Source organism: Phragmites australis, chromosome 7 (genome assembly GCF_958298935.1).
Source record: "Phragmites australis chromosome 7, lpPhrAust1.1, whole genome shotgun sequence".
Lineage (NCBI taxonomy): Eukaryota > Viridiplantae > Streptophyta > Magnoliopsida > Poales > Poaceae > Phragmites > Phragmites australis.
In genome coordinates, this window is record NC_084927.1 from 30,825,231 (window position 1) to 30,895,078 (window position 69,848).

Here is a 69,848-nt window from a genome sequence, read left to right on the forward strand (position 1 = left end):
AGCGGGGAGGAGCGGCGCCCAGCTGATCAGCTCGGGGTGGGGAGGGGTGGCGCCTGGCGGAGCAGCTCGGGGCAGGAAGGGATGACGCCTGGTGGATTTGCTCGGGGCAAGGAATAGCAGCGCCTAGCGGAGCGATTCGAGGTGACATGTGGCGGAGTGGCTCTAGGCAGGGAGGGGTAGTGCCCGTCGAATCAGCTCGGGATGGGAAAGGGGCGACACCTGGTGGAGCAGCTCGAGGTAGGAAGGGGCTAGGCCCAGCAAAGCAGCTCAAGGCAGGGAGCAGTGGCGCTCAGCAAAGCAACTCGGGGTGGGGAAGGGTGGCATCTGAAGGAGCATAGCGGGGAGGGCGTGGAGAAGCTCAGGGAGGGGTGGGGCGGCGCTAGGTGGAGCAACTCGGGATGGGGATCTTGGACAATGATGGGTGGGGATGGGGATTGGGTGTGAACGTGGGAAATGGTGGCGGTGGCTAGTGGGTGTGAAATGGTGAAAGTGGGTATGGGGTGGATAGGGATTAGGGTTAAACTGCTCATAGCTTATATAAAAGTATGGATAAATCTTACATACACATGTACTTGTATACCCGTCCGCTAGCAGTTTATACCCACAAACGTATCCACGAGTATAAAATAGAGAACAAATCTGATCCTATTAAAATATTTATCATAGGAAACCGGGTAAAACTATCCTCCATAGTACATATAGTTGCTTTCATTTTTTCGAAAGAGATTCCTATGGTGCATGGCGGCACGACAGCCCGCACCATGGATTGATTCCTTGCTACTGATCTGCCCTTCAAGCAACACACCTGCAACCGCTGATGAGAAAATCACATGCCATCGCCAAAAGGGCGCAGAATAAAGATCACGTCCGCGACTGATCTGCGCTTCTGCCAGTCACGTATCTTGGAGTGCTGGACACGTTACGCACACAGGGCTTAGTCCTTTTCTTTTCTTTCCATTTTCTTACTCCTACAAATGAATTATTCCAGGCTATTTCTCTCTTTCCCCGGCGATGCGTGTTGACGCTATGTTGAGCAAAGGCTTGCGGCGATGCCAGGTGTCCCGTGCCATGCTAGTATACTACGACTACGACATGTTCGTGGTTCCGGGGTAGTGAGGTCCAGGCAAGAGACCAGGCAGACAGACGCTTGGGTTACAGGCTGGCAAGCGTACTGGAGCTACGTCAGGCAACGCTGATCACGTCGGGAGCTGGGACTTTGACCATGGGTGACGATCGATCCGCCGACGAGGACACGGCATGGATTAGACAACACTTCCAGCTCCGACATTTCAAGTTTGTGAAATGAAATGTTTAAGAACTTATGAAACTAGAGATGATCGGTTTTAATAATTCTTAAAAGTAGAGCTCTGCTAATTAAATTCTAAATTATTTTCCCGTTACCAGCTTGAAGGCTTTGGCGTACCATTAGTACTAGTACTAAGTTTAGAGTATTAAAGACCATACGAATACTTTGCATATATGCGAATGTGAAATACAGTACCAAATCCTATTGCTTACTGCAGTACGGGAGATCTTGTTGCCAATAATTGGAGATCTTATTGATGCAAATGCTGGCACGCCGCGGCACGAACCAAGCACGCAGAAATTGCGTACGACCAAATATATTGATGAGTTAGTACTCCGTATTACGGTACGATAGTAGCATTACCAACTGAAGTTGGACCAAAACAATGCGCTACAGTATCACACGGGGAAGTATAGACGCAATTCACAAAAAAAAAAATGGAAGCATACACGCCACGCGGTCAAACTAGGCTTTGACTAGCACCCTCCTGGTGCTGTAGAGCAGCAGCTAGCTGGAGACCTGGAGCGTTCTGCAGCTCTGCTGTGGGCGGGCCGTCTGGGTATCGCTGGCAAGTGCGGAAGCGGCCAACGAGTACAGCGCGTAGCCGCGGCGCCGTACAGCAGGCACTCGCCGCCTGCGCCGGGGTTGGTGCGCCAGGCAAATTTAAAGCGGCCGCATGGATGGATGGATGGATGGCTGGCTCGCTCGCTGCCGCGCCTGCCGCTGTAAGATACAGAGGATTCGATCATGGCGCTGCCGTGTCCTCACTCGTCACAGAAAAGGCTGTCGTGCGCGCGCGTCGTGCTACGGGATGGCAGCGGTAGCATCGGTTGCTACGCGCCCATGGCCATGGCCCGTCGATAAATCTATGGGTGTACAGCAGTGTGCTCCTGGGTGTCTCTGTACTTTCAAAGCCGTCTGTCTACGTGTCTGGACTCGGGCCACCTGGTTTTTAGTCCGATTGATTAGGAGGTTCTGCGAGTGTCGAAAGCAGTATACGCTGTACGAAGAGTATATGACGTCTCACTAGCACCCCTGCAAGCCAACAACTACTCTAGTGCTAGTACTACTCTACATTGTCAAGATTCAGTTTGTTGCCTACTTGTCTTGCCTAATTTAACCTTGCGTAATTTACTCAACGGAACCCAAATCCTCGCCGTCATAAATGAAACTGCTGAACGATTCCCTTTTTCATTTCCACAATCAGTGCCAAGTCTGTCCATACTCCAGAATCGTGTCCATTTTCATCAATACTATATAATCCCTCCATTTTCATTTCCATTAATAAACGTAGATCGTTTTAGATTTATACATAAGAATTAAGAAAGTAGATAAAATAACTTTATTACCCTTTATTTATTATGTTTTGAAAAAGATAGCTCATTCATTTGTGGGAGTAGTAGTATTTATTAAACAAAGATAAGATAAACATAAAAGAGAAATAAATACATAAAAATTTAAGAATAACTTATATTTAAAAAATAGTTGAGAGAGCTAAAACACCTACATTTTTAACCAGAGGAGTATTAAAGCTCCTAGTGATTCTAAGATCCAGTACTGTATCTACTGCTCATGTGATCCTACGTATGTGTATATATAGATACGGATATATATATGTATCAGTATATTTACATGTATAATATAATTTTTTGAAAAATTCCAAAAAATAGCAAAAGGTATAATATTTATATTGATAAATCGGCTGAAATAATCTAAAATGCACAGAAAAATATCTAAAACTCAAAAAAACATGATACAAATTTTGTTAGGTTCGTATTACTGTCATCTACATATTAAAATTATGTGCATGCATAAAAATAATATTATTTTCACTATAGTTAAATGAATGTGTTAAATATTAATAAATTCATAAATAAATATTCAGATACCCAAATTAGTAAATATATTTTTTTAAGATTTTTTTTTATCATGTTCTATGAAAATCCGCTAGTTTCCTGAAAGTAGCAGCGAAACAAGCTTCAAAGGAGATGTCATGTCAATCCGTAATCAGGACTATCGTAGCAATCAGGACGCGTAGGCTTAGCTGTAATTGCGTGGTCAATCGTTGTCTGTCTACTTTCTCCAATATTTTACTTCCCCGATCAATTATCTACGTTCACAAAAGAGGAAATGCAACAAGGCCAACTGGTTAAAAAGAAAGAGATTTTATTACCGCTCGCCTTGTGCTGTTGCCATGTCGACGACAAATTCGCCATCGCCCTGAATAAATCTTTTGTCCCCCATGGAGGAGGTCTCGCCGGGTGACTGTCACGTACGCCGATGTTCATCGGTAACCAACCTCGAATTGAATATTCGATCGCCACCGGAAAAGCGACGCGGTGAAGAGATAGCTAGGCCGCGATCGAGCCGTCGATTGATATTTAGGGCCGGAAAATTCTACGTGAAAGAAGGGCTCATGCAAATCTTTCTGACGCGATCATTTTGTGACATTGCCTCCAAGTCAACCGCCTCATTACATGCACGTCACGTCCGAATGAAACTGATTGGTTGCTAAAATCTTAGTGATAACCTAATGTGCAAGTGCCTGTACAGCGCTGATAGACTTGTGTATTAATTCAGTGAAGCCTGAGTTAATTTAAGAGCAAGATTATCTGTACAAATCAAGCTATGAAGTTACAACACGCGGCTTGTGCACACCAGATTAGGTGAAACATTTGGACCTGATCGATACAGTGCGGTGCAGATATGCATGCAACTTATTTCTAAAGCTCTTGACCAGATGATTGGTATTAGGTCTGTAATCTTTTGCCGTAGCAATAAACTCTCCTCCTCCAATCTTATATTTAGTAATTAGAGGCTCTTTTTAGTGCCTCACGTTAATCCTAAGAAAATCCTAGAAATTCACATTAAAAAAGTAAAATATTCGACTGTCGAATTAATTGATTGACTAACTGTAACTAGCCCCAAGACTACTTCTTGCTTTGTCTTTCCTTCCTTTTTTGTTGTAGATATCATTTGTCCAACAAATTTACGTTAGCAATCTCCAACTTAGTTACATTAGCAATCAATTAAAAATTAAAACAACAGAACGCAAACATATTATGAATTATCACACAAAAATAATATCAAAGAATTTATAATGTATTTCCAAAAAATAATATGAGATACGGTGACGACATTAAAAATAATAATAATTTCAAAAAAAATCAAGAAACAAATAAAAATCAATTTGCATAACACATAAAATGAAAATTACATTTATATTTTACATTCTAATATTTAAATATAAATAGTTGATGTATATATAATTATTATTAACACAAATATTTATAATTCAGTCGTAAGCTAAATTTTTAGCCTGTGCAGTCGCACGTGTTGATGCGCTAGTATATAAAACAATGAACTCTTTAAATTGCCGGCTTTTGGCACCGTCCTGATCTATCATCATGCATGGCCTTGTTTAGTGCGTGTATATATACAAACGTATACGCATGAACAAGTCGGTAAAACGACAACGGTTCTAATTTGCAAGTCGCCATATAAATATGTTATCTAAGGGCAGATTCCTTTTAACCAGAACAGGAAGATCAGCTTAACTAGTCTCCATGCAAAAAAACAATGTACGTAGCGGGACAAGTGTTCGGCTTCGGCGGCACGTAGAATATCTGGCTACCAGGCTCCAGATACATCAGTCCACGGTCGCAATCGAGCGACTCAACGTCTCCTCCAACTGATCTCCATTATCATGCCGTGCGTGCGTGCGTGCAATACAAAGGCGCCAACTGCTACGACTAGTCGCCGTTTTATTCAGACTTCTGAGAGCACTGGATCGTAGACTCGCTAATGAAGTATATACTACTACTATTCCATGGTGATTGCTAATGATAAAGTGGTAGATAAACAGGGAGGCAATACTACTATTCCATGGTGATTGCTAATGATAAAGTGATAGATAAACAGGGAGGCAATTAGGCCGTCGCCATCACGGTAAGATAGCAGTCCGTTCCCTGACAGATCATTGATTGCCACGGCAACATCAGATGTCGCTGACATATCAATCCTGGTGTAAGGGGCTCATATGTAAATAATCTATCCTTCTGACTTCACGTAAGAGGAACCGGTTCCCATTGATCGATGGCGCTCGATCGATCATGCAGCAATATGTGGAACAGGTAACAGGAGAGGTAGATGTGTTTGGAGCGTGGCCTCTCGTTATCGGCCATCTACCACGCGCGCACAGGCACAGCACCACTGACGATCAACAAGATAGTCATGTGTTGGAAGGATGTGTTGGAAGGAGTGATATGTGCATATGCACGTGTTACGTGTACTGGGCCGGGGACGGACAAGAACGCCTCACCCACCACACGAAAGCTGAAGGATGTGACGGGGGCAACTATAGAGACATGCTGGTGAATAATTGAGGCACAGGAGGAGCCTGGGACAATTGGACGTGATGCAATGCAATGGAATGGAATGGAATGCCGTGCAGAGATTAGACTCCACGAGGTTCTGCTTGTGCGACCGGCCATGACCGGATCGGAGGCACAAAAGGTGCTGGCGAGGCAGATTAGGGCTGATTGGTTCTGGTCTCGACAAGGTAATCTAAAATTTCGTCACATTTTTTTAATATGATTAAATTTTGGTCATGATTTAAATAGAAACTAAAATTTCTATGACTCAAAACTAAAATTTGATCTTATCTTGAAAAATTAGTTAATTTTTTTCTATAACAAAACTAGGTAAAATTTTGACGCCTAATATGATCGTCCTGATTTTTATCGGCCAAAATTTTAGCTCAGTCTTGAACCAAACACTACTTTAATTGCTCTGATTTTCATATAACCTTAATTTTAACATAACTAAATTTTAACTTGACTTCTTAGAGTCAAGAATCAAATAACCCCAAAGAGGAAAAGAGACAGGTAAAGAGATGATGAAACTTCATGAAAAGATATGCAGGGGACACTGATACTACTCGGATGACGGAGGAGGGAATACTAGGGAGCCTGCTGGCTGCTGCAGGTTTTGTTTTCTAACGAGTCCAGGTAGGCATGATTACAGACAGCTAAGGTTGCAGGAAATTGTTTACTCGCTTGTTAGACAGACAGGTAACCACGACAAAAGAAGCTTTATCACTAGAACAGTCTATGTAGGCGCCTGCCTACCTTTCACTCTCAATCCTTTTCATTTCCCTTTCCTCGGAAATGCACATTAGGATGCACAAGCGATTTTCATCCGTTGCATGCATCTAGCATGTAAAGTTTTGTATTTTATACATCATTGATTGATCTAAAACTTCTAAAAATAAACTAAAAATTCACTCCCACTCAATTAAAAAAAACTAAATGCTGACCTAGACTACCCATTAAATATCCACTTCAACACTTATATATACATCAGAATAAATTGTGAAACAGAGGCGCCACAATGTTCAGGTAACAGCCAATGCAAACAGAGAATGAACGAGGTTATTACAGTTTACTAGCCAGGAACTCACACGCAATCAGAGATCGTGTAAATCAAATCTATCGTCTGAATCACTCCCATTCGCGTGCGTAAATGACTGGCGTTCTCATTGATAATCAGTAAACACACTTGCCATGCATGATGCTGTCTATGCTGTTTGGGGGCGAGAACCAACGTAGCTCTCGGGTCTCGGCCGGCCGGATCCCCTGATTCTGGACTTAGGACCCTGTGCGTGTACCTGCAGTGGTCCTGAACCATTGAACCCATTACATTCCCAACATCAAAAACGACTCAAACACTCATAAGTCCGGGCCCTCCGTTTTGCGGCACATAAACCTTGTAACGCACTTTTTCCTTGTTTTTTTCATGTATACGGAATAATGTTGGGTTAAGATTCCATGCATGAACCGGGGTTAGGTGGCACTAGTGGCAAAGCGAGTTCCATGCATGAACCGGGGTTGGGTGGTACTAGTGGTTAGGAGGCGGGCTATCAGATAATCTGTAGGTTCAGAGAAAGTCATCGCAGTTTTATGTGCTTGTGACTTGTGAGGAAATCGTGTAGGGAAGGAGTAGCTAAATGCATAGGGCCGTACGTGAGAAATCGGAGGTAAGTGTAAAATTCAAAATTATGCCACGTTTACGAGAAAATGCACTTTCAAAAGTAAGTTTTTTATTTATCATATCAACAATATAATTATTTTCTATTACAACTTGCCACAAAACACATCTTAGAATTTTTAATTATTAATCTACACATCTTGCATCTATCTTTTATTTTTTCATCTATGCTCCACTTTTAACCGGAGAAAGAAAAACCTTTTGACAATTTAAGTACTTGTCCTTAATTGCGATTGAGAATTTTGGCTCCAGAGGATTTTGGCTCCTCCACTTGGTAACAGTTGTTAGGAAATCTGAAGTTTCACAATCGAATATGAGTCTATCTCAATCTTTTAAAAGATTTGATTTTATTACTTAGGAATTTTAGCATTATATATACGTGACATAACTCCTCATTGTAAATACAGACAAATAAAGAATAGAAATTTTTTCCTTACATTGTGTCTACTTTTACAATTATTATCTTGAGGGATCGCTGGACTACACCCGATAGCAGCGGTTTCTCAACACATTATCAACATGAAGCTCTGTTGGAGACCAAGCTAGCGGAATGGATCTGCACTGTATGGAGCAGGTCATGGCCTAGCATATATGCTCTACGCGGCACAAATCTATTCGCAAGGATTGAAGGTACGATCGATTCAGTATGTATACTCTCAACCACTGTCTTTTGTGTCAAAATAGATCTGAATCGTATGAACACTAGCGAGTTCACATGAACAATAGCGAGTACAGTATGAACATCATCGCAGTATGCATCTTGCATGAACAGTAAAAGTATACGATGAACAATAGCGTATGCATAGTAGCACTCAATCGCAACAAACATGGTCGATGGGGCCCATAGCCACCACCTCGTCGTCGGCAGGTACCGGTGGCCGGCGTCTCTGCATAGATCGAAAAACAAAGGAGCACACGACGAACCGTGAATCGGAGACCACACCTCTGCATAGATCGAAAGAAAAGGGGAAGGGAGGGTGCATGATACATCGTCGGCATGAAGCCGGCGGCCTCGCCGCACCACCACCAATGGCGCAACCCGGAAGCCGACGACCTTGTAGCTCCCTCGCGCCTCCCTTGCATACGGGTCGCTCGCACGCGCGACCACCCAAAGCGACGCCGCCACATGTTGCCGCTCGCTGTAAGCACTGCCCAAAGCACGAGCCACCTCGCGCGCCGCACCGGCCACCTCCTCCTTGTCGTCAATGACCAGTAAGTCATCGTCGCCGATCTGCACCACCGTGCGCACGTGCGCTGCCTGAAGCGGCATCGCCAAATATCGCCTCTCTAAGCAGCCACCACCTACGCCGCCCGAAGCAGCCACCGCTAGCGCCGCCCCGCACCATGGGCCGCCCATCGCCGTCTTGCTAACCGTTTAGTGCGTCAACCCCTCACGGGTAAGGTGTGTCGCCAGCGTGGCCACTGAAGGGACCAGGTGGTGGTTAGGGTTTGGAAACCCTAGCCACCCCTGATCTATAGGAGGAACGGGCTAAATTGGGCTGGGCCAGCCCAAATACTAAGCAGGCCAGCCTATGGGTGAAATCTAGAGAAAATTAGAAAAAGAAAAAAAGAAAAATGAGAAATTTGCATTTAACCCCCTAGGTTTTCTATTATTTAAGCCAATCCTTGAATTTTTGCATTTAGGCCCCTTTTGTTCTAAAAATTATCCAGATGCTTTGTTTTTTTTCATATTAGACCCTATAGTTTCTGGAAATACATAAATCCTAAAATTTTGCGTATAAACCCTATAACTTTGCAGAAAACCTAAAAAATACTTTTTCTTGCAGAAAAGTACCTCTATAATTTGAATCTTGCATTTGTTTTTGCAATTACGTCGTGTTTATTTCTATGTTATTATTACTATTTAAATTGCATGTTATACGTTTAAATTCAATAATATTCATATAATAACATAAAAAATATCAAAAAATTACAGCAATCCAATTTAGCAACGTGATGCAACTTTACTAGTACTAATACTTGCGTCATTTGAATATGAAGATGGCTAACATCACGATTAAGGAGTTCACTGAGGTGAGTACAGATGGCTGCAACTATCTCACTTGGACATCGGATGTCCGATTTGTACTAGGATTGAAAAGATTCGGCGCTACCATCAGCCTAGGAACAAGTAGTGCAATGGTTTCAACGGAGGATAAGAATGATCAGGCACTACATTTTCTTCGCCACAATTTCTCTCCCACTTTGAAGGATGAGTACATGGCAATGACCAGCGCTAAGTTACTATAGCAAGTGAAAGTGAAGCATCTCATATGGAAGTTAATGATGCTCCCACACTAGCAGTAAAGATCTCTCGATGAAGGATACATAAGCCTCTACTTTCCCCTACTGCACTGTCATAGAAGATGCCATAAAGTATCAAGCAGAAAAGAAAACCATCATATAAGAAGTGGCTGTATATCTCGCAGACTCTATCTAGAATTAGAGTAATTAGCTATCTATTTAGTGACTAAATTTAGAATGATTGAATAAATAAATAAAAAATCTCTAGAAGAGCAAGCTTAGCTGCAAATAATATTTTTCGGTATTTAACAGAATAAGTGTGGCGCCGGAATGGAGGAAGTGTATATTGTGGATAGTAGAACCATAAACATCATCTTAAGAGAAAAGATGTAGTTTCAGTATATTGAAAATAGCTCTGAAAAGTGTTAACTGCCACTTGTAGTGATAATTGCATAATAGTTACGGGAAGAACAACATTTATACTACCTATAGGAAGTACTTTGCATATTGAAGAAAAATTGTTGTACTTCAAATCTATAAGAAATCTCTTAAATTTTAAAGATATTCGCGCTAACGATTTTTAGGTAAAAAATGATAAAGAAGATGATAGGGAGCACCTACTCATCACTAAGCATAATAGTGAAGTGAGAATACTAAAAAAAGTTTATTCCATGAGCATTGACTTGTACTACACTCGCATTAAAATACCTAAAATATTCACTCGTAGTACAGAATTATTCTCCCTATGATATTAGATCATCCTAATCTTAGCATGATGAGAAATAAGATCATAGCATTTTATGAAGTTTCTCATTTTAAAGTTTTTAATAAGATAATTCGTGTGATCATATCAGGAGCTATCTACTCTTTCTTTCAATTTTTTCTACTAGTTTTTTTAAGAGTTTTAATGAGACATATGCATTTCATAAGAAATATAAAAAGAGTATTAAAAAAATTAAAATTTTACATCTAAATATAGACTCATCTAGATCTCTAAAGATTACATTCTATCTTTTAAAATTTTGTCATAAGAGACAAAATCTCTCATTCCGTGCGCAGAGACACGCTTCCACACGCAGCATAGGCCGCGCGCGGCAGACGAACACGGGGATCCCTGTCAAACTTGCCACGACACGAAGCGGCCGCGGCATGCGCGCTTGCCGGGGACGCGCGCACGCGGCAGGCTTACGCGCGGCCGTCGATGGAGCCTGCCAGGCGCCGGGCGGCGACGGATTATTTGAGCAAGCGCCACGCGTGTGTGCTTAGGCAGCTTAGCTATCTCGTGGGGATCGGGCGGGACGGATGTCTCCAACGTTGGTGCGGCGCCCTCCCTTCAAGAAGAGCCGATGTGCCCCCGCGTGATTTGGCGTCGCCCTGCGCATCCTGCTTTATGCTTTTACACGTTTGGGACGAGCTAGAAACTTCAAATTCGCAACACCTGGGCACTGAGCCATAGGAATGGTTCAGTTGCCGTTGGGGACTGGAACCAATAAAGGAACGACTTGGATGGCCTTCGTCATGAACCGCAGCATGACCAACTATATCACGCAAACTTAAGATCAACTCTAGAACAACACATCGATCAACTTTTCGCGAGGAACGGGCTCAAAAGGGGACACTTGTAGCGCCTAACCAACATCTCACCATTTTAAATAATGGAGGCCTCCAAGTGTCAAATACGAATGATGCGGTCCAAAGCGCGGCGAGTTTCTGTTACAGTCCCGATCATGATTATCACAACAGTACCAATTTGTCGCAGGAGTAGTAGCTAGAGGGTTTAGAGAGGTTCTAGAAGGAGGTTTGGAGGTAAAGAAGAACAGGAAAAAGGGGTTCAGAGTTGTCTGTTTCTGTGCGTCTATCCAGAGGTGATCAAATGAGCGATCTAATATGGCACGGGTCTATCTAGGTATGATCCATTTAGATCTGTTAGTCAAACAGGTTGTATCGTATCGATCCACACGCTGAGTTTTTAGCCTAATCATAGCACACTTAAGGTCGGACCAATGATCTTTTTAGCATGTTAGTATGTTAATACGCAAAAAATGAGGTTGTCGGGAATCGAACAACAACCTCATGCATGCAAGTTAGACACGCTATTATTATGCTATAAAATCATGTTGGTATTAAATCTAAATAAAATATATAATATATTTAAAAAATAAAAAAATTAAACAGTCCATATCATGCCGGCCTGACGTACCATGGCTGCAGCACAAGCACGACTCAGCCCGTCATATCATACCAACCCGACCCATTAGTTATTGTGTTGTGTCGTGTTTAGACTGTGATTCGTACCGGCCCATTCGACCCGACCTACTTAGGCCACCTTTACCTCTACCTCTCAGCCCTCCCCTCTGCAGCTCAGATATCTGCTGTTGGGCATTCAAATCCGCTCGCCAGCCCGTTTGTCGCGGTTCGCTTCTTTACTTCGGTCTTACGGCCCACTTCGCCTCTCTTCTCCGTCTCCCTTGTCAGGCGAGCGTGATAACAGAGTAGTGGCGCTGTGACATTCCCCCCTCCTTCCAGCCGGAGCAGTCGGGAATCGGTGGCGTAGCTCAGAGAGGCGCTCCCACGTTGCCAACGACTCCGGTTGGTCCGTCCACTTGATGAGAACTTGTTCCGTCACCTTCGCTTCCCTGCGGTGCAGACGTCACTGAAGAACGCGCTCTGGTTCAGACGGCGCCGATTCCTCTGATGGAACTTCTGGGTGACGATTTTCACTTGCCGTCGCTGGAGGTAGAGCTCTCAGCAACTGAGACACACGCACCACCGGGTGAATGCGGCTGGACGCCGGCAATTGCAGCTTGTATGCCACCGCCCCGATTTTTTGCAGAATCAGAAACGGGCCCAAGTACCGGAAAGACAATTTATGATTGAAGCGGTCAGCAAGTGAGGATTGCACGTACGGTTGTAGTTTGAGGTAGACCCAGTCGCCTTCATTGAAATCCCGCTCAGACCGCTTCAACTTGTTGCTTCATGCGTTGACATGCCCAATGCAGGTGCTGTCGAAGCAATGCTGTCTGTAGCTGATGTCCCTTTGCCTAATCCTGAATGTTTGGATCCATACACATAGAAGAACCGAGAACACTAAAATGTCTTGGACCATGGCTATATAATGCCTCAAAGGGAGAACAACCCAGATAAGAATGCGGCGATGTGTTGTACCAGAACTCCGTGAGCGCCAACCAGGAATGCCACTTTGTTGGACAAGAGTGCACGGAACACCTCAAATACGTCTCTAAGCACTGTTTGATTCGTTCAATGGCCATCAGTTTGTGGGTGGTACGCCGAGCTCATGGTGAGTTGAGTGTCCGCCAATCTGAAGAGTTCCTTCCACAGCGTGCTGGTAAAGATCTTGTCGCGATCCAAGATTAACGACTGAGGTAGGCCGTGTAACTTGTAGACGTAGGTCAGATAGAGAACCTTTACAGTACACCATGATACTAGATGATAAAGAGTATCATTGTTGTGATTCAATCGTCCATTTTAGTAGGTATTATTGTAATTATCTTGATACCCTTAGAGGTAATTACGTCATTGACTGACCGGACTTCGGACTTTCGCCACCCATCATCGACCGATCGACAGAGGGTGGAAACCCTAATAAATGAAATGAACAGAATAAGTGAAAGCTTATCCGAAGAATAAACTAACATTTTGATCTTCCCTAATTAAACATATAATTTACAAGTTTATCATAGTTTTTTTTTTCCAATCCTACCCTTATGATACCAATGATACTCTTAATGATACCCATGATACTGATGGACGATAGAGTATCATTAGACCAATCTAAACCACCAGATGAAGAAAATAGACGGTATGCACTCATTTAGGTGTACTGTAAAAATACCTGCCACGCAGTGAAAGAATGAGCTGAAGGAATGAAATGGGCGTACCGAGTGAGCTTATCGACGACCACCAATATGCAATTGTAGCGCTCGGAGAGTGTTAAGCCTTCGATGAACTCCAAGTCCAACGATACTAGTTGCCATGTTTGATCAAGTACGGGCAGAGGTTGGAGTAGACCGGGGTATCAGACATGCTCTGGTTTGGCTTGTTTGCAGACCGTGCAGGCATCCACAAAGGTTTCCGACATTTTTTTGAGCCCTGGCCAAGCATAGAGTTTGCGCACTTTACTGTATGTAACTTGAATAGCTGAATGCCCACTGACTGCACTGGTATGCAGAGCCTGCAAGATTTTTGTGCTATATTGTTGGATTCCGGCCGACCCATATCCTGTCATTGTACCGAAGGACACTGTCATGCAGTTGAAAGTTGGGCAACACTGATACATCAATGCTAAGCTTGGCCAAGATGTCACGGATATGTTAGTCGACATGATATCCATCCACAATTTCAGAAATGCATGTTGGCACACAAGAGGAAACTGCTGTCAGTTCAGAAAGAGGAGTGCATCTGGAAAGAGTGTCTACATCAGTGTTTCTCTTTGCCTTTCTTGTACATAATTTGGTATTGGTGGCCTTGCAATTTCGTCAGTGCTTTTAGTTGCCACGGAGTTGTCAGTCTTTGATCCTGTAAATGAATTAAACTGTGCTGGCCAGTTCTAATATGAAACTCACCGATCTGTAAGTAAGCACGCCAATGCTTCAAGCATTCTTTTTCGTAAGTCGATAATTGCTAATTCTTGAGTCCAAGCCCTCGGCTCAAATACGCCAACGGATGATTATCTTGTATTAAAACAACTCCAACCTCTGTCCGATGCATCTGTCTCCACCAGACCACCACGAACATTTTGTTGAAATCCAGCAACGTCAATACAGGTGCTGATATTAGGGCTTGTTTCAGAGCTAAAAATGCCTCTTCTTCCAAATCTGTCCAACGAAATGCATTTTTCTTCAACAGATCAGTAAGTGGACGACTGATAACTCCAAAATTGCGGAGAAATTTCCGATACCCGGCAAGCCCCCAAATCCCTCTCACTTCTTTTACTGACATCGGCCGAGGCTGTTGTTGGACGGCCAGAATATTCTTGCTGCTCGTAGCTACTCCAGGCACACTCACCACATGACCCCAATGAGTAAGTTGCTGGCGAGCAAATAAACACTTGGATCATTTAATTCGGAGCTGGTGAGTGTCAAAGATAGAGAACACTTGACTGGGTAGCTGGACATGATCGGACAGTGTATGAGTATACACCAATATGTCATCAATGAAAACCAAAATGCCCTTGCGAAGCAATGGCCCAAGGATTGTATTAATGAGGTTTTGGAAGGCAGCTGACGCCTCAGTAAGGCCATACGGCATTACATTGAACTCGAAATGGCCGTTGTGAGTCTTGAAGGCTGTTTTGAGTTCATCAACAGGAGTCATACGAATTTGGTGGTAGCCGGACCGCAAATCCAAACTGTAAAACCAGCAAGCCCCGACAATTCATCCAAAAGCTCGTCGATTATAGGTAGTGGATACCTGTTTTTCACTGTGATTGCATTGAGTTGGCGATAATCAATACAAAGTCACCACGACCCATCTTTCTTGCCCACGAGCAGCACCGGCGATGCAAAAGGACTGCAAGTGGGTTAAATCACACCTTGAGTAAGCATCTACTTGACCTAATTTTCAATCTCGAACCTGACTGTAACGATGTGGCCTCACTTTAACTGGTTTTGCTCCAGGGACCAACGGAATTGAATGATCAAATGGTCGAGCTAGTGGTAATCATTTCGGTTCAGCAAACAAATGCTCAAAAGAGTGTAGTAGGTCAGAGATTTTCACTGGAATATCTGCCTGCTATCCTTCCAATTCCGCTTGGGACAGATGCACCAATGCCTGAACAAATCCACTGTTAGGACAACTCTTAAGTTAAAGAGCAGAAATCATGGCACACTCATCAAGCTGTGGCTGAACACCTTGTAAAGTAACATTTCTGCCGTTATGATCAAAGGACATTGTCTTGTTCACCCAGTGGATACTCATAAGACTAAATGGTTTCAACCAATCCATGCGAGAACCTTTACAGTACTACACCATGATACTAGATGGTGGAGAGTATTATTGTTGTGATCCAACCGTCCATTTTAGTAGGTATTATTGTAATTATCTTGATACCCTTAGGGGTAATTACGTCATTGACTGACCGGACTTCGGACCTTCATCACCCATCATCAACCGATCGACGGAGGGTGGAAACCCTAATAAATGAAATGAACAGAATAAGTGAAAGCTTATCCGAAAAATAAACTAATATTTTGACCTTTCCTAATTAAACATATAATTTACAAGTTTATCATGATTTTTTTTACAATCCTACCCTTATGATACCCATGATACTCTTTAATGATACATATGATACTGATGGGCGATAGAGTATCATTGGATCAATCTAAACCACCGGATAAGAAAAATGAACGACATGCACTCATTTAAATGTACTGTAAAAGTCCTCATCCATGCCCAGTATAACATCATAGCAGGCCAACAGCAAGACCTTCATTGTGCAATTGAACGAGCAATCCTGAATCCACCATTGGCAACAACGAATTTCAAAATTGCAAGACAAGAGACCTCCATCAGCTATGCGTACCTTCATTGGACTTGTTGCACGCACCACTCCAGTCAATCGAGCTGCCAGAGATTCACTGATGAAACAATGGGAACTACTCGAGTCCACCAACATCGAGACTTGCCCCTTCTGAATATGGCCATGTAAATGAAGCCTGTGATGTGTGTCCAGACCATTGAGAGCTTCTTTGGAGCTAGTCATCAATGTTTCCATACAGCGGATCTCCTCTTCTCCCAAGTGATCCAACGTATGATCCGCTGCCTCCTCTGGTTCCAGATATTCCAATAATTCCTCGACCGCATGTAATTGGACAGTGGTCGCACACTTATGGTCCGGAGACCATTTCTCAAGGCAACAATAACAAAGCCCCCGCGTGCGACAATACACCGGTAGAGATGCCAACCGATCATCCGGCATCTCCGCACGAGACCTCTTCGATCATCCTTCTTCTCCGAAGGTGTAGTTCTGGGCTTGTTCGTGGCCATCAGCGGTGTGAACAGCATTGACCGCGAAGGTCCACACCTTCCAGCCATGATCTCTGATCGACGATCCTTTCGTCTGCTCATCTCCAGCACTTCTTCCTGCAATGAAATCAATGAGGCAACGACACGGCATCATCGATTGTACTTGGACGATGTAACACAACAGCAGCACGGATTTTATCTTTAAGTCCGTCTGGAAACTGTGTAACAAAGAATAGTTGTTCCCAGGATTTGTGATGAGCTAGCAGATTGTGCATCAGTGACTCAAATCGTTCGGTGTATTCCGCGACACTGCCCAGTTGGCGCAGACACATGAACTGACACAAGGCTACTTGAAATTCTTCCCTACCAAATTTGTCAATCAACGCTGATATAAACTGTTCCCAATCTGGGAAGTCACCGACAAGCCGCGTGGTCTGAAACCACGAAGCTGCATTCCCGCTCAAGTGCAAGCTAGCGATGCTCACCCACAAGTCAGATGGGACGCGGAAGATGCGAAAATCAAGGTGTGGCAATGCGGTGGAAAACCCCCCTAAATGATCACGAGGACGAATCATAGGAAATAGGAGTGCAGATGGTGTTAACGAGATGATGCATACCCTTGACCGGGGTAGGAATTGAGAAAAAAAAATTCCCCAATTTCCCTTCCCCAGTTCACATGCTCCACGTCGTAGCCATCGGGCCCGAGAACCCCGCTCTCGTAGAACGATCACGGTTCACCCAGCTTCTTCAGATGCGGCGGCAATTGCAGTAGGGGTGGTCTATGATCGGCCTGTGCACCACTCTTCGGCCCGATCCTGATCTGGTTCACCTGTGCATGCAGATCCGCCATCTTGCTGCGTAGCTCGCTCAGCGCCGCCTCCATCTCGAGTTTCCACCCAGTAAGACTCTTCACCGCCGGACTCATCTCCTTGAAGGTCTTGAGAATCGCCGCATTCGAAGCCGATAACTCGTCCACCGTCTTGAGGAGCCTCGGCAACGGCGCCAATACCTTCACGATCTCCGCCATCTGCTGCTCCATCTCCGCAGCCTTCTTCTGCTCGCGCGTCACGTACTGAGGCCGCGCGAGGTACTCCGATGGTTCCGCCAGGGTCCAAGGCTCTGATGCCAGTTGTTACAATTCTGATCACGATTATCACAACAGTACAAATTCATCACAGGAGTAGTAGCTAGAGGGTTTAGAGAGGTTCTAAAAGGAGGTTCGGAGGGAGAAGAAGAACAGGGAAAAGGGGTTCAGAGTTGTCTTCTTCCGTGCCTCTCCCTCTCAGCTCTCCCGCCACAAGACATGAATGAGCCAAGGCAGCTTGCAAACGAACAGCTCCGAAACGTAGCACATGGAATCGGTAACAGAGCATCATCGCTGATCAAAAGAATGATCGCCGTATTAAGGTGGAAAATGGATCGACGAAAAGGTTGATGCTTCTGCCATCTCCACCAACCTGTCTCCACAAATACTGCTAGTACCACACTGTTCATGCATCTAGCTCAACGTCTGCGACCTTTTCTGTTCTTTTGAAAGCAACGCGGCCTTGGTTGCCAACGTCACCTTTTCTAGATGGAAACAGCACCTCCCCGAAAGGTAGAACAAGTTAGGGAACAAGATGGGCGTGTCACAAGTCTCAGAGCACCGATGTCAGGCCACAAAAGAGAAGCGAGCGGACAAACAAACATTGCTTTCTTTGAAAGAACAATGGCCAAGAGCTTTGCTTTCGCTAAATGAGGAAGACGATCCTAAACCCAAACCAGGATGCCATTATAGAAAAAAAAAAAAAAGGCACACACTCAAGTCAGTCCAGAGATCCCAACCAGGTAGGTGAAATAATTTTATGCCACAAAGTACCCAAAGAAAGTCAAATTTGAGCATTCACAAAGAGATGAAGGGTATGTTTGGTTTTTTTAGATTATACGTATTCATTGGCTCAAATTGGGACAAATGGTGTCCATACCCATCTGGCGATATGGCTGAGCCTACTTGGGAATTCGGGCCTGGGTCCAGATCTGTGAGGGGAGGAAAAGGCAGCATGGGCCCGCTGGCCTGTGGCTGTGGCGCGGCATCGGCCCAAGACATGGAGAAAGATGAAAAAAAAAAACGAAGTAAATGGTCCGTGAGTAGGAAGAGGAGAAATGGGCCGGGAAGGGAATTTCTGCTTGAAATTCTCTCCAAGACTTAATTTTATTTTTCACTGAAGAAATACACAAAGAGGTCATATGAAATCATGAAAACTCCAAAAAAACATAAAAAAGGTCTCACGAGCAATAAATAAAATCGCAATTTCTCTCGTAAACAAAAAATCGAACTGTTCAAGAAATTCTCGTTTTTTTTTGTCCCAGCCCTAGTCCCAGCGCAAACCAAGTCTCAGACTTCCAGCACCAACACCAACCTCGCGCCGCCGGGAAACCCCTCTCTCACCTAGACATTTCGTCGAGCACCAAGTCGAGCACCAACCACTGCCGCAGCCATGCTCCTCGCCAAACCCCACCTCAACTCTCTCCTCCCATCTGCGCTGCTCTCGATCCCCGCTCCCAGCTCCAGCCATGCCAAGCCCCTCGCCACCTCAGCCGGCCCTCGCCGCAGCCTCCGCATCTCCGCCACATTCGCGGCGGCGCCGGCTCCTCCTCCGGCGGCAGCGGCAGCGTTGAGCCGCGTGGACGTGCTCTCGGAGGCGCTCCCCTTCATCCAGCGGTTCAAGGGCAAGACGGTGGTGGTCAAATACGGCGGCGCGGCGATGAAGTCGCCGGAGCTCCAGTCGTCAGTGATCCGCGACCTCGTCCTCCTCTCCTGCGTCGGCCTCCGTCCCGTGCTCGTCCACGGCGGCGGCCCGGAGATCAACTCCTGGCTCCTCCGCGTCGGCGTCGAGCCGCAGTTTTGCAACGGCCTCCGCGTCACGGACGCCCTCACCATGGAGGTCGTCGAGATGGTACTCGTCGGCAAGGTCAACAAGCACCTTGTCTCACTCATCAACCTCGCCGGCGGCACCGCAGTCGGCCTCTGCGGTAAGGACGCGCGCCTCATCACCGCGCGCCCTTCCCCCAACGCCGCAGCGCTCGGCTTCGTCGGCGAGGTCGCGCGCGTCGACGCCACGGTCCTCCACCCGATCATAGCATCGGGTCACATCCCGGTCATCGCCACCGTGGCCGCCGACGAGAATGGGCAGGCCTACAACATCAATGCCGATACCGCGGCTGGCGAGATTGCCGCAGCAGTGGGCGCTGAGAAGCTGCTGTTGCTCACGGATGTGTCTGGAATACTGGCGGACCGTAATGACCCTGGGAGCTTGGTGAAGGAGATTGACATCGCTGGGGTGCGGCAGATGGTGGCTGACGGGAAGGTAGCAGGTGGAATGATACCGAAGGTGGAGTGCTGTGTGCGCGCCCTTGCACAGGGCGTGCACACCGCGAGCATTATCGATGGGCGTGTCCCACACTCATTGCTGCTTGAGATTCTCACAGACGAGGGTACCGGCACCATGATAACTGGCTGAGGTGATCTATGCCTTCATGGTACTTTCTTGTGCCTCTTGCTCATATTGTCATGTAATTTATGTCAATGTAGGCTCTACTTTCCTCACATCTCTGAGAGAGTTAGTTTGGTTCAGGTGGTTGTGCACCCATTCATTTCCAACTTTGTCAGACAAGAGGTTGAGAAAGACGGTGACATTATGTAGTTTGTTTTGTAAGTTTGATCAATTCAGGTGAAAATTTTATTCAAATGGACTATGTATTTTTTGGACTGCGGTTTACAATACCTTTTTTTTCTCTTGAAAAAAGGCACTGCATATGAGATTGGCCTGCGAAGGTTGTAAAACTATACACTACATATTTAGCTGCATGCATCATGTGAATTGATATGATGCTTGGAGTAGCTAGTGTTTTCCTTGAATGAGGATAGAAGATGCATCCTTAACAATAAATAAGAGTGGTTGATGGTTTTAGTAAGTTTAATTAACAGATTGATTTTGGAAAATAAGCACTCAATATATGTGTACTAGAAGAGTTTGTGTTATTTACTTATTTAAGACAGTAATATTTGATAGCCCTTTTAAAATGCTTGGTTGAACTTGTTGTATATGTAATGTTAAAAACTAATGAAAAACTTACTTCTGTGGAAACGATACCAAGTACTGTATTTCACATTAAGGTCATCTTCCTTAATATTTCACCAACTTTTGGAGTGATCTCTCTGTTTCATTTGGGTTATAAGGCCTAACCTTTGAGTACTTTTACTGGCTGCATTCTGAACTTGGCAACTGCATCTGTAATTTTGAGTGAGGTAGTTTTATTTTAACTCAATATTCACTGCTGTCTAAAGTTGGTAATTCTGGGTTGAGTTTCACCCTGCATAGTAGCCAAAAAGGATATGGATGCCACTTTTGACTTCCACTTAGATTAGTAAATGCCAAACAGTATTTGATTGTAGTCACCTAACAAAATGTTTCAGTTCAGCGGTTCTGCTCACTGCATCAGTTGTCCTTGGGGCCAGGTCAAGAACATTCGTTAGAATCTGATGAGTTATGCGCTATGTTTCTTGTATGCAGTTGATGCTTAATTGCTTGTGACATGAACTTGAACAACAATTTTTTCAGTAGCTGACTAATGCCAACTGCATTGGAGATAAATAAGCAGTGAAAACGCCAATAATGGCATGATTCACCACCCCAAACATATTGAGGACTGAAAGAGTATCGTACGGACTCAGGAGTAGTCTTGCCAATTTGCGTTCTGTCACCCTTGAGTTTGTTAATCAACTCAACTTTAGTGAATACTTCATCATAGACCACTCAACATCTGAAAGTTTATATTTCTGAAGGCCCCTTGCTTTGGAAAAAAGGCTTCTGTTACTGATGTTGATTAAACGATGATGAGGGTCATTACTCCATGCCACCCTGTTGGGCTGTATCATCCTAGTCCACCTTTAAGATATCTGAAATATCTTTTTTGAAACAAAAGATAAATTTAAGTATCTTTTGTTTTTGCCAGTAAGACATTCATTATCTCTTTCTGCCATTTGCTATTGTCAGTTTAATGGCAAAAACAAAATTACTCCAAGTTTGCTGGAACTTTTCCGATTTTTGAATTTACAAACAAGGAGATCAAAATTTGCTGCAAAACTATACTCCCATCCATTGAAATTCTTACAAAGTAATCCTGCAGGTCGTTCTTTTGAGAGATACTCATCAAGAAATCTTGTAGTGATTAAAGAATAAAGTATCAGTAACTTCTACTATATTCTATTCTTGTTATTTCAGTATAGAAGAAATGTCCTATGTTCTGAACTATCTTAACAAATAAATTAGAAAAATCATATCTTTTACACCTTAAGTACAGCTGCTGTAATTTCCCTGCCCTTCCCTTTGCACGTGGTCACTGTAGCAACCCATGCACTGTAGGCTTCTCCACCTGACAGTTGTTTACATATTTTTTACTTCCTTAAATCCAGTTTTGCCTCATTTTTCTAATATTTTTGTCATTTATCTTGTATCTTCCATTTTTTGGCATTATTTTTATGGGCTTGGCTTGAATATTGATCCATTACAAATGTTTCTTATGTGTTGATGTTAAGCATTAGATTCCTGGAATTCTTCCTGGACTTTTGTAATCAGTAATCACACTTAGGGCCTGTTTGGAAGAGGAGGATTGGTCTAGGAATTTTTAGGATTTAGTTCATATTTGTAATCCTAGGGATTTGGATCCCAAAACCACCTTTCCAAACAGGCCCGTAAATGGAAAATAAGTCTGGAGTGCAGGGCATGCTTAGGTTGTGGAAACTGATGTTCACAAATAAGCTTTTTTGCTGATGACCAAATTGCACATTAGCTATTGTGTACAATGCTTATTGCTTGATATTCGTCATGGTCACTTGTGCAATTTGTGTGTTCAGTGGGCCACTTGCTAGTGTTGCCTTTTGATCGTAAACTTCTAACGAAAATCCATGGCCACAAACATCAAGAGCTCATTTTTGTAACATTCAGGCTATAGTTTGTACGCAAATTGAAATTATGGATTTTGTATCTATCCCGCTTGAAGAATCTTTCTGGAAAGTTTCAAATTAAGATTTAACTTAATTTGATCCAGTTTTTTTTCCCCCTCTGAAGAGTCAGCCCAGGTGCAGCAGTAGGCGCAGTGTAATGGATTGGAGAAAAAGACTTGATTTGGCACCACTACATCAAGGTGCAACTACGAAAACTGAGATGGTAGAGCCTAGGTTCCATTACAGGCAGCATTTCCTCTTTGCTTTCGACAGGACCACAACCATGACACAGCAAACTCCACTTACATCTAATGGACGAGTGCCTTCCTTCTGGATTTTGACTACTGCACTTGTGGGAACTTTCTAACCGCTCATCCTACATTTTCTGAATTCTGATATGTTTGAGTGAGAGATGTTTCGAGAAAAGAGGAAAACTCCACCCCCTTCTCTGGTAATAGCAGAATATATTCCTCATTATGTTGTCCATTTACCTTTCTTGTGTGAGACTGGTATCGCGTGCATATTTTAGTGCTGTCTGTTTTCTGCTGCGCTTGAGCCCATGTATTCTTGTTTTCTTTGTACTCAAATGTCCACGGCTACAATAAGATGGTAAAGCTTGCGATCCAAGGGGGCATCTTTTCAGCTCGTTTCATTCTAGATACCCTTTTTAGTTTCTGCCTGTGTCGTGTTCATTCTTTTAGTCATTGTCTGACAGATGGATCAGGTTCATTTACCATTTTCACTGTGCGTGGTTAGCTAGGGGGTTATTGAAAACAGTGATCTGTTGGCTACTGCTGCAATGTGTTAGGATTTGCAATTTGGAGCGTGCAGCGCGTGTGTTTCGCCCTTTCTGAAGGGTATGCAACGCTTTCTTTTTTCCAAATCGGACATGCCTTTCCAAAACGGCGGGCTCCTATCTGTGAGCTGATCAGCACGATGAGTGATGGCTGCTTTAATGTTCTCTGTTTCCTTCCATATGTCGAGGGTTGCAGTTTCTTTCGAAATGCTATTAGTATAACGCAATTAGCCTTGCCCTTGCGATAGTTTTATAAGAATAAGCTCTGGCTCACTTGATCGCATAAATAAATAGCAGCAGCAGCAGCATTACGGACTATACCAACAACCAAGTCTTGGATTCCACACCCAAATGCCAACGATGCCCTGACCAAAACACTCCAAAAATGCCCGATATACCATTCACACTTGCGATTCCAAATCCAGGCACTCCCTATACCATCAACACCAAACAGTGCATGTATTATACGGAACAGCTAGCTAACATTCGAATGAGTTCTATTACGAAGCATCGATTCTGTAGTTAAGAGTTCGTTTGGTAGAGTTCGCTTTGATCACTTTCTGTAAACGCTCCCTCTGAACGCTAGATTCTCTTGCATGAACTGCGATGCTTTCTATAAAGCGGGGCCAAGCCTTGGTCTAAAAAGCATCGATTCTTCCCACCACCGAATCTGACCCGTTCTGCGTATATATCATGGGATCAACATACCTACACCGCCACGACCGGCCACGGGCTAGCGACCGAAGGTGATCGGCACGCGAGACATGGCGCCACACACGATTGCAGCCATGCACGGCGTCGTGCGCCACCACCCTCGCCACCGCGTTCCACGACCGCCCCGCCACTGCTCCCACGGCCACGGCCACGGCCGCGGCTTCAGCGTCGTCCGCGCCACCGCCGCCGCGACGACGGACTCGCTGTCCGCGGCGTTCTGGGACTACAACCTCCTCTTCCGGTCTCAGCGCGCCGAGTCCCCCGACCCCATCCTGCTCCGCGTCACCGAGGGCGCGATCCCGTCGGACTTCCCGGCGGGCACCTACTACCTCGTCGGCCCCGGGCTGTTCTCCGACGACCACGGCTCCACCGTGCACCCCCTCGACGGACACGGCTACCTCCGCTCCTTCCGCTTCGACACCAACCGCACCGTGCACTACTCCGCGCGGTAAGCAGCAGCCACCTCACTCCTTCCATATTCATGGCGCGCGCGCATGTGAGAGTGACTGTGCGTGCGAATCCGCATCAATGAAGGTACGTGGAGACGGCGGCGAAGAGGGAGGAGAATGCGGACGACGCGTCGTGGCGGTTCACGCACCGGGGCCCCTTCTCTGTGCTGCAGGGCGGGAGCAGGGTGGGCAACGTGAAGGTGATGAAGAACACGGCTAACACCAGCGTGCTGCGGTGGGGCGGCCGCCTGCTCTGCCTCTGGGAGGGCGGCGAGCCGTACGAGCTGGACCCGCGGACGCTGGAGACCATCGGCCCGTTCGACCTGCTCGGCCTCGGCGACGGCACCGACGAGGTGGCAAGAGACAACAGAGAGGTTACCCGCCGGCGCCGGCGGCCGTGGCTGCATGAGGCCGGGATCGACGTGGCCGCGCGCCTGCTGCGACCGGTCCTTAGTGGTCTGTACCACCACCGTCACCTCTGAACGCGGATGCGGTTGGCGCACCAGAGCTCGCGATTGCAGAGCTCCACTTCGACCCAACTGATCTGACGTTTGTGCGCGCGTGTGGCCCCCGCAGGTGTGTTCAGCATGCCAGCCAAGAGGCTGCTCGCCCACTACAAGATCGACCCGCGGACGAACCGGCTCCTGATGGTGGCCTGCAACGCCGAGGACTTGCTCCTCCCGCGCTCCAACTTCACTTTCTACGGTCTGCACACTCCCAAACACCCCTTCGAATCAGATCAATCAGAGTTACGTGCTCGATCATTAATATTGACGACGACACGGCCGCATCGCAGAGTTCGACGCCAACTTCGCGCTGGTGCAGAAGCGCGAGTTCGTCGTGCCGGACCACCTGATGATCCACGACTGGACCTTCACGGACAGCCACTACGTCCTCCTCGGCAACCGAATCAAGCTCGACATTCCCGGTACGGAAGGGGATTAGTTATCTTTTTTTTTTTCACTTAGACTGTCATGTTTAGCGAAGAAGCATGTGAATTGCGTGCCGTGTTTGGCAGGGTCGCTGCTGGCGCTGACGGGCACTCACCCGATGATAGCAGCCCTCGCCGTGGACCCGAGCAGGCAATGCACGCCGGTGTACCTGCTGCCGCGCTCCCCGGAGGCCGAGGCAACCGGCCGCGACTGGAGCGTGCCGATCGAGGCGCCGTCGCAGATGTGGTCCATGCACGTCGGCAACGCCTTCGAGGAGAGGAACGCCCGAGGCGGCCTCAACATACGGCTGCACATGTCAGGCTGCTCCTACCAGTGGTTCCACTTCCACAGAATGTTTGGTAGTTAACTGACATCTCCGTGGCACGCAGTTGTTTCCGCCTTCGCGCCTTGCTCTTGACTGCATTGTTCCATAGCTCTGATTGCTCTGCTACTGCTATAGGCTACAACTGGCTGAACAAGAAGCTGGACCCGTCGTTCATGAATATAGCCAAGGGCAGGGAATGGCTGCCTCGCCTTGTTCAGGTGACTAAACACTTGAAACTGGTGCCTATCGATGAACCAGCTGTGGAGTTTTACAGTGACGGAATTGTATTTTGCGTCCAATCCAATGCAGGTCTCAATCGACCTTGACAAGAGAGGGGCGTGCCGGGGATGCTCCGTCAGGAGACTGTCCGATCAGTGGACTAGGCCGGCAGACTTCCCGGCGATCAACCCAAGCTTCGCCAACCGGAGGAGCAAGTTCATCTACGCAGGCGGTGCCTCCGGTTCGCGAAGATTCCTACCATATTTCCCCTTCGATAGTGTGGTGAAGGTAGATGTCTCCGACGGATCAGTGCGGTTGTGGTCAGCCGAGGGGCGCAAGTTCGTTGGCGAGCCGGTTTTCTTCCCGACCGGCGGTAGGGAGGACGACGGCTATGTTCTGCTTGTAGAGGTAAGAGGAACTCAGGAACATACATGCAAGCACCAGCATGGAGAACATATGTCAGCTCAGTTAACTTTTGAGTCTTCTGATGTCGTTTGCTTCTTAATTTGCAGTATGCAGTATCGGATCACAGATGCCATCTGGTGGTGCTGGATGCAAGGAAGATCGGAGAAAGGAATGCAATTGTGGCAAAGCTTGAGGTGCCCAAGCACCTCACCTTCCCGATGGGATTCCATGGGTTCTGGGCAGATGAATGACGCTACAAACATCCAATCTAACTCTACTGAAGCCAAAAGGCAAAAGCAGACGCCAATCGATCAAACACATACAGGGTTCTGCGTAAAAGTCTGTTCAAGTGTTGATATGAATAAAAAAAATGTAAATTTTGATCCTTTCTTGTACGTTGAGCATTCATAACACTTGCCGAATTTTGCCTCACCAAGCCTTTAAACTGAACAAATGTTCAAGAAGCACGCTCCAGATGATATTTTATAGATGTTTAAGACATAATCCCACACGGTGAACATATAGAGTTTCCACTAAGAATTTTGAGAATGCAACTTCTGGACCTGACAACTAAGACTGACACCAACCTTGATCATAGCTAACCATACGAAAAGGACTAATTCTAGAACTAATCCTGTACACAACTAAAACCACCAAAATGTGAAGTCGACGAATTGTTGTGCTCAGTGTATACGAGCTATAGTTACCACAATGAAGACGAACACTGAGAGCATGAAGGACATTCTCATTACATCGTCATACAAATCGCAGTTCTTGTCCTCAGCCTGGAAGAGTACGTTCACGAGCCTAAGTATCTGCTCAAGGAATTCCTTGATTTTTGCCTGGGTGTTTTCCAGAACCCACTTCATCACTCTGGGAGGAGCAGTAGAGCTTCCCTTGAGATCAGTTTCCTTAGCTGAAAGATAGGATAATTTGCATCAGATGCAGATTCATCCAACATAATACACGAGAGTTGAACAGAACCAAATGGGTCAGTTAGTTTATAGGCTTTCACATGACAAAGGTCAAAAGGTTTATGGAAGGGCTGCTGCCGAACTTAAAAACCAGATTAACATTGTTCGCTCATGCCAAATTAACCCAAAAGATGTCATAAATTCACATACCATCCTGGAAGGATCTCTTGAATTCTTGTACGACCTCATTGTTCATCACAGCATCCCATACAGCCTTATCAGTTGACAAGGCCATAACCATTTTCTGCATGAAGGCAAAACAATGTCATGGCAAAGCAGGAAAAGTAGGTGATTTTTGCATACAGTAAATCTGAATGGATACTAGCATCAATATTTGGTGGCACCAGGACACCTGGTTCAGATTGCTATAAGTAACTACCGCTAAGTTAAGTGACATTCACCTGAACCGAAGAATCTTCTTGCAACAGTTGGAATGCATCCAGCACATTCCGATGTTCCCTTGTCAAAAGAGCACTTGAGTTAAGAACAAGCAAAGCAGGTTCAATCCATTCCTCTAATCCGATCTCGGATGCATCAGAATCCGGAGAAAAATAATTCACAAATATCCCAGACGAAGGGTGCCCTGAGACGGGCAATGCAAGCGCTTGTAGCTCAGGCGCATCAGAATCCACAGCAGAAGGGTTCTCAAACACCCTGCATGAAACAGTCAATATTTTGTTTATATGAAAAAATAATGTCACCCTACATTGAATCGTTAAAGAATTATGAAGCCCACAAGCTCTAACTAATACCGAAGGATGATAACTTTACTAAACAGGATAAGAAGCTCCAACTAAACAATGACGGAGCAAGTGTATCGAAGCCGTAAAAAAAAGCAAGAAAAATAATCCCTTTTAGCACAAAAGTCAAATAAGTCGGGGACCGGACTGCGTGATTTAGTATCCCACATCTAGATAGCAATGCGTACACTCCTGAACAATTTGAAGGATACACGACACATAGGGTGATTGGGGCACCAATCCTAACTTCCGCGTGACAAATTAGCAGTTAATAACACCTGCCCACGTAAAATTGTAAGTCATGGGGAACTTTGCCATCTAATTCTGGCATAGCCACCAGGTTAAAGTAAGCAGCAAGTAATTACACTGGACAATTACAATCTTAAACCAATTATTCTTCCAAGCTATAATCCAATTATACCACGATCCACGATGATCTTCATCAACCCAAAACATTAGAAATCATAGCATGGTTAATCTAACTGGGTAACTATAATCTTACTGCTGGATGCTGGCAACGGCGGCGCGGACCTCGTCGTCCGTGGGCGGGGCTCCGAACACCACTTTGTACTCGTCCGCCGCCTCCTCGCGGGAGTCGGGCGCGGCAGCCCCTGCCCCCGCGGCGATGACCTCCTCCCAGTCCTCCTCACCGTCGCGGCGCAGCGAGCGGGACTTCCAGCACGTGGCGGAGGCGATGGAAGACGGGGGTGGCGGCGAGGTGGCACGGAGCGGGTGGGCTCCGGTGCGCCAGGGGGAGCGGCCCCCGGAGGAGGCGGAGGCGGTCGCGGTGGCCGCGACGGCGCTGCTAGAGAGGCGAACGAGGTTCTTGCCTCTCCCACCGTGATCTTTCTTCGTGTAGATGACATGGACCACCATTGGAACTTCCGATGGAGCTTTTTCCTCGCCACTCCTCTCGCCGCCCGGCCTTGGTCTATTTAATACACCGCCCGGCTCAGGCCTTCGTCTATTTATTATTAGGGAAAAATGCACAAACCCCTCCATAAGTCACTCTATTTTTGAGATTCCCCCCATAAGCCATTTTGTTGCAAAACCCCCCAACAGCAATTTAGATTTGCAAAAAACCCACCAGCAATTGTTTAATCCGGAAAATAGGTTTTATTTAATATAAAAAGTATGTAAATTCTTTAATAATTTAGATAAAGGTTTTAAAAATGATTCCTTTGGTGAAATAAATAAAATGAAATGTTTTTAATTCTATTAATCTTATATATATGTTTTTCAATGATAAAATAAATGTTTTAATTATGTCCCTTAGAGGAATAAGGATATAATTTTATTTATTATTTGTGTTCACAAATAACGACAAATCAATGGAGACGGATGCTAAATCTTGCCGAACCCTCTGCATCTACGGAAGAGAGGCCGAGCGCTGGAATGCGGCCAAGTGCCATGCTAATGGGTAGGCTGGCCGGACAAATTAGAGAAGATTCCCTTTATACCATTGCAACTTATACGTTTGCCTTATGTGTTATCTAAAATTAAAAACATAGAAAACCTAGAAAAATTAAAAATTCCCTTTATTTTCTAATTATTTACCATTTTTCCATAATTAAAAATATAGAAAACCTATTAAAACATTATTCTAGATTTTCTAAATTTTTCTCATAATTAAAACATTTATTTTATCATTGAAAAACATATATATAAGATTAATAGAATTAAAAACATTTCATTTTATTTATTTCACCAAAGGAATCATTTTTAAAACCTTTATCTAAATTATTAAAGAATTTACATATTTTTTTATTAAAGAAAACCTATTTTCTGGATTAAACAATTGCTGGGGGGGTTTTGCAAATCTAAATTACTGTTGGGGGTTTTGCAAAAAATGGCTTATGGGGGGAATCTCAAAAATGGAGTGACTTATGGGGGGGGGGGGGTGGTTGTGCATTTTCCCCTTATTATTAATATTAATGCTACCAGAGAGTCTTGGTGGATATTGGAGTTTATTTGAGAACACTTATTTTCTTTTACTGTAGCACCTAATCTTTTTAAATTAACTAAATATATATTCACGTAACGTAAATTATTTTTAAGATAAGTTCAGCTAACAACCCAAAATAGGTTCCTTCAAAATCATAACAAGACATAGGTATGTTTTCTTTCCCCTAAAATGGGTTCTACACTTAGCTATTTCCTGTTTAAAGCATTTCGGTACTACTACTAATATAATTATAGAAAGAGTACCACTTTTTGTGTGGATTTCAAGCATTTAGCTTTAATTGTTTGTTTAAGAGTGCCTTGTCATCAACCTCTTTTCCATCACATAGATTCCGGATCTAATGGACACAATACGCTCAAAAGAAAAAAAGGGCCAATCTATACTTATATAAGTTTAGGCTCCATAAGTTTCCACTTTCTACATGAATGAATCATAATATGATGGAAAAAATAAGACTCGCATGATGGTGGCTAGATAGGAAACTAGTAGATAGTATTTCACTTGACATATATACTATTGTTACAAAGAATAACAAATGGGTGAGCTTGGACGCCCCTTTCTCCAAGCAAGATTAGAGAGGAAGAGAGGAACTTGGAGTGTGAGTATGTAAAAATGAATGCAGGGTAAATCTCCTTTTGTCTCTATGTGCTCCTTTTATATACCTCTTCTACCCCTAAATTATTTACACAAGAATACGAGATGAATATATAGCCACAAGAGGTAGGGGCAAAGGAGGCCTTTCCCTGGTTGCACCTCAGGACAGTGTAGACGTGCCTTTTACATTGTAGCATAGGGCTTTTGTATACCATTAGTATATGTATTCTTGTGACACCTTAGGTGCTGAGGTAGCCCCCAACATATACCTTGCTACCATGGATAGTGACGTAGAGGGGAAATATTAGTGTAAATAAACTAGTAGGCGGTGCAAACGTTTAAACAGTAAATATCGTTCATCCGATTCTCATATAAAGATTACGGTTGATCTCACTATTTTACCTGTGGAAGGGTTACCTCATGATATTTTATGATCACACGATGAGTTTTCAGCAAATAATCAACCCCTCTACCGGTGGGATAGCCATTCGTTGTCTACACCAAAAATTTAGGAAAATTTTTAGTACAAATGTGCAAATAGTAAATATCGTCCATCCGAATCTCATCCAATATAACCCAACATATAAATCCCCCATCATTCAATATTATATAGATCGCTACACACATAACTGATGTAACCCAACACATAATTAATTTTGGTTGCTGTTTTATGGCTAATAATATCATATATTTTTTCTTCAGGATAAACATTAGTCTAATCTTTAACCTAAACACTAAGAATGTAAAGTTGAAAACAAGAGACAGAGCCTCCACGAACGGTATGGCGTCGTCAGCGCGAGTGGAGCATCCACCATGGGATAGTAGGATGTCTGGCACTCAGGTGGTCATGAGCCATTGCGAGGTGTCTAGCAGGTGCAGGGCTGTGGGATGATCGTTGCTGATGGTGTCTAAAACCCTGTCTGTTTAAAATCCTGTCTGTTTAGGTCTCGTCGTTTCTCCAATTATTCTCCATGTTTAGGTAGCGCATGTTATTAGTTTTTTTATTTCTTCTGATTTTTTTGAGACCTTTCATTTTCGGGATTTTCATCCCCTTGGTTCCCAAACCGCCATAGGGAAAAAATCCGGACGAGAAATCCCCCAGGAAAAGTGAATTACCCTCAAAACCCCCTCAAGAGACTCCTTCCCTGGAATTCCCTCCCATTGCTTCTAAACATAGCCTGAATGTGGGAAATCTCGGCTACTCATTTGAATTTTGCTATGAGTATTATTCTTGATTTGCATGTGAGAACCTCGGCTACTCATTTGAACACTGTTGTGAAATGAGAAGGTAGAACGCAGGAAAGATTGAAAGTAGTCGAACGATATGGTGATGTTTTTAGTTAGGAAGAGCAAAAAAAAAAACACTAAATTGCAAAGGTGGCGAAATATTATTTGTTGAAGCCTGCATTAATATGAACTATTAATAGTTTTATCGGGGAAATAGCTGAGCCAGGCGTATCGTGTGGCGTGGATCAGGAAAGAAAGCACGCCAAAAAAAAAAAGCAACGGCCTGGACGCTCGGGCGTGTGTATGGCATTTGTGGCAACCGTAAAAGAGACCGTCGTTCTGGGGAGATGCAGCCTTGCTTTCGATGCGTTTCGCCCCCGCCGCGCTGTGGTGAACTGATGACGTGCGGTTGCGGCGCTCGCTCCTGCCGCACCGGCGGATTAGCGAGCCGAGGGCGTATTGGACTGCCGCGCATAGCGGAGTCGCGGTGCAGGTTCATTCTCCGTTCGTCACGGCTGTTGCTTTCGGACTGCGCCGTAATCAGCATTGGCACGTATGATATTATGAATTAGCTTTGGCGACGAAGACAATTTGACGGCTCACTTTTGGAGATTAAAGAAGAGTGCAACTAGCAGCACGGCTAATTTGACATTGAATGGCACAAACTAAATGCTAAATATTTAGTGCACAAGCACCGGCTTGTACATTTTCGATTCAGTAAATGGAACTGGGCATTCTCCTCTCTTTTCCCTAGAAAAATATAATAGCAATACCGGCCGTGATTTACTCATAACCGTACACGTATGCAATAATGCAAACATACAAAGACATAGATCCCTCTACATTCACAACAAAAGGATGGATGGATGCACTAACTGGTTACACCACCGCCGCCGTTCCCACGTTCCCGTGCCGCGGCTCGGGCACGGACGGGAACACCAGGCTCTGGTGCACCAGCGCCGCGACCGCCGCGCCGATCATCGGGCCGACCCAGTATACGGCCTGGTTCTTGAAGTCCCCTCCGACAACCGCCGGCCCAAATGACCGCGCCGGGTTCATGGACGCGCCTGTGAGCGAGCCCGCCGCCAGCACGCACGCGCCCGTCAGGAGCCCAACCAGTAAGGAGCCCAACGCCGTCGTCGCAAACCCCTTCTTGCCGCCCACGCGAGGGTCCCCGGCCACGTGCACCGTGTACACGAGCAGGAACGTGAGCACCCCCTCCAGAATCGCCGCGCCGAATCCGGTCATCTCCGCCGCGATCCTCGTCGTCGGCACGGCCTGCGCCAACGTACGTACATCGTAGCGATGCCAAGTTAGTCCGAAAGGAAGTGAGCGAAGGAAGTGGCTGACGGCGGTTACGTGCCTGGCCGGCGGAGATGAAGTGGAGGACGAGGCAGGCGAGGGTGGAGCCGAGCAGTTGAGACGCCCAGTAGAAGATGGCGCTCGGGACGCCAATGTGGCCGCCGACGGCGAAGGCGAACGTGACGGCGGGGTTGACATGGCCTCCGGAGACATCACCAGCAATGAACACTGCGGCGAAGAGCCCGAACGCCTGGGCAACGGCGGTGGCCACCAGGGAGGACGCGTCGGACGTGACGTCGGGCGTGAGCATCCCTGGCAGCGCATTCCAAAAGAAGCGTACGGTAATCAGTCAGCCGTCCACGGTTGCGAAACCATCAACTCACATGGGTTGGCTAGCTGTAGCCTGTAGGACGCAGTGAAACTTGACTTACGGGCAGAGATGGCGGAGCCGACGGCGGTGAACACGAAGAGGAAGGTGGAGATGAACTCGGCGAAGTACGACCGGAGGGACGGCGGCGAGAAGCAGTGCTGCAAGTGAAGCCGGAGGTTGGACGCCATTGCAGGAGTTCACGTTTACGGCGCAGCGTGCACAAACTTCACACGGTTTTTGGAGTTTATAACGAGGGCGAGGGACGCGACTGTAGAGTGAAACGGCGCCTAGGGGTAGTTAGCAGCGGTTGCTGCCGCGTCCGTTCCAATCTGTTCCAAGTTCACACCCGTTGAGGCCTGTGTCTCGCCCTGTCGGGTGTACGACACGGCGGGAACAAAAATATGCGACACGTCAAACACCATCTTGTTGTCATAGAACGTACGTGTATTGCGCAACACTTGGAAATGCTGAACCGTACATGTATGGATCGAACGGTTCTCTTACAACTTCTCGGCATCGTTGGTGAAAACCGAAAGGGAAATGCACAGACCAAACGTAATCACAAGACGAAGCGAGGATATGATGACGATGAAATTAACACGACGGACTGGGCCGGCAGTTCATGCTCATGCTCTTCACGGGTATTCTTGCTGCCCGACCTGATGGTAGGAGGCAATGAACACGTCGCCGTAGACCAGCCCAGCCAGGCCGCCTCCGATCAGTGGCCCGACCCAGTAGACCCAGTTGCCAGCGAAGTTGCCAGCCGCCACGGCGGGGCCGAAGGACCGGGCGGGGTTCATGGAGCCGCCGCTGAAAGGGCCGGCGGCCAGGATGTTGGCGCCGACGATGAAGCCGATGGCGATGGGGGCGATGGTGCCGAGGGACCCCTTCTTCGGGTCGGCCGCGGTGGCGTACACCGTGTACACCAGCGCGAAGGTGATCACGATCTCCATCACGACGCCCTCGATCTCGCTTATCCCGGTGACGCCGTGTGTCGGGATAGCCTGCACTCAAAGGCAGCTACTTTTACTTCTCTTTAACGGCAAGTGTGCAGTCAAAAGTGCAGCTATTTTCAACGTGCTAACACTTGGATGTACAGAGGTTGTAGTGATAATAATGTACTAACCTGTCCGTGGGTGACGAACTGCAGGAGCAGGCATGCCACGGACGCGCCGAGCAGCTGGGCGACCCAGTAGAAGATGCCGGTGAGGATGGTGATGTGGCCGCCGACAGCGAGGCCAAAGGTGACGGCGGGGTTCAGGTGGCCGCCAGAGATGTTGGCAGCCATGGAGACACCGACGAAGAGCGCAAACGCATGGGCGATCGCGATCGCCACCAGACCGGCAGGGTCTAGCGCCCCACCGTTTGTCAGTTTCCCTGCACAAGAGGAATTTTCAGTTAACACTCAAGTAAACCCAGGATGTGAGAGGAGGTGCCTGAAATAGTAGGAACTAGCTCACCATATGCAATGGCGGACCCGACGCCAGCGAACACAAAGAGGAGTGTGGCAATGAACTCGGCGACATAGGCCTTGATCGACGCGGCGCTGAAAGAGTCACCGAAGCTTCCAAATGCAAGCTTCACCATCTTTTCTTTTTCTTTTCTCTGACAGAAGTAGAGCCTTTAGGCAATTCAGAGAAGATAAGGCAATTCAGAGAAGATGGCTTATCGCACTGATGCGAGGAGCTCCTTAAATACACATCATAAGGTGCTAATGACTTGATGCCCTGCCACAAATGCTCATTACTATATTATGATGGGCGGTGTGAAATGATCACCACAAGACTGATAATCTAAGCTTCGATCGTGTTTTGTGGCTGATATTGGCCGACCAACCGCCCTATTTCACTAAACTTTGTGTCTTTAATTTGTGATTGTTTAGACACGAACCACGTCAGGATACACGACAAGCAGTGAGGAGAAAGCTCGGAGCATATGTTATCACATCACATGCTTAAATAAATCAATGGCGGTGCATTGCGATGGCTGAACTGTCATGTATGATGTCCTATACTTTTACCTTGCATCTTATGGAAGTATGTGAAATTGTTCAAATTTCTGAATGTTAATTAAGCAAGGTTTGAACTTCCAATTTTTTTAGAACTTGAGCCAAGATTTCCCCCCAAATTCCTGCAGGGTGTGGTTCTTATTCTGTTGAAACAAGATAGTGTGGTTCTTATAAAAATGTACTGCTTATATATTAGATGTACTATAGTTGGTGGATCATTACTGAGTTGTTGCATCATGCATAGGAGTTGGTTCTCCTGCAACAAAAGGGGACTCTCCTCAGCCTATCTGACCGAGTAAGACTGTAAGAGAATAGCTAGATTGACACTGTAACAGCTCTCGCATTCAGGAATCTAACCCTCACTACATACTGAATTCTGTATTGATCTATCATCCATGTTAAAGATGTGATACAAAGCGCAGTTAAGAGATAGGTCGGATCAGGGATTGAGACAGGAATCAAATGAATATCCTTCATTTGCAGTAGGCGAGTCAAACAGGATTACATCTATGAAGCTTGCAGCTGGTACATCAAGTGAAAATTTCAAGTTGCTACGATATGACAGGGCTACTATGAGTGGTAATGACTTCATTACACAAACGGAGACGATGAGACCAAAACAGCCTAACTTATTTATGGTATCCTTCGTGGTTGTTCAATTCATGTGTGTGTATAGTGGTATAGTTTCCTGGAACTTACTTTTGCATATAAAACTTCTGCGCTCCCAGCATATCAGACAAAGTGATATGGGCCACTGAGTGGGTATATTCCTGAACTTTCTATGAAATGAGCATGGGGTTTATCAGAAACACTACTGTTTGATGACTTGGTGCACAACTCAGCCATTCGCAATATCTAAATGCTGTCTCAATAAAACAGTTTTGTTTATTGAAAAAGAATGTGATTGTGATTTTACAGTAAGGGGGTAACCACACTAGTTTCTGCAACACGTCGCCTGCAAAATATGAAGGGACTAGACCAATTCCTTTCGGATTGGCAGGGAAATTAGTAATTGCTACGTCAGAATCGGTTTAATTCAGTCATCAGAAGAGGGTCATAATCTTCTGTTTCGCGCTGATCAATCATATTAGCGAAAGCTGCTTGCTCATTTTTTTTTAAGAGGTGAGTGCTAATCTAAGGCCTACATTTCTAAGTGAAGTGGTTAGCACTTTTGGCTAGTCCTAACTCAAAGTGTAGCCAATAATGTCCAAGGGTAGGTTAGGTGTCTTGTCCTGCTCTCTTCATTATTCAAAATGTATCATTATGTTGTGGCCAAGGTCTAACAACGCTCTAATGGTTCTTTATCTTATCTCAATAGGCATATAATTGAGCAAAATACAGCGCGTTAGAGACTAGGGAATGCCCTTTCTTTATTTCCAAACATACATTTCTACATGAACAGCCAAACCGCTACATTTTCTAATGCAACCTCCAACTAAACATAAGTTTCGCCTGTCAATAATCCGAAATTTATGTGATTGCAAACTTGCAATATGTTCAGTACTAATATTTCTTTCCGCTGGATAAGTTATTATGTCATGTATAGCTCTACTCATATAGCGCTAGTATCTTGAGGAAAAATGTACAACAATGCAGCTATTCTTCATCCGTACCACATTGTCAGCGACTGGCTTGACACATTAAAGTCTTAAACATCCAGATTTGATATGATTTTAGACCCGTCATTGTTCGTAGACCACTTCACCTTCCCAGCTATTATCATGCCAAATTTTGAATCTTTTTTTAAGGGTACAAAGGACGCACGCTACTTACACACACCACACGCACACACGTGTATACGTATGCATCCATACACACGCTAGAAAGGGATTGTGAGACCTCGATGCCTTTAACACGTAGAAACATATAGTACCACTGAATACGTACATGTGTATACCCTAACCTAACTCAGGTGCTACTGGAGAAATACCCGATGTGAGGCTGGTATCAAACTCCTGACCAGTCCTTCGCACACCAACGAACGGACCGGCGCTCGTAGCGCGTTCGCGCCAAACTTTGAGTCTCAAGAGGCGTCATTTCAATCTCAATCGTACATATGTACGTATGTACCGGCTATACCTTGGAGATTTTGTAAAATTCTATGACAATATTGATGCTTCTCTCCGACAAACCTTGAAGCACTGTACTAAGGACCTCAGCTTATGGATCCTATCGCTGCTCGAAGTCTTCGATCACTCCTCACACGCTACAATCCTGCGAAGCTGGGATGCTCAACTTTATTCCATCATTGGTTCATTTTTTCTGTATTTGGTTGATGTTTAATGTTCTCATTCCCATGTACTCTGTAACCTTCATCGGTTCATGCTTTCGATTGTTCAGATAGGCCTCGGTCTACCGTGGGTTCCTCTAAAAAAATTGTAGGTATCGGGTGAGCTAGTACGTAAGTTAGGCGTGCATTGTTTCTTAGACGTACTTGCTCTCAGCCACCGAACTCGAGGAAGAGAAGTCCATGGCCTACGAATATGCCAACTCTGAAAGAGATCAGTAGACCAATTGTGCAAAAAGAATGTAAACGAGAACGGTCCACAGCTTGAGATATTTATTGCATAACCACCAATAAAGCAGACGACAATGAAATATGGCATATATCCACACCTATTGATTTAATAAACCAGAATGACTTTTCCTTGTTGATAAATTACATGATCATGAGACAGGAAAAAGGAAAAAGTTGAACGTGGCTTGGCATTGGTTATCTTACAATCCAGTAATAAGAACACACTGCAGTTATCTTCCAAAAGGCGCAAGGTACAGTAATCACAGCACGTGGAGTAGGCGAGTGGCCATTGTCCTTCTGCGGACAAGTGAACTGCCTTGAGGCTTAACTCAGACTGAAGATCAACTGACAGAAGCACACCGTCTCTGATGAATCAATCATGTATAAAATAAAATTTACAGGCATTGCACATCTCAAGCTGGCAACTCTCCTTCGTGTGTAGTTTCTTGGGTTTAAGTTAACAACTAATTTAACCAAACCGGAGCTGCAACTCGTCAGTCATCTCTACAAGGCCACCAGTTTGATGGGACCGGCCCATGGTATCTGTTTCTTCATATATGCATTATGCATCCCTGTCCTGGTTGTTCCAAATCATAAATTCCAACATGTTTCTTCCTTAGCAAACATACATTTCCCCCAGTGCAACAAACCCATGCCCAACTACGCAGCATGCTCCAGTTGTCTACCTCACTTGTGCGGTGTCAAGTTTTCAGTTCATGTTGTGACCGATATGTTCCCAGGTTTCCTTACGCAGATGCAAGATGATGGAAATTCATGGAAATCATCCTGTCTTGGTCTGATATCATCCGGTTCCCCCATAAGACCCCTCTGGACTTTCTTTACCTTCCGTGAAAACATATCCCAACCCATCTTATTCCGTCTCTGAAACAATACATTGAGTTTCTTTGCATTTGGGCGAATAGTTCTCTTGTGGCCCATGTATCGCCTACAGATTTAATGGCGGGTGGAAGAACAAAAATTAGCATACCAAATAAAGAATGAATGAGCATGAATAACTATCATCAAGATACGAATCGACAAAACATAAGAAACAATTGCATAAAGCATTAGTGACCTAAAGATAAAAATAACACAGAGGCGCAATAGCAGTGTGCATTGAGCATCAAGACACCTTGCATTCCAATGTACTCAAAATATATAATTTAGAATATCCAAGCATATCCAAATAGAAGAGGGGTATATACCTTCGGCCAGCTAAAACCTTGGCCATGTTTCCATTATTATTTGTAACAAAGACATCACTCTCATCACATACGATGAAGTCAGTTGCAGCCAACCGTGAAGAAAAAGTAAGGAACGGTTTCAAATCATCCCCAGCAAGCATCTCCTTGGTGTAGAAATTTGGAAAGAGTTCCCTGAGAGGCTTGAGAGTTTCCTCTCCACCATATATTTCTCCAGAAGCAACATACAGGTATGTGTCATTGCCAAAACCAAGAGCTCGGAGCATTAAACCAACTTCATGAGGAGTCAATGGGCATTTCCCCCTACTGCGCTCATCCTCAGCACTCAACTCCTGTTAGCAATAATTCTAAAACTCAGATCATTATTCAAAACATACATCAGGTGACACCAATAAACCAAATAACGACCATATGAAACATCAACACTAAGCATGGTGATTATCTCAGTCAACGCATTTTTGTAAGTATACAAGAAACCATAGATCACAACAAACAACCAGCAAAAGTAAGTAAAATGAGAAATAATCTATACCAATGATGGGCTGGTATTTGGAGAATATACAATAGGAAATCTATCAAGTTTCAAGAGTCTTACAGGCAATGTATCCCATCGTTTCCTAATTTCACCCAGTTCCTTTCTTTCTCTTTCACCACCACCGTAGTAACAGCCAGAAAACGCAAGCATGTCAGGTTCAAACCTGATGAGTAAAGCAAAAGTGATGTTGGTAAGGGGAATCCTTGTAACTTCCATTTTCAAAAGGCATACCGAATTAAAATAAAGCAGTTTGTACCTCAGGTGAATGGCAACATATCGCGAGCTCATGAGTCTCATCTTGTGCACGAGTTTCTGACCCAGAGTGTGTATGGATTTCGTAAATCTTAATGCATGAAAATTTACTCGGCAACGTAACTTTTGCAGATCTTCATCAAGCTCACTAGTGAGCCTATAATCAAATTTGGTTAATTGCAAAGCCTGCAGGAATTAAAACTGTTGAGCACATAGGAATGTATAGCCATATTTTCATTTTATGAACAATCTACAGTCACATCACAGTTGAGTTGACATATCTGTTTCTGATGAAGAACACCTAACACGCCATCTTGAAAAGTAAATCAGAAAGTATTCTCATATCTGACCCTTGACGCAAATGTTTAACAGTAACTATTGTATATAATACACCGTTCAGCTTATCACCACCTAAAAAGATTATAGTCAACACTTGACATGATGCTTAATATAAATGAGAAGAATTGATAACCAGGATGGCGGTGAAATGATATTTTCTACTGGCATGTAGTGCCACTACAAAGGTGACAGCTAATTAAGAAGGAATAACAAGCAGACAAGCAGTATGCACTTGATCAATATTAAAAAAATGCAACACAAGCAATGGATGATTACACTGGTTTGTTAGGCTACTTACTCGCCTTCGCATGAGTATTGGCAAAACTTCACCAATGTAAAACTTAGGCAACGATTTCCTAGGCGCCCGCATGGTCCATGGGAGTTTATCCATCGATGTCATCACCTCATAAGGAATCCTTTTAACAATAGTTACATCCTTTGATAGGTAGGAAATGAACCAGTCCGCATCAAAAATGTCAGAGAAGTCACTGCATATAATATATACAGTTTCAAGTAAATTCACTTTCTCAGGAGCAATGAACTTTAGAAAATGACCAATGATCTCAAGTTCTCACCCACCTGTCATCCTTCCAGAAAGAGTGGTGGTCTAACTCAGGTACAACAAGTGTGGCATTCAAAATCCAGGCAACAACAACAGCATCTGTTATCTGGAAACTGAAGATGGTAATGGTAACACAAGGGATAATAAAAACAAAATAATAGAACATCTGAAGGCAATCTTACCCCTATACGCTGCTGATTTAGCCCTCCGCTAGTAGCAATCAATAAGTAACCAGTAGAATTATTCTCCAGCACAGCAGCTGAAAGATGAACATGGAAAAAATCAAAATGTTTTATTTCTTCTCAGTCTTCCACAATTTAGTTCAAAAGGAGAAAGTGGCTAATTAAAGAAACTGACATCTGAAATTCACGCTTCTCCCGCTGCATCCGTAGTACATGTTGGAATACCTCGATTTCCAAATATCAATGGGCTCGTTGTTTCTAAGCTGCACATTGTCAGGATTGTAAATAAATATCAATCACGAACTGAGACAAAACTAACACGCTGATAAAGTCTTGGAGAACAGTAATATGAGAGTTTGCGAAAGATGGTGACTAGTGAAACTTCCGGCACAACAAAGTTTAAAACTTCAATTAGGTTCCTAGTAAAACCTCACATGCCCAGAGAATAATTAACCTGCTTCCTCTCAATTCCCTTTCAATTCTTCCTAACAATGTGACAGGTGTAGCCATCCGGCGGAAAAGACAACCTTTACACTATAAACCACCGCTAAATCCGTCGAATTAGGCGGTTAAACAATCAAGGCCTCAGCAAATTACCTGCTCGGATCGCCACCGGCTCCGGACCCGCGACCAGTCGGCGTCGGTGACCACGTGTCCCGTGAACAGGGACACAAACCCTAGAACGAACAGGGCCGTTCCCAGGAACACCGGAGAAGGCGGCGCCCTCCTCGCCGCCCTCGGCGATGCAGCGCCAGCGCAGGAGTGCGGCTTCGCGGCGTCAGGCTTCCTCCCCATGCCGCGCCCTACAAGCTCGTGCCCCCAGACAACCTGCTATCTGCATCCACGGTTCCCCTCCAGGTCGCCGACGCCGCAGTGCGAGCCGCGGCGCTAGATCGTGGAGCTCGCGGAGGGTGCGCCCATGGCGACAGGACGCGGAGGCCGGAGGCAGGTCGTGTGAACGGGAACGGGGGAGTGGAGTGTGACTGTGTCACAAACAGTAAGTGGGCTGAGCTTTCTTCATGGGCCTTCAATTACTTAGTGCGCATCCTGCTATGACCCGTACGAGTTCTACATGGGCCTCCCCGTTCGAACACAATTCCTTTGCAAAACATTGAACAGCGTCCCCTCTGGATTTCAGAGCTACCATAAGACTATTAGTTGATGCATTTGTACGTGTTACCTTGTTTAAAGCTGGATTTTGCTTCGTTGTGAAACACAATTCCTTAGAGTTCCCTTTGTACTTGGACTCCTTCGACTCATCATGGCCCTAAAAAGAAAATCCTTGCCTCATTAATATCCTAGCAACATCAATAGACTTTTTTAACAAGTACAATAGGACTCCTTATCAGCTTCTTGATTTTGGAAAGCAACATCAATATATTGTTTTCTTCATAAGAAAACATCGCACTTCTTCCTTGCTTGATTATGTAAGCTACCAACATCACCTACATGCAATTTTAAACTTTCTTTTCTATAAAAGCAAGAAACAAAAGAAGCAATACGCTCTATCTTTAGACTCATTGTATTCAAGCCAACTTCCAAACTCATCAAACCACTCTGGATTAAACATTCTATGGCCTTCTTCTATCCATAAAAATGGAAAACTACATGTGAAAGGTTGGGAAGACCCACTCTCCAAGTACTGTCTTAGAGCATTTCCAACCGACTACTCATATTTGACCCTCTATTCCTCTTATTTAGGGACTCCTCATCCAGATTTCATCCCTTATTTCTCAACACGTTCCAACCGGTCCCTCATATTTGACCCCCTATATTCGAATCACCTCTATTTTATTAATATCTGGTAACTCTCTCTCCTCTCTCTCCCGTCTCTCCCTCTCTCTCTAGAGCCTCTCTCTCGACACCGGCCAGAGCTCCCTCTCTCTCCCCGCTCCTTCTCTCTCCCCGACCTCCCTCTCCTCGAGATCCCTCTCTCCACGCCTCCACGGCACGGGCGGGCGGGTGAGGGGGCGACGGCGCAGCGTGGGCGGGCAAGAGAGTGCGGGGAAGCGCGGGCGGGCAGACGTGGAGCAGTGCGGCGGCGCGGGAGGGGCCGTGCGCGGGCGCGGCGGCGCGGATGAGGGGTCGGATGAGGAGCCCCTAGATGTAGGGGGTGAGGGAGGAGATTTGAGGGCTCCTCAAATAAGGGGGTCGGATAGGGGGTCGGTTGGAAACCGATTTTCATCGTTTTTCCCTCAAATATAGGATAGGGGGTGGGAAGAGGGCTCGGTTGGAGATGCTCTTAGCCCCCCCCCCTCCCCTCTCTCATTAGGATGATAATCATCAATTTCTTTTCTTAAGTTTGGATCATATTTAATCTCCTATTCTTAGTTGATATCATCTTGACATGAATTCTTTGCATTGTCAAAACTATTTAGTCTTGGTGCTTAACTTTTATAAAATTGTTTCATCAATTTACCTGCAATTTGTATTAAATTCAAATTTCAATAAAATGTTGACATGCTATTATAAATATCACAAGAAGTAATCATGTGCAAATGCACATGAGTACATGTACTTCTTTCATCATTCTTGTGTCTAGTTCACGTATCAAGATTAAATAATAAAAACTTCAACAATTATACAAATAATCCTCTGATTTGCACTTTCACATCGATTCTCCACTGCCGACTGAAGGCTTCAGCAGATAGCGATTGCCGATCTCCGATTCAACATGTTTGTGGCTAAAAAAACAAAAAAATATTTATTTTTCGACCTGAGGCACCTGACCAACTGCTGCTCACCCGCCCTCGACCAGAAGTTCGAGTACCGATCACTACTCACTCGCTACTTTTTCACGCGAACTCCAGGACTCAAACTCACGATCTTGATTAGAAGCTCAGCGCTCGTGACCTCTCTAACTATGTCACCACTCATTCTTGTTATAGTACAATAACAAAATTAATCATTTTGACCTCTTTTGATCGAACATTTGAACGACTATTTACACATTTAAATGATCCTAAATGAATAGGTTATCAACTACAAAGTTTAACATCTCATCGAGTTCTACAATGTTAATATAAAGTTTGTCTCTATCCGACTACGTATGAAAAAGATTGTGTTCAATTCATACAGTGTTCAGTAAAACAACTATAACTTTTACATACAAAGTCCGATTTCGACGTTCGACCTCTAATTTCAAAGCTAACGAGGAGGTGCATTAAAAAAAATACAGTCTTTAAACTTGTACCATTCTTAACCCTAAAAAGGCTCGGAAGACCCTCGACATGACCCTCTAAAGTTTTTGGTCGAAATTTGATCTTCTCCGATTTGTCTAACATTTTTTGAGACATAGTGCTATATTTGAAAGTTAATGTTGCACAGATATTTCATCAATCCAAATTACCAAACTTATGATAAAAAATCTTTAAATTAATAGTTTTCAACGTTATAGCCTACTAGTGTTTTACACTAAATCGAGACCAAAAGTTTGTGATCAGGTATGTGACTTCTCTGTACTAGTTTTAGATATTTATTTATACATCTATATTACTTTAAATAAAAAATGATCAACTAAAAGCTTGTAGATCTTGTCGAGAGCTATATTTTTTATTTAAAATTTGTCTTCATCCGACTTTGTATGAAAATGTTATGATTTTGTAAGATGAGCTGTCATCGATCACGACTGAACTTTATTAAGATTATTTAGGTATTTAAGTTACCTCAAATTAAAAAAAATTCAACTACAAAGTTGTATATTTTATCGATGGCTACAATTTTCGTGTAAAGTTTTTCCCTGTCTGATTTCATATGAAAAATTTATGAATTTTTGAATATAAGTTGTCATCTATTATCATTACCGGTTCGTAACACGAACCGACAGTGATACCCATTATCACTGTCTGTTCATAACACGAATCGACAGTGATGCTTGACGAACTATCACTGTCGGGTCGTGACTAAAAATGATAGTGATAGTTCAAGTATCACTGCCAGCTTGTGTCCTCACCTAGCAGTGAAGTATCACTATCGGCTCAAACCATCAGTAGATAAAAATGAGCTTCATTACTGTCGGTTCATAAGCCACATTCGCTGATTCTTCCTGTGCGACTTTTGAACCGACAGTGATGTTCCATTAGTGATGACCCATTAGCATCCGATATTAATGGACCGGCATATAAGCTTGGTTTTGTAGTAGTGGTTCTTACCTTTTGCAAATTGCGGTGGCTTAGAACCTTAGTCCCTCAGACATGGAGGATGGGCAGACAGCAGGGTGAAGGAGCCACGAGAAGGCCACGACGGCTGACTAGGACTACGGTCTTGGTCACGACCAGCGTCCATTGTGCTTCAGCCACCAGCGATGAAGGTGTTCGTGGATCGGCGTGACCGCGACTCTGCAAGGGTAGCGACTAGTGAGCAGAGAGTTAGAGATTGACCAAATGTGTGTGTGCGTGAGACAATGTACAGGAAATTGGGGATCGACTAGCGAGCCTAGGCCAATGATTTTGTTGCCTACTGTTTGCCCTGCTTGGCAAAGCCATTTTGGCGTCGGGCTGGCTATGTGTTCCTGGCATGTTAGGTAGTGTTTGATTGGAGAGCAAGGTGAGATGAAATGATTGCATTCATATATTTAAGGATAGGATAATTCTATTCATATATAGATGTTTGTTTGATAGGTGGGATGGAATAAGTCCATTTTAGTACCTTAGGCTTAGCGTCAGTGTCATGTTTGAAGTGAGACAACTGCGTTCCACCGTTTTTTTGGAACGGCTCTGTCCTGAATGTTTGAAGAATATTCTCTGATTCAGAAATATTCTATCTCGCTGCTCTACATACAAACAACTCAAAAACAGGATAGATCCACTCCGTCCTATACCGTTCCACGAACCAAACACTACCTTAATGTATGGGGCTTCGGGCCTTGGGGGCGCATCACTTTGGACCAATAGGAGTGCATATATGGTGAAATTTTGGTGGTTATAACTCATTTGGGCCTGGGTGCATTTGCTTCCCCTCCGGCACATTAGGCTCCTCCCTCAGGCGCACATGGCCCCAAATACGAGTTTGACTCATGCACTTTTTTTATTTTTTAATCAAAAATTGTAAATATATACATCTATTTTGAAAAATTACAAATCTAGACTCCTATCATCTTTCCAACATGCTACATATTTTAAAATAAAAAAATATTACGCTCCAAAGCTCTCAAAATTCATTGAAATGACCATGAAATATTTGAAAAAAATATGTGGTGAGAGCAAGCTATCATCTAGCTCTAAAAAAAATTTAACTCAAACAATTACTTGTGCAATGATAAAAAAAAACAAATATCATAATCCCTTAAATTTGTTTTTTCTCATTGTACAAGCCATATTGTTGTGTGGAATTTTTTGGAGAGCTACATCATAGCATTATCCACGTCACATAATTTTTCCATGGCCATTTTAATTGTTTTTTTTTTAAATTTGAGAGTATTAGAACATAACATTTTTATTTTTAAACCTATATCCTTTAATTTTTATTTTTGATCCTGTTTTCCATAGGCGACAGGTGGCCTGTCGTTGTTCCAACGGGAGTTAGGAGTCTAAATTTGACTTATCGCCACTCCAATAGGCGATATGTGGCCAATCATACTTCTAACGAATGATAGGTGGCTAATCATCTTTTCAAAGGCGACATATATCTAGATTTACATTTTTTTTTCAAAATGAACACATATATTTATGTTATTTTGATTTTAAAAAATATAAAAATAATATGGCTGAACACTTGCACCCGATCTCGGTTCGGTAAAGACTGGTTTTCAGTGTGATTCGACTAATGTTCCAACTTTTGTCCACAGTTCCCGTGCAAGTTGCAATGCAGCGCGGGTACGTCGTCCACATCATCAGAGGACGGCATCACTGTTCTCATCATCGATGGCATCCACGATCCATGTGACCCTGCCATGGCTGCGATCATACCAACTAACAGGACAAAGGGGTCGAGGCACTGCGATAGCTGCGCCAACACGACGGCCAAATACGCAGGCAGAAGCAGCCTCACACCATCTAAATTACCTGAACGAACACTTCTGATTATCCCAAAAGACAGTAACAATCATCCAAAGCACCGTCTCATGCATGTCAGTGGTAATTGAAGCAAGGGTACAAATACTGCATGCATGCCAGCAGCAGTACAGTCTCTACGAGCACAGCTAACCAAGCACGTTCTCCATCCGTTTTAGAATAAATAACGTTTTAGCCTTTCTTATAATGTTAAAAATATATGATGTTTGTAATTTTAAGATAACTTTATCTCAAAATTTGCAGTCTTACTCTTCTATTAAGGGTACGTTTAGTTAGGAGTAATAATGGATGTGACATGACTGTCTCTGTTTTTTGAGATACACCCATCCAAATTGTTTGTTTGGTTAGGTAGATAGGTTGAGCTAATTTTATGTTTGATTGAAGGATAATGGTGGATGAGATGAGAGTAATTAACTAAATTATATCTCCTAATTTTAAATAATAATAATTAACCATACACTAATCACCATGCACTAACACTTATCGACACTAATCTTATCGTAGTAATTAATAATTAATAACTAGATATGCTAATTATTATTAATCTTACTCTAATCGACACATCAAGAGTGCACTAATAAATGCACTCATACTTAATAACCATAATCTCATAGTAATAAAATACTAATTAGCAATACAATATGCTAATTATCACTAATTATTTTACTAATAATTATGATTAGCCAAGGTGGATGGTCTCATTCAGCTAAAATGAATGGATCACTCTATTTAGTATATTTGAGAAATATTTCTAAAAGTCGGATGATCCCATCTATCCGCCATCCAACTGAACGCTCAAAAAATATAAATGGACATCTCCCATCCAACCTCATCCCATCAACCAAACACATCTAAAAACTTAATTTCCAATACAAATCTTATTTCTTAGGTAATAAATGGTGATTAAAAAATAAGATGATTATTTTATTTTTCATCTTAATATTTATGTTTAACTTTAAAATGTTATGTATTATGACAGGAACGGAGTACATAGTAGGGAATTGCGCAGGAGGAAGAAGCCGAAATAGGGGTACCCGTACGTATCTCCCCACCGCCCAACACGGAGATATTATTTCCCCCAAAGCGCAGACATACCCCCCGTTTCCCAGCCAATTTTACGTTGGCACCTTACTGTAGCTGACACTGACAACTGGACCGAGCCTTACGGGCCCCATCGGACGGCCGGCCGGAGCGGCCTGCTGCGTGCATGTACGCCCGGCCTGCTCCACACAGGCTTTTCACACCGCGCAGTAAATGTGGAGCGAGCACAATGATGGGTGGGCCAGAGCACGGGATGGTCCCACCAGGCATTGGGTGAGCGCGTCGTAGGTTCGGTACGTGGCGTATGAAATCTTGGGTGGATATGGCATCTTTGCGCGCGCAAGAGGCAGAGGCGCTTCTCTTCTAACTGTTACCATCTCTAGTGTTGTTTCAATGACATGCGGGGTCGGAAAGTCCTTGTCCCACCTGTCAGTGTAATGTACATGGGGAACTAACTTCACTCTAGGTAAGGGAAGGAGCGAGGCGTATAGTCACACAACGCGCAGCCTTTATTGCCTGCCGCGGCAGTCATGCCACGTACAGCAGCCGCGGGGCCCGCCTCGGATTGAACACCTCAATGACACACCTCCATGTGGCCGTGGCCCCACACCGCCTGCACGGCTCTTGCTGCTGGCTCTCTCTCCCTCTGCAGGAGATCCCACATGTCAGTACGGGGGGCGTGCTTTCCCCGAGTGGCCAGTGGCCTGCTGCCTGCTGCTCCTCCCCGGGGGGCTCGCCTCGCTGCTTTGCTTTATATGGGGCGAAACGCCAGTGCGGGTAACCTACCGCTGTACCTGCCGCCGCCGCCGCCGCCGCCGCTTTTCCACTTGCCACACCGTTTGAGCCGCCGCCGGCGGGAGCCGTTTGAGGGCGCGGCGGTACGTGGCCATGGAAGGGAACGGTGGCGGCGGTAGCGGAAGCGCGCCACCACCTTGGGATCTCGGGATGCACTGGGCGCCCACCGGCTCGGCCTGCCCGCAGCCCTTGGTGCCGCGCCCAGGCGGCAGGCCCTGCCACCACCACCAGCAGGAGCTGGCCTGCCTCAAGCTGGGGAAGCGGCCCTGCTGCTGGGCCGGGGCCGGCCTAGTGGCGCAGGCTGGTGCGGGCCTGCAGGTCCACGGCAATGGCTGCGCCGGCGGTGGGAGTGGAACCGCTGCGGAGGGCAAGAGGAAGGAGAAGGCAGCGGCGGCGGCGGCGGCGACGGCCGTGCCGAGGTGCCAGGTGGAGGGGTGCCACGTGCCGCTAGCGGGCGCGAAGGAGTACCACCGGCGGCACAAGGTGTGCGAGGCGCACTCCAAGGCTCCCAGGGTCGTCGTGCTCGGCGCCGAGCAACGCTTCTGCCAGCAATGCAGCCGGTCCGTAAATTTGCATGCCACCGTGAAAACATGATATACCTGTGCAAGTCTGTACGCCGCCATACGTTCTGGATGTACGTGTTCATGCAGGTTCCACGCCATCTCGGAGTTCGACGACGCGAAGCGGAGCTGCCGGCGGCGGCTGGCCGGGCACAACGAGCGGCGGCGGAAGAGCAACGCCCACGAGGCCATGGTCAGGGGCACTGCGCACCCACACGGTCCGTCCTAGCTCCTCCTCTGCTAGCTCCCGTACTCCAAATGCAATAATGCTTGTTCCAGGACGTAGAGAAAATTAAGCTAGGCAGGGACCTGCAGTAAGATGATCAGATATGCATATCCACGTACGCTGGCAGGGGTAGGTGGTTTGATGCCGGGAAACAGGGCGCGAGCTGCAGGCCCGGGGAAAAGTCCTCGGGCTAGCACGGATTTTAATGCATGCCTTGATGTGCACCTGCCTGGCTAGGCCGACCGTGCATATGATCACCAGTATTAGTCGTAAGTACTAACAGGGACGTGCGTCTCAGTGGTCGTTGGCAATGGCAACGGCGTAAAAGATCTAGCATTGCAGACAAGCCGTGCACTGCATGTCTGCATGTAAGCTCACAGTGTACTACTCTCAGCGATACACACAGGAAGAATAGCACAGTATCTTCCTGGTATTTATATACGTGTAGCTGCACCGCATATTTTTAATACGGAGTACTGGTACACTACAAATAGTGATGTGTCACGTCTAGGTATAGGCACACACGCACAAAGAGGAAGAAGAGAAAGGATGAGGAGGAACAGGAAGAACCCCTATTTCGTAGCCACTACGTACTGACCATCGGGTAATGGATGGTCCGGCGCCGTTGGGTTACCGTGGCAGCGGATGACAAGAGCAGGGGCTGTGGGGAGCTCGTGGAAGCAACTGTCGGCGGAAGATGGAGAAGAAATAAAGATACAATTTCGAATCGGAGAAGAATGGGTTGGGCCGTTGGATGCATGTCCAACACTACCCAGGAGCATCGACCGAGATATTTCCTGATTTCAGACGAGTGACACTGATTCACGCCCATAAATATCTTGGGTGAATAGAAACTTACTCCGAATCATTGTTTGTGCCTATGTAGGTTGGCACATGATATCAACAAAATTATGCCTTAAGTGCTACTAACGTATACCATATATCTGAACGTTGTTGGCTAGCTCACGAGCTTGAGATTTTACTGATTTCACTTTGAACTAGGGGCAATATGACTATATAAATGATCATCGTTCTGTGCTGTCTTGTAGAATTTCTTATGATCTGGATATTGATATGATCGAGTATACGTCACATTGTTTACACTAAGCGATGCAACGCGTTGCTGCAGGAATCATGTCGTTTGGTCACGGTGGTTTCCCGCAGTGCGGCCTTCCGGCGTCCCCGGCTGGTGCTCTCTCTCTTCTGTCATCGTCCAGAGGCGGTGCCCCCTGGCTGATCCCGGCGCCCGACATCTCCGTCCGCTCCAGCGCGGCGCTCGACGAGCTCATCGCTGAGAACCGCGCCGCCCTTCTCGCGTGCCAGTTCCTCTCCGGCCGGCCGGCCCCGTCGGCGGGCCGTGTCCTACCACCCGAGGTGGCTGGCTGGCACGCGCACCTCCAGCTCCAGGCCCATCCGGGAGGCGGCCGCGCGGACGGCGGGTGCAACGAGGCGCCGAGCACGGGGCACACGACGCTCGACTTCATGCAGGCACCCACCGCTTCATCTGGCGCGCCGTTCCGGCCTGTGCCGGAGAGGGCCGCGAGAGCCCCGAAGAAGGACGGCGACGCGGGGTGCAGTTCGGACGCGTGGGCGTCCGCGGAGGGAGCCCGCGTGGTGTGAGCCGGCATGCGCGTTGCACGCTGCAGCCCAGACGTGCTCCGCGCGGCGACGTTTCGTCGCAACGTCACGTCGCGTCCGTGCGTACCCGCGCCGTACGCGGTTCGGTCCCAGGCTCCCCAGCAGCTAGCGAGGGCGCGGCTGGAGCGTTGGTCGTTGTGTCCGTGCAATCACCTTGCGATGGACCATTACCGTTTCGTCCTGCAGTGTCTGGCCGGTGTGCTCCTTGTTCCCCAGGGGACGTGCAATCCAATGTACTGCTCACTCCACTAGCTAGTGGTTATGTTTCGCTCTGCTCTCTGAATTAAAAGGCTACTGCTAAGTTTTGCTGTGATGGTTAAGTTTTTAGTAGAAACATCGTCACGATCATTAACTAAGTATAAGATTAATACATAAGACACGATATTTTTAACAAGGTTCGATCAAATTGTTTACATCCTTGGGGCATAACTATGGGTGTTCCTCCCGAACTAGCAACACCGACCGCTTCTTAGGGTTCCAGCAGACTCGCTGCCCCCTGCGAACCTGTCGCTATGTCATTATAGTTACAAACAGCGGCCCTCCTCTTATATTTATAAGGAGGCTAGGATACAGCAATCTTACTAGTATTCCACTAGAATCCTACTATAATTCTAGCACGTACCGCTAATACAACTTAAAATCTTATACGTAACTAACTCCGTACAATTATTCGACACATATCCAACAAACTCCACCTTAACGAATAATTTGCCACCTTGAAGTAGTCATGCACGAACCTCCATGTACACCGAACTTGAGTTGTCACATTTGCCGCTCAACAAGAGCTGCACGATGAATTTTACTCAGACTCACTATCTTCCAAAGACAATGCTATCTCTGCAACTTCATACACCATGACTTTCGCCACCGCTGTCGCTGCTCCACCTTGAGCAAACAACAGTGACTCCGATCTAGATTGACCGCACGTCAATCAGACCGTAAGTCGAAGTCGCTGCCTTTTCCGCGATGTCTTCCAGCCGCACCGTCGAAACTGGCCGTCACATCTGACCGACCACTATCGAACAACAGCTACCAGCCGTCATCAACCCGATCTCCACGTCTGGATGGATCCCCATTAATATAGCCCATCGGATGGTTCAAACCACCGCGCTCGAAGTGTACAAATCCACCGACCGAATCGTCGATCGCCGCCATGCTCCACCTTGCGCCGTCCTTTCCCGGACCCGTGCAAGCCTTGCGCGGTGTGGAACATATCCTCGTGACGTCCCTTGATCTTTCTACATGGCTCTGGTACAACTTGTTAGGTTACGATTCTCATATTTATGAGGAGGCCTGGAGACAGGAGTCCTAGTAGGATTCCACTGATACCACTTGTTAGGTTTTTAGCGGAAGCATCATCAGAATCATCAAACCAAGCACAAGATCAACACACAAGACATGATGCTTTTTAACGAGGTTTGACCAAGTTGCCTACATCCTCAGGGCATGACTACGGGCATTCCTCCCCAACTAGCAACACCAGGTGCTTCTCGAGGTTCCCGCAGACTAGCTGCCCCCCTGCGAACCTGTCGCTATGTTGTCATGGTTACAAACAGCGGCGCTCCTCTTATATTTATAAGGAGGCTAAGATACAACAATCCTACTAGGATTCCACTAGAATCCTCCACTAGAATCCTACTAGGATTCCACCACGTACCGCTAATACAACTCAAAGCCTTATACGTAACTAACTCCGTACAATTATTCGACATATATCTAATAGTGATCATGAGCAACAAAATGATGTCGTTCCTTCTTCTCCTCGAGGGGAGTGGAAAACTGAATCGAGCTTAGGTTGATGGAGCCAAAGTCTCCACAGACGTTACATGTCCTCTAGGGGAGGGGAAAACGGCAGAGTTTCAAGTCGATCTTATTACCCATCGTGATAATCACCAATTGAGATCCTCTGCATTGGAGAAGTCAATGCACAGAGGCTACAGTGCTCTGCATTAAGGTAAACACACACTGTCCGATAAAAATGAGCCCATATTGGGTGCTACAGTAACATATAAACAGTAAATGTCGATGCTGCAGTAGACCGTACCACTGTTGATACAGTACTTGAAACAACAACCACGATTAATTAATGCAAACAAATGTAGCTGTTGACTCATTACACTGTTTACATAGTGATTCTCTACATTAATCATAATTAAGACAGAGGATCCGGTCCGATAATCACTGGCCATCACACATCTTCCTGCCGTTGAAGTTTCTCCATCGTGACAGTTGGTCGTGAATCGATCGAAACCTGTCGATCTGACCTCCTCAATACACCCGGTCAGCTTCTACAAGACAGATACGGTCACTACGCTGAAGTGCGCGTCATGTTCTCCAGAGTCCAGATGTCGGCGGCAATGTCAGGCAACATTTGCTGGATGTCATGTCATACATTTTATTTTGAAACCCCATGTCATACATATTCATCGCTGATTAAATTGTCCTGAGGTACTACGGCTTCTTACTACGTACTTGTTGTCACTAACAATTACACGTTAATTTTTTTCCACTCCAGCTAATGACATACTCTAAAAGCCAACTTTTCAAAATGTCATATAGGCCGCATAAAAACTTACTTGTTTGTCACTTTAAGCGCTTTTCTCCTACCAGATAGCATTTTTCTTTCTTCTTTTTTTTTTCTACCGATATGGAAACTGATCAGAAATGATACTTCTACCCTCGTTACGTTCGTCTTCTTCCTTGCTCTTCGCTGCGACATCCCCATCCCGGTGGCACCGCTGACCATGCGGTGGTGCATCTTGGGTAGGCCAACGGGCGGAGTGGCTCAGGAGCTCCACCCCGTCGATGATCTGCATCGTTTGGAGATGCGTGAACAAGAAGCTCCCCACCCAGCCCTCCCGTACTTCCACCTTCTCCGCCCCTTCAACAGTCGGCAATGCCTGGAACTGCAGGAACAACAAGCGGAGGAGACGATGACCTTGCCCCCAAGGTCCAAGCACGTTGAGGCATCCGTGACCTAGCGCTCTGTCAGCGCAATGCGGGCTGCTCCTCCGCGTCGATCTAGCCAGCGCACCCACCAGGCACAGAGCTGCATTTCAGCGTTGTGGCCAGAGCTAGTGTGAGGAACCATCCAAATAGTACACTAATTAATCATTAAGTCCATCATTTCTATAATCATGACTGCAATGATTAACCAGAATACTATTCTGGTAGTCTCGACATATGTTTTGTGTCCACACATTTCCAATATATATCATCACAATAAAAGCTTAATAAAGATCGAGTAATTGAAAATATATAATTAGTCTTTGAGTATTAACAATTTCTGACAATTTATAACAAAAAAGAGCTATGAGGACAATAAATAGATCATCACCTAGCAAAAAGAGAAACTACTAGTGGAAGAAAACATCTATCAACAACAAAATATAGGTGAAGTCATATACCCTTAGGCTCCATCCCAAAATAACATCATCCAAGTAGTTTGCACTACTCATCCCCGTCACCTACATCGGCGGGCGCTAAGTAGCCGAAGACTACCTCCTCCATGTCGGTAGCACTTGAAAGAGCGGTGTGAGTACAAAGGTACTCGTAAGACTTAATCTATATTGGGTATATATAAATAACTTGACTCAAAGGACTATGTATTTTGATAAATTAGCAAGTAGCGGCCATAATGTTAAGTAGATTCACATGCGAAAAGCAAATTTGGACATAAATGTGTAAGCATCTACACATGACCACCTATATTATTCTATTCTGTAATCAGTGACATAAACATATATGTAACTGAAACTATGATAAATATATCTGAGAATAAAACTATCTCAACTGTATCCCAACATACCATACAACATCATTCCATATTCATGACTTTACGATCGATACAAATGGACAGAAGCATGCTCATAACCAAGAGTGCGGCAACTCAAATTATTTTTACACCCTACAGGGGTACTGTTTTACCCACACGACACGAGAACCATTCGTATTGTGTGACCTACTAAAGTCCACACAAGAGGATACTCGTGACAATCTTTCCCAAATAAGCTTCAACCGTCTAAACAGGCACCTCAAGGTGCGGAGATTATCTAGAACTACTCCTAGAGCAAACTAACGGCACCTGAGATGTGCAAGCTAAAGGGTCACAACTACATAAGGTATTCGGCTCATCCTCCCCATAAATGTATATGTGGTTAGTACAGAAAGTGCTAAAGCTAACGGCACAGACAGACGGCTAAATCGATGCAAGCGGTCTATGGCATCTTGGCTCCTTTCCTGACCTACCCCTAACACCACCCACATCTCACATCATTCTCACCACTCATCCATCCCATTATTATTATCATTGTGAAACATAAGTAAGCCTAAGCTTGTGAGCAATGGTTGAACCATCACTCGACTTCTACTGAAGACCTAAGCATTGCTAAGTATTTCAGGTAACCTTTGAAGTTAGACATCAACATCATCATACTCATGTTACAAGGATAAGGATCAACAACAATATCAAGGTTAAGGTAATGCATCAACATAGATTCTACTCATATCACCCAACAATGGAACGCTACTCATGCAAATATACATAAAGCATAATCAATACAAACTAAGATGTGCAATATGCTTAGATATTTTCCTTGCTGCTCCGGTGCCTTCCTGATGCTACATACGCAGCACGCACATAATTCCGGAGGCTCGATGTCGCCTTCAACCACTTGGACCGTTGGCATGACACTCTCTAAATGAATCAAGAATGCATCGCATAGACAAGTGAATAACGAAAAAGTGTGGATATGATGCATGCTCGAACAATAATAAAGTATCGTGTTTCAAAAACTTTTGCAAAGGAACGATAGAAAATCCGGGTTAGAAAATATTTGAACCTCAGATAAGACGTCCTAAGGTTATACAGCCTTGCAAAGAGTTTTGATGTCTGGTGGTCATACCAATGGTATGGTGACAGTCAGACTGGTAATTGGTGGTTAGACTGGCCCTAGTGGCGGTCTGACTCCTGACTATGGGTTTGACTGAGGTTTTAATCTCCAAATTGGCTATCAGACCGGCATGAGCGGTGGTCAGACCATGAGTCCATAGCGGCAGCAGCTCTACGAGGTCGTTGACGAAGGTTCCGGTGAGGTTTTCTACCATGAAGGGTACCAAACTACTCTAGAAGACTAAAGGAGTGCTACTAGGGTGGTTTGGATAACTTTTATTGAGCCAAACTTGGAAAACTCCATGAATGGGATCTAAGCTAGGGTTAAGTTTGGGCCTAAAAGACATGAGGATCGATTAGAGCTCGAGAATAATGGGAAATTGGTAGGGGACGTTTCACTGTAGTGTAGGAAAACTTCCTAGCGGGTTGGAAAGCTTCAGAGAAGCTTCGATTTGCGGATCGGGCTTCGGAGTGGTTGATGAGCTCGAGGTGAAACGAACATATCTCTGGCGAGGGTGAAGAGGGGAGGAGCTCAAGGAAGCCCTCCAGAAGCTTGGGGAAGCTCTCACCATCGATATCGATCGCCATGGATGTCAGGGTGGGCTTCTCCTCTCTCTAGGGCTTGATGGAGGGAGAGGGAGAGAGAGAGAGAGAGAGAGAGAGACTGAGAGAGAGAGAGAGAGAGAGAGAGCGATCGATGCCTTAAGTGGAAAGCCACTGAGCTCTGGCGGTCAGATCACGGGAGGTCCCGGTCGGACCGCGGGAAGCCCACATGGCTGCCCATGTCGCTGCCTCTGGCGATCAAACCGTGGCTATTCCCAATCAGACTGTTGGAAGCAAATCCCAGTGTTTCCTTTCTTTTCTTTTCATCCTCTTTTCTAAATGGCTTTAATTACACCCAAGGTATTTTTTGAAGTACATTTAAACTTAAATTAACAAATAAACGTGCACAAACATAATGTCATGATGATTATACATGCTTAACTACATAATTAATGTTTTGGGATATGACAGGTGGGATTCAGGGGCAGCTTGTCCTTGATGCCACCGATGAATGAGATCTCGACCCGTAGGTTCAGATCCACCAGCTCGTTGTTGGATCCAAAGGCAGCCGAGGCGATTTGGAGCGAGGAGTCGAGGAGGGGTAGCCTTATGGGCAGGGTAGCCTCGAAGTTGGAGGCAGAGACGTTGTCGGCCTTGTTGGCACTGATGGCATCCTCACCCAGCACATCAAGGTCATCGATGCAATCATCGGCGTTAGTGACAAAGCCTCTACCGCCCTCGGTGGTTATGGTGGTGAGCAGTGGGTCGAGTGCAGTGGCCACATCATCGACTTTCTTAGTGAGGAGGGCAGAGGAGTTGGAGTCTTCCATGGGTGTGGAGGAGCAAGAGTGAGAGTTGGAGGTGGGAAAGGGGGAGGAGGAGGATTGCGAGAGGCGCGAGTGGAGGGCGGTGAGGGAGAAGAGTAGAAGCAGCGCCACGTTGCTCCACCGGCAGTGAGCGATGACCACCATAGCCAGGCTCAATGGAGGAACGGGGGGGGGGGGAGGAGATGGAATGAGGAGAGAGAGAGAGCTATGTTCGAGGGCATAGTGTCATTTTTGGTCAATTTCCACGTTGGCAAGAGAAGAAAAGAAAGATGTCAGAGAAGAAAAGAAAGATGCCACATGGCAAGAAAAAAGCCCTCAAAGTGGCAAACGAGCAAGTTCCTGTGGGGCTCGGGTGGCATTTTAGCACATCATCTCGACAGAGTGGCTTTTTGAAGTGTGCCATTGGCTAGAGTGGTGAAAAATTAATTAACCCGATGTCGAGGAGGGAAATACAACTCTACTTAGTCTTTATCTGTCGTTAGTGATTCATGTAGAGACATGAAGCATAGAAGAAATTCTCTTCCACAAGGTTATAACTTGTCCCAAAACACATGGGCGACTACGATATGTACATCTCCATGGTTGGTAGCTTCTACATTTGGCAAAATAGCATTCGGTTAAGGATGCCACATTTTTCTCTTATCTAAGATCTAAGTACGAGGGGGGACATATCACTACAAGATATCCAAGCTATCCCGAGTGTATTTTTTAATGGAGTTATTGATCTTTAGATATATTTTTTTTCCAAATTACCGAGGATATTCTAGTGTAATTTGGGTATTTCTCGAGTGTGAAAATAAATTAGCAATAGAAAAATCAATGGCTACTAATTCCAAATAAGACTATACCATATAGAAATAATGTATATCAAAGTGTGCTACACCATCAGCCTTCCGAAAAAACAATTGAGACAATGATTATTTTGTAGTGTATATTCATCTGCACAACAATGTCCACTTTAGAAACGAGGACATGGACATATGGCGGCTGGGTATCGAAATACGGCATGCCCAGGGTGGAAAGAACATGTTGCATACTTCTAACATATAATATGTCTATATATGTAAATCCTGATGATGAGAGGCATTGCTATTAGATATGTACTCCTTCTATTTGTAAATATGTGATGTTTTAGCCTTTCTTTTGAGAGATCAAGTACCACATCATTGAGTCAATGTGATTTTACTGATTAATGTTAACATAGTCAATGAGACTAATATTGTATGATAGTATACAAGGTTTAATCTCGTATATGCTATGTGATGAATTAGAGTTCCAAACTCCCTAAAGGGATAAACATCAAGGTTAAAAAAAGATCTTGCCCATGAGTGCAAAGAAGGCTCAAAAGGTCAAATTTCTGACTATTGGAAAGGTGGTCACCAAATCATACTATGGAGGCCACCGCATCATATTGTGGAGGCCGTCATATCATACGGTGACTCGAATTTCTAGGCAGATTCCTCCAACGGCTAGTTTTTGGTGTTGACCATATAAATACTGCACCCCGGCTATTTGTAGAGTGCTGGAGTTAGAGGGAGTGTTGCAACATATATTTGAGAGATCTTGCCACTAAAGTGAAGATATTGAAGATTAAGAACTTGATTAGCCCAGAGTTAGATCAAGAGAGTGATCCACACTTGTTACTTTTAGTGTTTACCTACATATATATGAATTGGTGGCGGTGAGTCTTGGGAGACCCTCTAACCGAGTTTGTGGAGTGGCCACAAGCGTTGTGAGCAGGAGAAGTGACCCATATCAAAGTGGCGAAGCACTACATTAGTAACACTACTACAGAGTCATCACTACCCCCTTTTCGCTGCTGATTCGAAAATAACCGACAATGATAAGGTATCATTACCGGATCATAAGTTGAATTGGTAGATCTAACCTTGAGCCGTTAAGAACCGGCAGTGATAGTTGATATCACCGTGGGATCTAGCTATGAACGTGTGGTGAAGTATCACTACCGATTCGAAATACAAACCGATAGTGATAAATAAGCTCACTGACAGAGAATAATTGAGCCAAATACAAACTGGTAGTGACTACCGGTTCATAAGGACATCGACAGAGCAATACGAACTAGCAGTGATAACCTTTATTCGTCGGTTCGTATTTAAAACCAACAGTGACACTTCACTACCGGTTCATATTCCAAATTGGCAGTGATACATGACGCGATAATCCTTCTATAAATCCTAAGCCTGTCTCCCTCACTCTGCTCCCCATCCCACTTTGCTCCCCATATCCAAAATTGATCCTGACAAGTTGAAGCGCCCCGGATTATCTCCGGTGCTTAACACTTTCTTATACCAGTCCCTGGATTAATCACTGGTAAATACAAGTCTTACAACAGGTGATAACACACTCATACAACAAATGGAGTGGTGAAATAACTTCACCAATCTAGTAATACATAAAGGACTATGCTCAGGCTTATGAGAAACATAGTTCATGACATCAAAGGGCGTAGTAGGGCCAGCATGAGGGACATGCCACTCCACAAGCAACTCGACTGTAGATGTGATCAAGACTTATTTGTCAACTTCACCGTCGACATTGGTGAAATCCAGATCTTCCTCTGAAATCATAAGTAAGGGTGAGTATAAATGTACTTAGCAAGTCACAACCATTGCCCTACATCAAGGGGTATAAATGCATACAATATTGACAGGAGTAAGGCTATAAGTTTAACTTTTGCGAAAATACTAAGTTTACACATGCAAGAGTTCATTTCCGTAAGGCGGGTTTTGTGAAAATACCATATCATCAATATTAAATGTAGGGGGTTCAGCCATAGTGAAAAGTCACCAAGGCCCGAGTTTTAATGTGCCGAACACTACGTCCACAATAATCCACGGCATACCATCGAACTATTTCCCAAAAACAGTCACACCTTGCCCACTCACTCCAAGGAAAACACACACAGCCCATGCTATTTGTTGTGATCGAAACCATAGTTCGTCCGTGACCGTGGACATGGCTATTCGAATAGTTTTACCTCTGCAGAGTGCTACACTTTGCCCAGAAGTTGAGCTTGGCAAAAACCATCGTCGTGGCAGTGTGACTCCACGAAGCCATTACCCACCACAACATCATCCCACTAGTTGCATACGAGAGCTAACCAGAGGTTTCTGACCTATACTAGGCTTCCAATTGGGTCGACAATCCTGCACCTACTTACACCTGCTCTATGGTCTCCCGTTGCACTCCTACTTTTGAATGTCTAGTAGACTAGCTGGTGGGGTTTAGGCTAAGCCCTGCCACATACAATGTTGAGTGACTGTATGGTGAACACTAGGTAAGGTGTCACACAAACTCAGTCCTTAATTGAGCCAAGGAAAACATCTCCACACTAAGCTTGCCATACAGACATCACTTAAACTCCCAATACATTCTTGGCAAGAACTCTGATTTCCCCAACTCTAACAAACTCTCTGTTATTACTAGCCATCCGGTAAGTCTTCCATTCCCGATAACTCACACAACACCAAAGCACCAAGTTTCACACATTTTGTAAAACTAATCATGATTTAGAATGAAATAGCAGTATACTAGTATCAAGGGGTTCGTCTTAGCGTATTTGATATTGTCGAGACAATAATTCTAGGGTTATTAAGGTTATATATATACGGAATAATAGTAATCAGGCTGGCTAATTCAACCATAGGACATATGTTGGTGACACAGGAACTGGGGGTCCCCGAGTCCCGAGGCCAGAACAGCAGAGTGCCACGTGACGCCCTCCCTCAGGGGTTATCTCCTCGAGGTACGAGAAGACCAAGTTCCGGGAGAGGGTGTTCGGGGCCACGAACAGTGGTCCCTGAGTACCCGAGTTCCCCGATGACCCGAGAAGACCAAGTGCCGGGAAGAGGGTGCTCGAGGCTGCGAACAGTGGCCCCCGAGCACCCAAGTTCCCCGATGATAAGAAAAGCCAAGTTCCGGGAGAGAGTGCTCGGGGCCATGAACAATGACCCGCGAGCACTTGGTTCCCCGAGGACCCGATCAGCCAGTTTCGGGAGAGAGTGCTCGGGGCCGTGAACAGTGGCCCCCGAGCATTCGGTTCCCCGAGGACCCGAACAGTCAGTTCCGGGAGAGAGTGGTCGGGACCGTGAACAGTGGCCCCCCGAGCACTCGGTTCCTCGAGGGCCTGAGAAGTCCTTCGCCGATGGTCCCCACATAGGTCCAGCGGTGAGGTGTCAACTGGTGAGAGGCCCGATGCAGCATTTAAGAGGGCGCGTGGCCTGTCACTTCCAACTGCTCCCCCCACACTTGCTGTCAGTCCCTGCCACGACCTAACAGGGAGGCGTGGGGACATTTAATGCACGGGTCCCATAGCGCGTCATCCGGCGCGCTTCGGGATAACGTCATAGGGCCCGAGGCGCCCCGCCTGCCGCCCTGCTGTGTCAGGCTTGCTCTGACCGGGCGGGCACATCGGGCTGCTCGGTGGCTGCCCGGTGGGCCCTCCCCACGACGCCTGTTGAAAAACGGCATGATGACGAACAAGACCGGACGGGTGCACGTTTTCAACCCTCCCTGTCACCTCGCACAGTAGCCCATGATGGTTGCTTTCCATTTATAGCGCCTTGGACCTCGCGTCATCCTTTCTGGGCACGCTAACGCCCCGACGGGTATATAAGCGGGGTGGGCTCCCCGAGAAAGACAGAAGAAAGTTGAGCTGAAGACAAGTCAAGGAGCCTTGACGAGCACCGAAGCATAGAAGACAGATCAGCCGAAGAACAAGGATCATGAAGCTCTAGACTTAGACAAATATTCTTGTAACCCAGCAGATATTCAGAGAGACATTCTCAGAGCATTTATAGCATACACATAGGAGTAAGATGTTACGCTTAGTGCGGCCCGAACATGTCTAAAAATCCCCTGAGCATTTACTCCTTCCTGCATCCGATCGTTCCATTCCACCTGTATCCCATTTACTCTCATTTATTTCACCTACGAAGCGGATTCATAATCATCCCCCCCGGCCGAATCTCAAAGGGGGTCCCTCCGGATCCCCGCTTGAGGAGTTTACCCTCCAACAACATAACTATATCAATAACTCAAATTATGATGACAAATAATACTCATGCAATAATTTGGCTGAAAACAGCTGCTACGGGTTATGGTGATAAAACTAGGTACAATATAATCAATGAGGGAAACAGATTGAGACTTGCCTCCACCAGATTCCTCTAGGGGGTCCAGCTCAAAGTCTCGTGTTTCCTGCTTGTCGGTGACATGGGAACCGGGGGTCCTCGAGTCCCGAGGCCAGGACAGCAGAGTGCCATGTGGCCCCCTCCCTCGGGGATTATCTCCCCGAGATCCGAAAAGACCAAGTTCCGTGGGAGGGCGCTCAAGGCCATGAACAGTGGTCCATGAGTACCCGAGTTCCCCGAGGACCCGAGACGTACAAGTTCCGGGAAAGGGCGCTCGGGGCCATGAACAGTGGTCTCCGACTATCCGAGTTCCCTGAGGACCCGAGAAGTACAAGTTCCGGGAGAGAGCGCTCGGGGCCATGAACAGTGGTCCCCGAGCACCCAAGTTCCCCGATGACCCGAGCAGTCACAAGTTCCGGGAGAGGGCGCTCGGGGTCATGAACAATGGTCCCCGAGTACCCGAGTTTCCCAAGGACCAAGAAAGGGCATATCTGGGAGAGAGTGCTCGGGGCTATGAATAGTAGTCCCCGAGCACTCACAGTTCCCCGAGGACCCGAAAAGTCCTTCGCCGGTGGTCCCCACAGGGACTTAGCGGTGAGGTGTTAGTTGGTGAGAGGCCCGATGCTGCATTTAAGAGGGCGCATGGCCTGTCGCTTCCAACCACTCCCCCCACGCCTGCTGTCAGTCCCTAACACTCCCTAGCAGGGAGGCATGGGGACATTTAATGCACGGGTCCCATCACGCGTCATCTAGCGTGTCTCGGGGTAACGTCGCAGGGCTCGAGGCATATCACCTGCCGCTCTGCTGTGTAAGATTCGGTAGCTGCCCGGTGGGCCCTCCTCGAGGCACCCGCTGAAAAGCGGGATGATGACAACAGGACCGGATGTGGGCGCGTATTCAATCCCCCCTGTCACATTAGACTGCAGCCCATGATGGTTGCTTTCCATTTATGGCGTCTTGGAACTCGCGCCATGCTTTCTGGGCATGCTAACCGCCCCGACGGGGTATAAAGGAGGGGCGGGCTCCCCGGAGAAAAAAATGCAGGATCGATAGACCGAACTGAGAAGATCTAGACACACAGAAGGCAACAGCTTCTTCAAGACGGAGACAAGCTCACGAAGCTCTAGATTTAGACAAACATCCTTATAACACAAGAGATCCTCAAAGAGGTATTCCCTGAGCATTTATAGCATACATACAGGAGTAGGGTGTTACGCTCCGTAGGGCCAGAACCTGTCTAAAATCCCCAGAGCACTTATTTCCTCCTGCATCCAATCATCCAACCCACCTGCATCTCATTTACTCCCATTTATTTCGCGTACGAGGTAGATTCAGAATCATCCCTCCGGTCGAATCTCAAAGGGGGTCCCTCCGAATCCCTGCTTGTGGAGTTCATCCTCCGACACTGCTCCTCCTCCTCGATCACTCTGGCGTCTACTATGTGGCACATGACACATAAACAAAAACACACATAAATACAAATAAATATAGACGAGCGTGGGTGATAACGATGGGGAAGTGCCATTAATGGTCGGGTCCATGACTAGAGAGAGAGAGAGAGAGAGAGAGAGAGAGAGAGAGAGAGCGATGGCATGCATCGACGTGAGGCCGAACAGAGAGGGGACAGTGTCATCCCTTGGCCCTTAGCTTGCAGTGGTGAGTGACACCAAAGCGTCGTTAGAATAGGGCTCCCGGCCACCATTTGCAAAAACGAGAGCACGATGAGGGAGAGTGAGTCGAGGGGGACCAGTTTTGGGGTCCCCAAGTTACAAGAAGGGGCGAAGGGGTGCCGGCAACGATCCACCATGGACGGGTTTGGTCGAGCTCATGGGGAGCTTGGTATGGGATGAGTGAAGGGAAAATGGGTGGTGGAGTAGGTTTTGGTGGCCGAGATGGAGATCGGGATCGCTCGGCAGGGGTGAAGTTCAGTCGAAGGATGAGATTGAGCGTTGAGTAAAGTTTGCTGCCTGGCAGAAGAGAGGCGGAGAGATGGCATGGCTCGGCGTAGTGAGAAAATAGAGGGAAATGGGAAGGGATGAGCATGGGACAAGGTCACCTTGCTCGGGTGTAGGCTACGGTGAGGAGGAGAGGTCCATCAAGTGCCCTATTTATAGGTGGGATCGGTCGGTGTAGAGGTGGGGCGGTGAGGTAAGGCATGGTACGGTGCGGTATGGGCTTGATGCAGGAGCCGGCGTGGGTGCGTCAGCTTAGGGTGTCGTCTGCCAGCAGATGGCACGGCGCAATTGCCGCACACGAGAGGTGGGCTCAGGCGTGACGTGCTGGAGAATGTGCTGGAGTAGGACGTCAATAGGATTGGAGGTACGGTGACGCTGTGCATGAGCAAGAGAAGGAAGAATGAAGGAGGCGTGCAGGTTTGGGACTGCTGGCTGTCGGTTGCCGACGAACAACGCGAGGTGGCTATCACGCATGGGAACAGGGGATTATTGAGGGAGAGGAGAGAGTACAGAGCGCACGCGTGTGAGATGGAGAAGGGAGGGAGTTGCTGCTGTTGTTCGCGAGGAGGAAGAAGGAGGCGGTCGTTTGGGCTAGGCTGGGCTGACATGTGGGAGGGGAGTGAAGTGAGGAGGTGGGTCGTTATGAGAGTTGAGGAGGCCGGCCCAGGGAGAAAAGGAGGTCAGCTCAGAAGGATAGAAAAGTTTATCGGTTTTCAATTTTCCTTGAATTTGGTTTTTAATTTTTGCTCAGAATTTTTGGCTGTTACACGGGTAGTGGTGGTCGAAATGGTGCAATGGTCATCATCGCTACTTCGACCGTCCCTACCCTTCTGGCATGTCTTCCCTATCTCCCAAGCTCGTTGCTGATCTCGCGGCCGCTCTTGGCTCGGCATGGCCGCGCTGCCCTGTTTCCCTGAGCCTGAGTCGTATTCCTCATATCATGAGCCCATCACTGACCTTGTGGATGCACTCAGCACTACCGCACCACGCCACCTCCCGAGCCATCTCCCCATCTCCTCAAGCCCAAGTCGTCTTCCCCATCTCCCGAGCCTGTCGCTGACCTCATGGCCGCATCACTGCCGCCCCATGTCGCGAGCCCTCTCCCCAAGCCCGAGCCGTCTTCCCCATCTCCCAAGCCTGTCATGGACCTTGTGGCTGCGCTCAACATGGCTGCCCCACCCCACCTCTCAAGTCGTCTTGCCGAGCCTGAGTCATCTCCCTGTCGCCTGAGCCGTCACCCCTTCGCTTGAGCCATCTACCCGTCTCTCGAGCTCGTCGTTGAGTGTTCAAGATTGTGGCAATAGTGAAAGTGTATCTAGCCCATAAGTGTGATTTTGATAATTAATGACAATATCAATGGACTAACAATATCATTGAGAATTGTTAGTAGGTTGTTCCATAGGTGATGCATGGAGAAGACATATGCATCAAAATGAATGAGCTCTAGGTGACGCTCGAGTAAATTAACGACAATACATATGGACTGACTGTTGAGAATCGTTAGTAGGTTATTGCATAGGAGATGCATAAGTGATAAGACATGGAATCATTGAGGAACGCTATGAATATCAAAGATATGCATAAAGATAAATGAGTTCTAGGTGATACTCATTAGAAGAAGAAGAAGCTCAAGAAGATTGATAATAAGCGTGAAGGCTAAGTCACTTGTGGAGATTAAGTGACTTAAGGTATGAAGTTGTCAATGAAGTTTTATAAACTAAACCATATGCTTTGTGCTTGAGAGTGAGTTGGGGTTAGGATTCATAAGAAGGCATGAGTTGAATTGACATATTCAATATGCCAAGAGTGAAGAACAAAGATTGGACTCCATATATAATAAAGTGAATTCATTGAAGATGCCGAAAACAAAATGGTTTTCTATGATAAGACGATGAAGGGCAAGTGATGCTCGGCTATGATGGATCATCTGGTGGTAAAGGACAAGCAAAGGGCTCGACATCAAAGGACCAAGGCACTGGTGAAGGGCGAGTGGGGTTTTGCGCTACTAGATCGTGAGAGGCTCTGGAAAGCTATGGGTGATTCACATAAATCACATGAAGAATCAAGAAGAAATGGAATGAATATTATATGAACATTGGCAACCCTAAAAGTTTAAAAGAAAAAAGTGGTACTTGAAGGTATTTAAAGGTTCGAAGTGGTTTGAACGAGTTTTTCATTGAATTTGAGTGTAGATATGCTGTACTATCAAGAGATATGTAACGTATAATAACTTAACGTGTCTTAGTTCTCAAGAGTATCTAACCTACCCAAAAGAGAGAGACACAAAACAACAACAAACACCGGAAACTTGTTTTCAACTTGGGTTTGTGTTGAGAGTTCACTTTAGGAGTCCAGTGCTGAAAGTGTGGAAGTATTCGAATCAGGTTTTAGAGTATTTCAAGTTTTGATCTAATGTGTTTGAAATCATGTTTTTTGGTGTGATAGATATCCCTTTGAATAAGATTTCTAAAGAGTCCAAAATCATCGAAATCGGACATCAGGATCAAAAGTTATCGCACTTTTTCAAAAGGTCAACTGTGCTAAGTCTTGAAGTTCTAGATTGAATCCGAAAGTTCCGGATAACATTCGGTTTGGGGTTCTATGTCATGGTTTGAAGTTTTAATCTGGAAGTTTTGGATTGAACCTAGAAGTTCTAGATTCTATGGTCAGTTCAGAGGTTCCGAACTTGATCCGGACAAGGGTCATTAGGTGGGTCTAACTCGTATAATCCGTAAGGTCTGGATTGTATTGTCTGTTGGTTTTAACAGCTAGTTTTTGAAGATTGGGTATAAATACTCGCTCACCACCTCTTTGTTGTGCTACTGGTGCCTTCACGAAAATACTCAAAGCCAAAGCCATTATAGCTCTCCCCTCTCCGATTTAGTGTGAGGTTTGAGAAGAAAAGTGAGTTGGGTTGAGAGATTAAAAGATTAAGTGCAAGTGAGCTAAACTCCATTCTTAAGCATTCTAGTTCATCGGCAAGAAGTTCATCGCTGCGTTTGTTACTTTGGATCTTGAAGCCCCTAGGCGGCTAGGCGTAGTTGATGAGCACCCAAGGGTGTGGTGGGCTGTGGGAAGTTCCAGTGAGCAGTAATTTCAGAACTTTCGATTAGAATTTTGTTGCATATCTTGCTTGATTTGAATAATCTTTGTCGCACCTTAGGATTGTAACATTCATACTTATTTAGACTAATTGTGCACTAGTTGAACCTAGCATATTTAGAATTTTCATTTGTGAAAAATCCATTAGTTTATTTTTCGCTGTAAGTTTAGATCAATAGTAAAATGGAACGAATTTATTGTAAAAATAACTATTCACCCTCTCTAGACGACATCATTATCCTTTCAAATGGGCAGATCTAAACAAGTGGCAAAGAACACATTGCTTCTAGGTGATTGTGTTTTCATCATCCGTTTATATATACTATTATCACTTGGATAGCTCAAGATGTAAAATAGATAGTGCAATATTGCTCTACCATGAGCTCTTTGATGTATGGTGCAATACCGCAATATTAAACCGCAAGCTGGAGAGCTCTTGGTAGAGTAGCTTTTCAACATCTATTCTTATTTATCATTGCGGTTTCAAGAAGAATGCAATTTCAAATTGGGATTAAACTTGAGTGTGGGGATCAGTGTGCCTTTTAGTGCAAAACCGCTCTATCGAGAGTTAGGAGCTCTAAGCAGTTTTGCACTATATGGCACATTGATCCTAATGTCGATTGAGTTTCTGCTACGAATTTAGATTTAGAAAATACTCTACCACGAACATTTTAGCATGTAGTCTATGTCTCAAGATCAAACTTGAGACAAATCCTAATGCTTAAGAGTTCTGGGTAGAGTAGTTTTGCACATATGTTTGGGTTATCTCTATCGGTTCAAGGTTATAACCGATAATGATAGTTGGGTTATTACTCCCGGTTCAAGGCTAGAACTAATAACGATAATCTGATATGTAGTAGTGTAAAGACGACTACAAGCATCCGGATATACCTAGCTGGAGACCCACCATATGGGGGGCTCTAACTACTAGAGCCACAGAGGTATATGAGTAAGGAGTTTAGCCCTTACGAGGGGCTACAACATTGATTAGTAGTGATAGATAACTCATCAATGTCACGGGAATAAGTCGTCTTGCCATGTTTTCGCTCTCTAACTTATTTATGTTTCACACTTATTTATTGCATTGTTTAAATTCCACATTTACCTTTACAAGAACATCTATATATAGCTTGTAAGATTGAAAATTATGATGTAAAATTTTATTATGTTAGAATAGCTATACTAGATAAACGTAGAGCATATTTAGATAAAAATTAATTTAAATATATCTTAATAATTTAAGTAGATTAGTTTTAGAAACTCTAAGTTACCTGTCTCTTAGGACACCATCCTTACACCTTTCTGGTTGAGATTCAGAATATATAAGCAGAATATTAAATTATTGAAGTAATAAGCACAAGATTTTGGATAGCTACAAGATTTGTGTAGGAAGATGTGACCCGGAATTTAGCATAGCATACTTATCAGTATAATGAAAAACTATCAAATAATGAAGTTTCACCAAAAAAAAAGTCAAGGAGACAACATGATTGAGTGGTTCACTCGAACGAAAGCTTTAAAACGGGTGGGATTAGCTTGATAGATCTTTTTTGTTTTTGGTAGGGCTCACGAAAACCGATGCCTCGCCTGTAGCCAGTACTATGATCTGGACCTAGCACACGACCGAAATTTAAATAATTTCGTTAATTGATTATAGGAGGTACGCGTGACTAACAGTATGCTGATGTGACAGCAACCTACTCCGCTGGGCAATCTAATCTGGTTCAGGGCTATTTGTTTGTGTTTTTGTTTTTTAAAGTTGTGTTTTTGATTTTTTAATATTAATTTTATTTTAACTGTTGAATTTTATAATAATTTTTAACTTCTTAGCACACTATTTTCTAAAAAACTACTCTCAACCGATTTCTCAACTTCTAATTTATTTTCTCAGAAATTCTCATAAATCATTTTTAGCAAATCTATT

The 69,848-nt window shown here is 45.4% G+C and overlaps 7 protein-coding genes across 14 annotated transcripts; 3 read left to right on the top strand and 4 right to left on the bottom strand.

Moving 5' to 3' along the window:
• Nucleotides 1-18,978: 18,978 nt before the first annotated feature.
• LOC133924707 (uncharacterized) lies at nt 18,979-23,223 on the top strand. 7 transcript variants are annotated; one of them, XR_009910839.1, is made up of 3 exons: nt 18,979-20,104; nt 20,200-20,295; nt 22,696-23,223. XR_009910839.1 is itself a non-coding variant. In XM_062370365.1 (2 exons), the coding sequence occupies exon 1, from the start codon at nt 19,063-19,065 to the stop codon at nt 20,083-20,085; it is 1,023 nt and encodes a 340-aa protein (XP_062226349.1). In that variant the 5' UTR covers nt 18,979-19,062; the 3' UTR covers nt 20,086-20,104; nt 22,696-23,223. The 7 variants fall into 7 exon arrangements, 6 of the variants coding, with proteins under 6 accessions (XP_062226349.1, XP_062226352.1, XP_062226351.1 ...); XM_062370365.1 differs by lacking the exon at nt 20,200-20,295; XM_062370368.1 differs by lacking the exon at nt 20,200-20,295 and having other exon boundaries at nt 22,702-23,223.
• Nucleotides 23,224-24,010: 787 nt separating this feature from the next.
• LOC133924709 (carotenoid cleavage dioxygenase 7, chloroplastic-like) lies at nt 24,011-26,816 on the top strand. Its single transcript, XM_062370370.1, has 8 exons — nt 24,011-24,529; nt 24,616-24,986; nt 25,107-25,235; nt 25,327-25,458; nt 25,549-25,821; nt 25,923-26,005; nt 26,097-26,414; nt 26,519-26,816. Exons 1-8 carry the CDS (start codon nt 24,132-24,134, stop codon nt 26,660-26,662), a joined length of 1,848 nt encoding a protein of 615 aa, XP_062226354.1. The 5' UTR covers nt 24,011-24,131; the 3' UTR covers nt 26,663-26,816.
• Nucleotides 26,817-26,887: 71 nt separating this feature from the next.
• LOC133924710 (uncharacterized) lies at nt 26,888-29,045 on the bottom strand. The gene is made up of 4 exons (XM_062370371.1): nt 28,628-29,045; nt 27,787-28,039; nt 27,536-27,629; nt 26,888-27,327 (listed from the first exon to the last, which is right to left on the bottom strand). Exons 1-4 carry the CDS (start codon nt 28,999-29,001, stop codon nt 27,095-27,097), a joined length of 954 nt encoding a protein of 317 aa, XP_062226355.1. The 5' UTR covers nt 29,002-29,045; the 3' UTR covers nt 26,888-27,094.
• Nucleotides 29,046-32,651: 3,606 nt separating this feature from the next.
• Nucleotides 32,652-33,780, bottom strand: LOC133923610 (probable aquaporin TIP5-1). Of its 2 annotated transcripts, XM_062368891.1 has the most exons (3): nt 33,643-33,780; nt 33,273-33,523; nt 32,652-33,187 (listed from the first exon to the last, which is right to left on the bottom strand). In XM_062368891.1, the coding sequence occupies exons 1-3, from the start codon at nt 33,767-33,769 to the stop codon at nt 32,789-32,791; spliced, it is 777 nt and encodes a 258-aa protein (XP_062224875.1). In that variant the 5' UTR covers nt 33,770-33,780; the 3' UTR covers nt 32,652-32,788. The 2 variants fall into 2 exon arrangements, with proteins under 2 accessions (XP_062224875.1, XP_062224874.1); XM_062368890.1 differs by having other exon boundaries at nt 32,652-33,523.
• A 240-nt stretch (nt 33,781-34,020) lies between these two features.
• On the bottom strand, nt 34,021-35,222 carry LOC133923612 (aquaporin TIP2-3-like). Its single transcript, XM_062368893.1, has 3 exons — nt 35,042-35,222; nt 34,708-34,958; nt 34,021-34,585 (listed from the first exon to the last, which is right to left on the bottom strand). The coding sequence occupies exons 1-3, from the start codon at nt 35,166-35,168 to the stop codon at nt 34,217-34,219; spliced, it is 747 nt and encodes a 248-aa protein (XP_062224877.1). The 5' UTR covers nt 35,169-35,222; the 3' UTR covers nt 34,021-34,216.
• Nucleotides 35,223-38,119: 2,897 nt separating this feature from the next.
• LOC133924711 (O-fucosyltransferase 29-like) lies at nt 38,120-42,157 on the bottom strand. Its single transcript, XM_062370373.1, has 9 exons — nt 41,777-42,157; nt 41,355-41,442; nt 41,180-41,256; nt 41,015-41,103; nt 40,734-40,923; nt 40,101-40,282; nt 39,905-40,007; nt 39,313-39,641; nt 38,120-39,053 (listed from the first exon to the last, which is right to left on the bottom strand). Exons 1-9 carry the CDS (start codon nt 41,972-41,974, stop codon nt 38,822-38,824), a joined length of 1,488 nt encoding a protein of 495 aa, XP_062226357.1. The 5' UTR covers nt 41,975-42,157; the 3' UTR covers nt 38,120-38,821.
• A 6,846-nt stretch (nt 42,158-49,003) lies between these two features.
• LOC133923613 (squamosa promoter-binding-like protein 7) lies at nt 49,004-51,737 on the top strand. Its single transcript, XM_062368894.1, has 3 exons — nt 49,004-49,586; nt 49,677-49,804; nt 50,942-51,737. The coding sequence occupies exons 1-3, from the start codon at nt 49,120-49,122 to the stop codon at nt 51,430-51,432; spliced, it is 1,086 nt and encodes a 361-aa protein (XP_062224878.1). The 5' UTR covers nt 49,004-49,119; the 3' UTR covers nt 51,433-51,737.
• Nucleotides 51,738-69,848: the final 18,111 nt, after the last annotated feature.

Bases quoted from the DNA above. Each gene is read 5' to 3' on its own strand.
- LOC133923612 (XM_062368893.1), bottom strand. From the start codon at position 35,168: ATGGTGAAGCTTGCATTTGGAAGCTTCGGTGACTCTTTCAGCGCCGCG. The intron at 34,959-35,041 runs GTGAGCTAGTTC...CCTCTTGTGCAG, and splicing joins CGGGTCCGCCATTGCATATG to GGAAACTGACAAACGGTGGG. The intron at 34,586-34,707 runs GTTAGTACATTA...CTTTGAGTGCAG, and splicing joins AGTTCGTCACCCACGGACAG to GCTATCCCGACACACGGCGT.
- LOC133924707 (XM_062370365.1), top strand. From the start codon at position 19,063: ATGCTCCTCGCCAAACCCCACCTCAACTCTCTCCTCCCATCTGCGCTG.
- LOC133923610 (XM_062368890.1), bottom strand. From the start codon at position 33,769: ATGGCGTCCAACCTCCGGCTTCACTTGCAGCACTGCTTCTCGCCGCCG. The intron at 33,524-33,642 runs GTAAGTCAAGTT...ATGCGCTGCCAG, and splicing joins CGGCTCCGCCATCTCTGCCC to GGATGCTCACGCCCGACGTC.
- LOC133923613 (XM_062368894.1), top strand. From the start codon at position 49,120: ATGGAAGGGAACGGTGGCGGCGGTAGCGGAAGCGCGCCACCACCTTGG. The intron at 49,587-49,676 runs GTCCGTAAATTT...GTGTTCATGCAG, and splicing joins TTCTGCCAGCAATGCAGCCG to GTTCCACGCCATCTCGGAGT. The intron at 49,805-50,941 runs GTCCGTCCTAGC...GCGTTGCTGCAG, and splicing joins GGGCACTGCGCACCCACACG to GAATCATGTCGTTTGGTCAC.
- LOC133924711 (XM_062370373.1), bottom strand. From the start codon at position 41,974: ATGGGGAGGAAGCCTGACGCCGCGAAGCCGCACTCCTGCGCTGGCGCT. The intron at 41,443-41,776 runs GTAATTTGCTGA...GACAATGTGCAG, and splicing joins GCCGGTGGCGATCCGAGCAG to CTTAGAAACAACGAGCCCAT. The intron at 39,054-39,312 runs GTATATACCCCT...TTAAATCTGTAG, and splicing joins AAGGTTTTAGCTGGCCGAAG to GCGATACATGGGCCACAAGA.
- LOC133924709 (XM_062370370.1), top strand. From the start codon at position 24,132: ATGGCGCCACACACGATTGCAGCCATGCACGGCGTCGTGCGCCACCAC. The intron at 24,530-24,615 runs GTAAGCAGCAGC...GCATCAATGAAG, and splicing joins ACCGTGCACTACTCCGCGCG to GTACGTGGAGACGGCGGCGA. The intron at 26,006-26,096 runs GTGACTAAACAC...AATCCAATGCAG, and splicing joins GGCTGCCTCGCCTTGTTCAG to GTCTCAATCGACCTTGACAA.
- LOC133924710 (XM_062370371.1), bottom strand. From the start codon at position 29,001: ATGGTGGTCCATGTCATCTACACGAAGAAAGATCACGGTGGGAGAGGC. The intron at 27,630-27,786 runs GTGAATGTCACT...GCCTTCATGCAG, and splicing joins AAGAAGATTCTTCGGTTCAG to AAAATGGTTATGGCCTTGTC. The intron at 27,328-27,535 runs GTATGTGAATTT...CCTATCTTTCAG, and splicing joins CAAGAGATCCTTCCAGGATG to CTAAGGAAACTGATCTCAAG.